Here is a 72,089-nt window from a genome sequence, read left to right on the forward strand (position 1 = left end):
AACACCCGAGACAGTAGTACGAGTCTTTATGCGAACTGTCTGTGCAAATGAAGAAGTGTTGAAAGAATGTGACATGAAATGAGGGAAATTATTATGTTAGTTAAGGGAGACGAAAATTTAATTGTGATGCGTGGCTGCAATTCTAAGATAGCGAAAGGAAGGGAAGGAAAACTAGTAGGAGAATGTGGACTGAGGGAGAAAGGGGAAAGAAAAGAAAGAGGAAGTCACCTGGTACAATTCTGAATTTCGTACAGGGCATATTTTAATCATCGGTAAAACATGGTTTACAAATTATGAAGGAAGTCCTACATGTGGAAGAGACGGAAGAACACTGAAAGATTTCACATTCATTATAAAATTCTGAGAGAGATCGGCAAACCAGAACCAGGAACAGTTGTGACCTATGACTATAATTTATTGTGGAACTGCAGATTAAAATTGAAGAAGTTGCGGAAAGTTGAGAATTTAAGATGAGACTTGGATAAACTGAAGAAACCAGAGCTTAATGAGAGTTTCAGACAGAGCATTAGGCAATTTTGGACAAAGAGGCGAAAGGACAAAAATAGAAGACGTATGGGTATCTTTCAGAGATGAAAAAGGGAAGGCAGCAAAGTCACATAGATGAAGAGACATGGCAGAGTAGAAACACTGTATAACACATGAGATATTGGATTTAACTGATGAAAGGAGAAATAACAAAAAGGCAGCACATGAACCAGGCGAAAGGAAATACAGATATATAAAGAATGAGATTTATAGGCAGTGCAAAATGGCTAAGCAGAAGTGGATAAGGGAACAAGCCAAAGCTTAGAAGCATGAATAAGTATGAATAATATAGTTCCCGCCAACAGGAAAATTACAAACCTTTCTCGAAAAGGGAGACAGTTGTATGAATGTCAAGAGCTCATATGGCAAACCAGTACTAATCACATAAGTGAGAAATGGAACGTGGAAGGAGTATATAGGCGGCCTATGCAAAGGAAGAAAAAACTTGAGGACAATATAGGGGAAGAAGGAGCAGATGAAGAAGAGAGACGAAATATGAAAGGCGAGAAAAACTTGCTGAGCGCCGAGAAGCAGCAGAGGAAACAAGACCCCTGAAAACCTTATCGGTCCACCCAAATTTCAACATTCGTCTGTAGCACTACATCTCAAACGCTTCGATTCTCTTCTGTTCCGGTTTCCCACAGTCCGTATTTCACTACCATACGATGCTGTGATCCATACGCACGTTCTCAGGAAATTTGATCCTCAAATTAAGGTCCATGCTGGATATTAGTAGACTTTTCTTGGCCAGGAATCCCTTTTTGCCAGTGCCAGTCTGCTTTTGATGTCCTCCTTGCTCCGTCCGTCGTTGGTTATTTTGCTGCCTAGTTAGTAGCATTCCTCAACTTCATCTACTATGTGACTCTCAATCCTCGATGTTCTCATTCCTGGTACCTCTCGTTACTTCCGTCTTCATTCGATTTACTGGTTCAAATGGCTCTGAGCGCTATGGGACTTAACATCTAAGGTCATGAGTCCCCTAGAACTTAGAACTACTTAAACCTAACTAACCTAAGGACATCACAAACACCCATGCCCGAGGCAGGATTCGAACCTGCAAATGGAGCAGTCTCGCGGTTCCGGACTGCAGCGCCTAGAACCGCACGGCCACCGCGGCCGGCCATTCGATTTACTGTCAATCCACATTCTGTACTCAATAGACTGTTCATTCCATTCAGCAGCTAATGTAATTCTTCTTCACTTTAACTTCAGTTGGCAATATCATCAGCGAATCTTATCATTGATATCCTTTCACCATGAATGTAATTCCATTTCTGAACCTTTTTTTTTATTTCCATCATTGCTTCTTCAATTTACAGATTGAACAGAAGAGGCGAAAGACTACATCCCCGTCTTACATCCTTCGTATTTGGAGCACATCGTTCTAGGTCGTCCACTGCTGCTATTCATTCTTGGCCCATTACCCGTCTCTCCCTGTAACTTGCCCCTATTTTTCTCACAATGTCGAACACCTCTCACCATATTACATTGTCAAACGCTTTTTCTCTGTCGACAAATCCTATGTTTTGATTTTCCTTTAGTCTTGCTTCTATTACCAACCGCAGCTTCAGTATTGCCTCTCAGATGCCTTTATCCTTCCTAAAGACAACCTGATCGTCGTGTAACACATTCTCAATTCTCTTTTCGATTATTCTGTATATCGTTCTTGTAAGCAACTTGGATGCATGAGCTGTTAACCTGATTGTGAGATAATTCTCTCACTTGTCAGCTCTTTCAGTCTTCGGAATTGTGTGGATGATATTTTTCCGAAAGTCAGATTATGTCGCCAGATCATACATTCTACACACCAACGTGCTTAGTTGTTTGGTTGGCACTTCCCCCCCCCCCCCCCTCCCCGGTCCATTATTTTAGAAATTCTGGTGGAATGTAATCCCTTCTGACTTATTTGATCTGAATTCCTCCAGAGCTCTCTTAATTTCTGATTCTAATTCTGGGTTAACTATGTCTTCTAAATCGACTCCTGTTTTTCTTCTATCACATCAGATGTATCTTCCCCCTCACACAGGCCTTCAGTGTACTCTTTCCACCTATACGCTGTCTCCTCTGCAGGTAAGACTGCATACCCCGTTGCACTTATAATGTTAGCACCTTGCTTTTATTTTCACCGAAAGTTGTTTTGACTTTGCTCTATGCTGAGTTATTCTTTCCGACAATCGTTTACTTTTTGAGTTGTTCACATTTTCCATGTAGCCATTTCCTCTTACCTTCCCTGCACTTCCTATTTAATCCATTCCTCAGCTACTTGTATTTCAGTTTTCCTGAATTTCCCTGAACATTTTTGTACTTTCTTCTTTCGTCGATCAACTGAAGTATTTCTTCTGTTACCCATGGTTTCTTCCCAGTTACCTTCTTCATACCTATGTTTTTCTTTCCAACTTCTGTAATAGCCCTGGTAGGGGATCTTCATTCCTCGTCAACTATACTGCTCACTGAGCTATTCCTTATTGCTATATCTATAGCCTCACAGAACATCAAGCGTGTCTCGTCATTCCTTAGTACTTTCGTTTCCCGCTTCTTTGCGTACTGATTTTTCCTAATTTCTTAAACTTCTGTCAACTTTTCATCACTACTACAATGTGATCTGAGTCTACATCTGCTCCTGGATACGCCTTACACACCAGTATCTGATTTCAAAATCTCTGTCTGGCCATGATATAATCTAACTGAAATCTTCCCGTATGACCCGACCTCTTTCAAATTGTGATTGTTGAACAGATTACTCGCTATTACGAGCTGAAATTTATTACAGAAATCAATTAGCCTTTCTCCTCTCTCATTCCTTTTTCGCAGGTCATGCTCCCCTGTAAGGTTTTCCTCTACTCCTTCCCCTAGAACTGCATTCCAGTCCACCATGACTATTAGATTTTCATCTCCCTTTTCGTACTGTTGGTTAAATTACATCAAATACTTCTAGCATTAGCTGTTTCTGCTAAAAAACTTCATTCACAGTATATCTGATGACACCTCCTATGTCTTCTACAGTCGTATAACAATTTTCCTCAACATAAATTTCAACAATTTCAGAAGCGTGTGCAGATGCGATTGTGTCCATGTTGGGACCTACAGATTTCTGCGAGTAACGAAATTTACCCACAGAGACTCATGGACGGACTTCAGTTTAAAAGATTAACTTCGATTTAGCAATATTCAGTAAGTGGCATCGGGAAAATGATGACTTGGTGAAAAGCCAAATAAGTAGTATTTCTTGACGTGAAGTATTTCTATGTTTTGTATTTCAATAAAATATTCACTAAATACATGTTCGTGTCAATGGTGTTCATCATAAGGCTCAATCAGTCGCAAGAAATATTATTTTTTGCACTTACCTGTCCCATATTCTTACAATATCAATGAAAAGAAATGTTAGTTTCATTTCACTGTCACTTCTCATCAGTTCAACAGTAATTATCAGCCAACGTGAAGAGATAAATTTGCGTAGAAGTACGAGGGGCATTCAATAAGTAGAGCAACATCTATCTTTTCTCAGGAAATTTCGGTTGAAAAAATGTAGGATTTGTTGTGGGACAACCTGGTATATTCCCGCTTAAGCCCTTGTAGTTTATTTAGTTCCGATTTGTGGCGGTGCCATACATAGCTTTCAAAATGGAGTCTGTAACGGAGGTGTGTTCCAAGCAGAGAGCTGTCATTGAGTTTCTTTTGGCGGAAAACCAGAGCATCGAAGATGTTCATAGGTGCTTGTAGAATGTCTACGGGGATCTGACAGTGAACAAAAGCGTGGCGAGCCCTTGTCGAGTCGCTTGTAATGACCGAAAAAAGGTCGCGTAAATCTGTCGGCCTCAGGTAGCCATGACACCTACAATGATGAAACGTGCGGACACTCTCATTCGCGGTGATCGATGGATCACAATCAAACACCTCGCCGCTCAACCAGTCGTCTCTGTCGGCAGTGCACAAAAAGCTAGTCCAGAACGTGAGTGTCCGCAGGGATCCTCGCTGCCTAACGGAAGACCATAATGAGCAACGAATGAACATCTATGCGGAATTGCTTCGCGTTACGAGGATGATCATAACATTTTTTTTACCGAGCATCATTACAGGTGATGAGACATGAGCTAATCACTTCGAATCGGGAACAAAACGGCAGTCCATGGAGTGGTCCCACACCACCTCTCCTACGATGTAAAAGACCAAAGCAGCACCCTCAAGTTATGGCGACCGTCTTTTGGGATTCTGAAGGGGTTATGCTTTTTGGTGTCCTCCATCATGGTGCAACGGTCAACTCTGAAGTGTATTGTTCTACACTCACGAAAGTGAAGAGACAACTTCAGCGTGTTCGTCGCTACAAAAACGCACGCGGACTTGTGCTTCTCGATGGCAACCCAATGCCTTACACAAGTTTGCACTCCCGAGAGGAATCTCACAGAACTTCACTGGATTGTCTTTCCTCATCTGCTCTGCAGCCTGGATCTCGCAGCTTCCAATCTCCATGTAATTGTCCCAAGGAAGAATACACTCCTCGGGAAGCAGTAGGTGGCTGATGGAGAGACCATTGATCCAGCAAGAAGTTGGCTCCTGCGTCGTTTAGTGGAGTGGTACCATCCCGGCATACAGGCCCTCCCAATAAGGCGCCGTAGGTCGTCGGTTTGAACAGAGATTATGTTGAAAAATAAGGTTTTGTAAACAAAAGATTTTGAATAATATTGTTTACTGGAATCCTGAATACAGCCAACGTGCTTTCAGGGAAAAAATTGTTGCATTGCCTGTTCAACGCCCCTCGTGTTTGTGGCCGTAGAATAGACTCGTTGAAAACCGTTTCTCATGCCGAGATGCAATGTTCTGATTCCTTCTCCCCTCCCTTCCTCCTCCATATCCCTACTGTGGTGTGTGCGCGGTGAAACTTCTTTATTAAAATATTTTACTTAAACTGCTGTGTGAAATTGAATGCATAAGAACCTACTTTCTCTTTACTTTTTTTTATCATGTCAACACTGACCCAAAATATTCTAGCGCAACGCAATGTGAGTGCTCAAAAGAATTACAACCTGACTTCAAATAATTAATTCAAAAGAATGGCCCTGACTGAAAAGAAATCTTAACGATAACCTATACATTTCATTAAACACTTACCTCCCAAAAATCTTCATTACGCGAACTACTGCAATACAGCAAGCGTCAGTACTGCCAGATAAATAAAAGATTTTAACTACTAAAGCCACTAACTACTAATACGCACGTGGTTAGCAAAGGAAAGATTTTGTTACAAACCAAATAATGTATTTTTTACCTTAATAATGTGGCATCCAGTTCAGACACGAATCTAAATCGTCATTGACATCTGGTACAAAGATATATAATCATGAATAATTTTCAATCTCCAAGTCGGATACTTCCAGGTAGTTAGCCTACACTAACACTTCAGACCTCTACCCTCCATCAATGCTAACTTCCCACATGTTACATCCATCACTGCTGGCTGTTCACCTCAACCGCCCAACAGTGCTTCCATAATTGCTGGCGACTAACTTCCAACTTCCGAACTCTACTGGCGATTAACTTACAACAACGAGTCCAACCAGCGACAGAGTTTCTTACAAAGAAAGCGCAGTCAGAGATCCAATGCAAAGCTCTGCACAGCGCTGCCAACAGAGAAGCAGCCCACTTACAATGAGCCAGCTCGCACGTGCACATCGGTGAACAGGCCTGCTCTAAACAACTCGTTCAACGTCACTTCGATAAAGGAATCATTCAAATGATCTTTGGAAGTTGTAGCTAACCAACTAATTAACTAAGAAATCGACGACAAACAGCAGCACATGCAAGGATTAGGTCGTGCGGGCTATCACTGCAAAACTTATTGTCGCTCCGAATACCAGATTGTTCTCATTTTGAAGGCCTGTTAGTAAAGCTGGGAATAGCTTCTAAAAGGGAAACCAAAATTAAATGTCACAACTGATGGAATCTCAATTCGATTTTACAAAAAGTACTGTACGGCAACGGCCTCTTACTTAGCTTACATTTATCTCGAGTCTCTCACCCTGTGCAAAATACCAAGAGAATGGAAAAAACGCAGGTGACTCCTGTGTATAAGAAGGGTAACAGAACGGACCCGCTAAATTACAGACCAATTTCGTTAATATATTCTGAAACGGAATATGATAAATTTTCTTGAGAAGGAAAAGCTTTTGTCCACGAATCAGCAAAGTTACAGAGAAAATCGTTCGTGTGAAATTCAGATAGACCTTGTGTCACATGATATACTGCGAATTATGGATGAAGGGCAACTGGCAGATTAGACTTCTAGACTTCCGGTGTCCCATTACAAATGGCTCTGAGCACTATGGGACTCAACTGGTGTGGTTATAAGTCCCCTAGAACTTAGAACGACTTAAACCTAACTAACCTAAGGACATCACACACATCCATGCCCGAGGCAGGATTCGAACCTGCGACCGTAGCGGTCGTGCGGTTCCAGACTGTAGCGCCTTTAACCGCTCGGCCACTCCGGCCGGCTGTCCCATTACAAACTGTTAACGTAGGTACGAGCATATGGACTAGGTTCCCAGATGCACTCTTATGAGTGGCTCGAAGAAGTAATAGCATGAGGTCCTCGACGGCAGTGTTCATCAGAGACAAGGGTATCGTCAGGAGTGGCCCAGAGAAATGTGACAGTACTGATTTTATTTTCTGTGTACGTAAATGATCTGGCGATCGGGACGGGGTGGAATCTGCGGTTGTTTGCTGATGATGCTGTGGTGTACTAGAAAGTGTCGTCGTTGAGTGACAGGAGACAGGATGACTTAGACAAAATTTCTAGTTGGTGTGATGAATGGCAGCTGGCGTTAAATGTAGAAACATTTACGTTAATGCAGACGAGTAGGAAAAACAAACCTGGATCCTTCTAATGCAGCGTCAGCAGTGTACTGCTTGACACAGTCAAGTCGGTTAAATATCTGGGCGTAATGTTGGAAAGTGATATGAAATGGAACCAGCATGTGAGGATTGTGTTAGGGAAGGCGAATAGTTGACTTTGGTTTATTGGGAGAACTTTGCGAAAGTGTGGTTCATTTGTAAAGAAGATCGCATATAGGGTGCTAGAGCGACCAAGTCTTCAGATTGTTTGAGTGTTTTTGATCCACACCAGGTCCTTTTAAAGGAAGGCATCGAAGTAATTTAGAGACGGGCTCTTATTTTTGTTACAGGTAGGTTCGAACAACGCGCAAGTATTACGGAGATTCTTCTGGAACTCAAGTGGGAATCCGTGGACGGAAGGTGACATTCTTTTCGAGGAAAATTATTGAGAAAATTTAGAGAACCGGTATTGAAGGTGACTGCAGAATGATCCTACTACCAGCAACGTATATTTCGCATAAGGACTACGAAGGTAAGAGAAATTAAGGTTCGTGCGGAGGAGCTTTCCTAGAGAAGGTGTCCATAGGAAAAGATCAAGTGAGCTCAATCAGTCGTTGACTTGCGCAAGTAACGGAAAATTCCTTTGAATTACACCACACCCTGTGTAAGTAAATGAATTAAAGACTGCCACATAATGAACGATATGAAACCTCACGCGGCCTCTTAGCCCATCGCTCCAGAGTAGCCAGCTTGCATGGCAGATACGCTCTCACCCGGACTCACATAATGGAGTGAGTAATGGATCCATAGCAGCGCGCCCGTCTCTGAATTTTTCACGGCTTTTGCTCCACGGCTGGGGAGTGACATGTTCGCTGTCAGGGCCTCGAGGCCCGCGGCAAGTGCAACGGGCCCCGCTTGTGTCACATTTCAGGCGGTCCGTCACATATTACGGAAAATTACGCAACAGGCGGCGGGCACAGCACAGCAGGACAGGGAGGTATGTATTCCTGACACACACACACACACACACACACACACACACGCACACACAAATTCTCGCGGTGCATCTGTTCACTATTTAAATGTGATACATCTGTCATTTAGTGACCGAAACATGGAAGCCAGTACATTTCGCAAAACAACCGAATGTACTAGAGGCGTTCAATAGTAATGTAACACATTTCCTTCTCGGACGATTTCGGTTGAAAAAGTTTGTTGTTTGACAGTGGAATATTCTGCTTCAGCCTGTATAGTTCATGATGTTTCGTATGTGGCGTCGCTGTACGTAGCCTTCATAATGGCCTCTGTAACAGAGGTGCATTCCGAGCAGACAGCTGTCATTGAGCTTCTTTTAGTGGGAAACCGGAGCATCACAGATATTCATAGGCGCTTGCAGAATGTCTACGGAGACCTGGCAGTGACCAAAAGAACGGTGTCTGTTGATCCATTGTGGACGTGGGACAGCAGCTGGTCAAATATTTAACAAAGAAAATCTCCAAACTGCCACGTAAACTAGGAAGTTCTTTTGTTTCATTTTCACTACCAGCTTTGGCTATCCATTATTCCGTCTTCAAACCCCATATACAGCTCTCGATATTGGCTTACAGACGCCATACGTTTCTGAATGTCGTGAATCCATACCTCAAGTGAACTTCGGTGCAGTCAAGTCTTCGAAGGAACCGCTTGAGGTTTGGAGGCCGCATAAAGAATTGCCGAAACTGGTAGCGAGTGTTCGATCTCCCGTGTGATAGCCGGCCGCACACACTGTGTTTCCTGCAATGCTGGAACGTGCGGACACTCATTAGAGGTGATTATCGGATCACAATCAAACACCACGCTACTCAACTGGGCATCTCTGTTGGTAGTACTGACACACTCATCCACCAGTTGGGGCACTGAAAAATATGTGCCCACTAGGTTCCTCGCCGCCTAACAGATCGTAAAGAGATCCTACCTGTTTGGTCCAATGACGTATGCACCCCACAGGAAGCAGTACGTGAATGATGGTAAGCTTATTCTTGCTTGCAGGAAGTCGTAGAGTGGTAACATATTGACATATAGTCCCTTGCAGTAGGGAGGCATAAGATCGTTGCATTGAACAGAGACTGTTTTAAAAAATAGGGCATTGTAGCCAAAACAGGGAGGGGGGGGGGAGAATTACATGGTGTATTGAAATCCTGAATAAAACAAACCTACCTTCAGAAAAAAATCTTGATTACTTATCGAACGACCGTCTTAGAAGTATTTGGTTGGAAATTAATTAGTGAAGCTGAAGGGATACTAAGGAACTACAAACGTTTCAAACGTCTGGTATACAGAGTGTCTTAACCAACAGCGGAAAGAGACATGAGTGAACATGTACGGATATAGGCGCAAAAATATTCCGGTGAAGATGGGCCTTAAATTAATTAGTTCCCGAATGTATGTGTGATTACGAGTCGCCAATGACTTCAGTATGAAATATTGACCTACTTAGTACTAAGGCATTTGAAATGTAAACATTTCGAATGGGTCAAATTTCGCCTATGGGGAATTTTGTTGCCGAAGTAAGACGACATCTAACGCGTTAATATTGTCCAAGATGGATATGTCGAGCAAGATCTGTAGCTGTGAAAGCATAATATTCTTTCTTTACTACCCGTCGTAGTGGGAAAACTTAAGTGGAAGTACTGACGAGTATCAAATCTACATCTACATCTATATCATACACGTCACTAATGGTGTGTGCGGGGAGTACTTTTGGAAACATGCATCATGGGGCACCGGCACATTTTGTTGCCGAAGTAAGTCGACATCTAACGCGTCAATATCGTGTTCCATTCGTGAATGGCGCATGAGAAGAATGATTTTTGGTAAGTATATTCGCTCTACATTCCCCAATTTTCTCTTCGTGTTCGCCTGCCGGTGTGGCCGAGCGGTTCTAGGCACTTCAGTCTGGAGCCGCGCGACCACTACGGTCGCAGGGTCGAATCCTGCTTCGGGCGTGGATGTGTGTGATGTCCTTAGGTTAGTTAGGTTTAAGTTGTTCTAAGTTCTAGGGGACTGATGACCTCAGATGTTAAGTCCCATAGTGCTCAGAGCCATTTGAACCATTCTTCGTGTTCATTACGCCAGATGTATTAGGAAGGAAGTAATATGTTGTGTGACTCTTCCTGGAAACTAAGTTTAAAATATTTTGTAGTAGAGTATACTAAATGCAATATTAACTTCTGCAAGCACCTCCAAGACAGCTTCCTTCTCTGATGCTTCATAAATTAGGATGAGTGATTAACTCGGACTTAGACAGTAATCATGGTATTGTTCTAGGGAAATATCTTCTGGCGCGCTTGTGGCGAAAAGATTGCATGGACGAGACTGGCAGATTGTTTTAGTGTCACAAATGGCCTTAATTTCGCAAAACACCGTTAGGTAGTGGACAAAACATGAACAACCCCAGACAACATCACAAACATTGGATGATTATCGAAACGGTTCATGGCAGGGTATGGTCCCCTAAGGTAATAAATTTGTAAACCCATCGAGAGTAAACTCATGTCTGGAGGAAAGTAAAGTAGATCGCTTCGTATTACAAGAGAAAATTATGTTCTCTCCCATACCTTGCAGGTACATCCGAGAAACAACCAACGCTGTTAGCTATCGGTTACTACTTTAAACACTGTTGACAGCATGAGGAAAGAATACGGAGTGACGGAAACGAACATCGGTAACACTTTAGTTGAATCTACCATCATTGTAATACGTAAGAATAACCACAACCGTCTCCCTTATTTGACTGAATCAGGAGAGTAAAAACGAAAGCAACGGATCCCGACCGAACCTGGCTTAAATGCCAATTTCCGAAGAAAGAGCAGAAGAATTACTGCATCAGCGGAAACGCACTTTTTTTTTTCTTTGAGGTCATCAGTCTTCTGACTGGTTTGATGCGGCCCATCACTGATTCCTCTGCTGTGCCAACATCTTCATCTCAGGGTAGCACTTGCAACGTAGGTCCTCAATTATTTGTCTGGATGTATTCCAATCTCTGTCTTCCTCTACAGTTTTTGCTCTCTCTAGTACAATGGAGGTCATTCCATGGTGACTTAACAGATGTCCTCTCATCTCGTCCCTTCTCTTTCTCAGTGTTTTCCACATATTCCCTTCCCTCCGATTCTGCTCAGAACCTCCTCATTCTTTACCTTGCCGGCCGGTGTGGCTGAGCGGTTCTAGGCGCTTCAGTCCGGAACAGCGCTACCTCTACGGTCGCAGGTTCGAATCCTGCCTCGGGCTTGGATGTGTGTGTGATGTCCTTAGGTTAGTTAGGTTTAAGTAGTCCTAAGTTCTATGGGACTGATGACCTCAGATGTTAAGTCCCATATTGCTCAGAGCCATTTGAAGCATCTTCTGTTCCGGTTTTCCCACAGTCCATGTTTCACTACCATACTATGCTGTGCTCCAGACGTACATTCTCAGAAATGTCTTCCTCAAGTTAAGGCCTATGTTTGATACCAGTAGATTTCTCTTGGTCAGCAATGCCCTTTTCGCCAGTGCTATTCTGCTTTTGATGTCTTCCTTGCTGCGTCCGTCATTGATTGTTTTGCTGCCTAGGTAACAGAATTCCTTGACTTCATTCACTTTGTGACCATCAATCCTGTTGTTAAGTTTCTCGCCGTTCTCATTTCTGCTACTTCTCATTACTTTCGTCTTTCTTCGATTTACTTTCAATCCATATTCCTGACTCATTAGATTGTTCATTCCATTCAGCCTATTATGTAATTCTTCTTCACTTTCCCTCGAATTTTAATTCCACTCCATAACCTTTCTTTTATTTCCATCATTGCTTCTTGGATGTACAGGTAGAACAGTAGCGGCGAAAGACTACATCCCTGTCTTATACCCTTTTTAATTCGAGCGCTTCGTTCTTGATCGTCCACTCTTATTTTTCCTTCTGGGCTCTTGTACATATTGCCTATTACCCGTCTCTCCCTATAGCTTACCCATGTTTTTCTCAGAATTTCGAACGTCTTGCACCGTTTTAGATTAATTATTTTTTTTATTTAACACTGACCTACTGAATTTTCCTTGACAAAGGTGACTCAAACTTAACCTATTCATTTATTACCCACAATGTACATGCCCAACGCAATCTGGCTGCTATTCATTGATAACATGACTTCCAATAACTAAAACAAAAGAATGGCCCAGAATTGCAAGAAATCCTAACAATACTACAAATCCAAAAATATGAAATTAAATAAATATGAAACTGCCTTCAACTCTGTTAATTGCCTAAATTCATTTCAATCACGAATCCCGATAGTGGAAACCCCACTCTTTTTCGTAAGTCACTTAAATCATAGAAAATCTTCATAACACGAACTACATCAAATACAGCAAGTAGCAATAACGGCCAGCTAAATAAAAAGATTCTAACTACTATAGACTAACTACTGGGAATCATAGGGTTAGCAAAAAGAAAGATTTTGTTGAAGAGCAAAGACTGTATTTAGATAATTTTACCTTATTCTTCTGACATACATTTCCAAAAATTATATAGTTGTCAATAATTCCACTGCCCAAACATTATCAAACAAAGTCTATCATCATAAATATCCTTACGTATTTTCTTATAAACACATAATTTCATCTCACTTCACAAAGCATGTCCTACAAACACAGAGTCTCCATTAAGAATATCATGTCCATACACTTACGTTTCCACTCGCTAACTGCTAGTCCGTCCAACCACAGAACCTCTTGTAGAGGGAGGAGAGCTCTGTCAGCGATATTAACACAGTCTGCAGCGCTGCCAACATAGAAACAGGCTGCTTACAATTCCGCTGAAGGTTGTTTTGACTTTCCTATACGCTAAGTCAGTCCTTCCAAGAATCATTTCTTTTTCGATTTCTTCCCATTTTTCCTGCAGCCATTTCGTCTTAGCTTCCCTGCACTTCCTATTTATTTCATTCCTCAGTGACTTGTATTTCTGTATTCCTGAATTTCTCTGAACATTTTTGTACTTCCGTCTTTCATCGATCAACTGAAGTATTTCTTCTGTTACTCATAGTTTCTTCGCTGTTACCTTCTTTGTACCTATGTTTTTCTTTCCAGCTACTGTAATTGATCTTTTCATACATATCCATTCTTATTTAAGTGTACTGACTGCTAAGCTGTTCCTTGTTGATGAATCTATAGCCTCAGAGAACTTAAAGTGTGTCTCGTCATCCCTTTGTACTTCTGGAGCCCACTTCTCTGCTTGCTGATTCTTCTTTAGTAACCTCTTGAACATCAGCCTATTATTCATCTCTCCTACATTGCGGTCTGAGTCTATATCTGCTCCTGGGTGCACCATACAATACAGTTGCTTTCTGAATCTCTGTCTAACGATGATGTAATCTACCTGAAATCTTCCCCTATCGTCTGGTCACTTCCAAGTATACCGCCTCCTCTTGTGATTCTTGAACAAAGAATTATTTATTACTAGCTGATATTTATTACAGAAATTAATTAGTCTTTCCCCTCTCTCACTCGTTGTCGCAAACGCATATTCTCCTATAAACTTTTCTTTTACTCCTTACCCTACAACTGCACTCCAGTCCCCCATGACTATTAAATTTTCATCTCCGTTTCAATATCTTCATATACTTTCACCGTCTCTTTATATTTAGCTTGCGATGACGGTATGTATACCAGAACTATCGTTTTCTGTGTTGGTTTGCTCTCGACTCTAATAAGAACACCCCTACCACTGAACTGTTCACTGTAACACACCTTTTCCCTAAATTTCTATTCATAACGAATCCTATTCTCGTTAAACCATTTTCTGCTGCTGTTGATCTTACCCTATACTCATCTGACCTGAAATCCTTTTCTTCTTTCCATTTCACCCCTACTATGTGTAGATTGAGCCTTTGCATTTCCCTTTTCAGATTTCAGGCTTCCCTGCCACATTCACGCTTCTGACTCGTAGAAAGTTATTCTTACGTAGATAATTCAATCCATTCCTCATGGTCACCTCCTCCTTAACAGTCCCCTCTCAGAGATCTGAATCGACTATTCTGGAGTCTTTTTGCAGTGGAGAGACAAGCATGATATTTTTTCAATTACAGGCCTCTGTCCTGTGGATACACATTATGTGTCTTCAACGCAGAGGTTTACATTTCCCTCTCAATCTAATGCCGTTGATCATTGCTGATTGTTCCGCATTTAGGGGCAGTTTCCCACCCCAACGACAAGAGAGTGCCCTGAAGCTCTGTCCACTCCTCCGCCCTTTTTGACAAGGCCGTTTGACTTCTTATGCCGGAAGTTTTCGGCCGCCAACGCCGATTATTAATCAAAATTTAAGCAGTGGCGTGTTTTGTACCAAGGACAGAGGACGTTTTGATTACTAATCAAAGACGCCTTTCCTAGACCACGGGTGCCTGCACACGGACGACAGCAATTAGACCCTCCCATTCCCCATGGTCCCCCCCCCCCCCCCCCCCGAAAGCGGACCCGTATGGCCGCCATCCATCAGCGGCCGCTTCTTCCTCCATGTTCTCCTCCCTCCTCCACGGGAGTCACACGCACACGAATGGTCAATCCGTGGGTCTTAGGAGAGAGGAAAATCTAAATGTGCTTAATTTGAAAATGACTAATCATAATCTCTCTCCCCTGCCGTCATTTTTCTATCCTCATGCGGGTTTATCCTCTGCTTTCTCGTTCGCCATCCCCATCGTTTTGGGAGTATTACATTCGCTTCGGGTAAACTTCACAAATTTTTAAAATGTCTGTCATCCCAAGGCTTCCAACAACTCTGTGTTTCTCACACTCAGCCTTCTCTGTCTCTCCTAGAACGGCATTCTGCCGCATGTCGAGGGCCCCTTCTGCGTCATGAAAATCTCTTTCATGTGTAAAGCTGGCTTTCTCTATCGTGTGGTGGGAAGATGTTTGTATTAGAAATTCGAACATCCTAGTGAGCCCCGCCTGTGGGTTCAGTGTATTGCCGTCTTTCTCATCCAAATGCCTCTTTCTGACACCTGAAGTAACATTCTTTTTCAGCTAGAGGGAAGAGTTTTTCGTTACAGTTTGCCCTCTTCCTCACGCAAGCTGCGTCTTTATCACGCTCGAAGTAACATAAAGTTTTAAGGTGGGTGATTTTTTTTCGTTACCATTTGAAATCCAAACCAACATTGCCACCTATACTGCATTTTCCTCCCTCTGCCACTATGGTGCGTTAAATATGAACTATCCATAGAACTACTCAACTGCAGCCGCATTTCGGATGAGGAATAAGGAAACTTAGTTGAAATATAACACCCACATGTCCCATATGCCTTCCAGAAAGCCTTAATGCTGTCTTCCCAATGTAAAAGTGACATGGCACACTATGTGGCGCTCCCAGCGTGACGCGCAGGTGACATTTCGCCTGTCTATATGAAAGAGACTGACAGTCATCTTTCAGCTTGACCTCCAAGATCGCTCGGTCTCAGTCCGCTGCAGTTTCCTGTGGACTTCTGAAAAGTACAGCCTACACCTATGCTGGTGATGCAATTCAAGACCTGGAGCAACGAACTGTTTAGGCCTGCCAAGATTTACCAGGCGATTTGGAGGTGTTTCAAAGATTTTGTTGCTTGCTTTTGAGACGAGTGCAGTACTGCATTCAAATGCGAGGACTATCGTTGAACATTTAATTTAATATGTGCTAAGGGGCTGCAGACAGATTTAAATGGTGGAACCTCCAATTTCTTTTTCATTGAACATAGTATACAGAATTTTCGCTCTCAATATCTAATACATAGATATTATTGCCTTACTTCTGGTTTATTCATCCATTTAAACTAAAGACGTGCGGGCATGACGATGTCCATCTCACAGATCCCATACTTCGACGGCAATTTTTTAGGAAATGGGTATTCAAAAGTTTTAAAAGCAGTTGAAGAAGAGAATCTATATGGAGAAAATGTAACTGTTACAAGCAGGCGTCCATAGGCCATGTACAAAAGCGAATGGGTACGAGGCTGCGACGATCGAAAACGGCATACCAGGGAAAGAAATTGGAAGACTGCAGAGGATTCGATGGTAAGAATAGACTAACAGAATCTACATAGAAAGAGTTCAAAATTATTATGGCACAGCCATCAGGCAAAATGCTAGTTGTATTGAAGTTATGAAACGAGCTGTATGGGCTGCTTTGTTTCACCTCCCTTCAACAGACGATAAACCCATTCATGGCCTACACTCACCCCCCCCCCCCCCCCCACCCCACACACACACACTCCACAATCATTTTCATTGTGCAAATACAACACAACACAACAAAATGGGGAGAAATTTATTCACAAACCAGCTATTCCTTTTGCCAAGACATCTTGAAAGAAACTTTCAAAGATTTGTCAGATGTAAGACTATTGAAGAAAGTCTTCATGGCCGCACCCAGAATCCTAACGAGTCCATCTGCAGTAGAGTTCCTGTAATATCTCTTTATATTCGATGAATTATTCAGATACAATTCTACCCTTGAATGACGTTTACTAATTTTCTATCTTCATACTCGCAGAATCCATGCGAAAAGTAGCTCATACAATAGCTATGCCATGAGAGCATAAGTATTCTTTGTAGTACTCTCTCTGGTGGTTGTTAAAAAAAAAAGAAAGGGAGCTTCGGAGATGGTCTTCGTGCCGATTAGCCTGAGCTTGGTTTGGATGAACTGTAATCTGATTATTGAGATTTATCACAGAAGATAACTGATACGAACTGTACGATTAAGAGGAAATATATATAGATTGCTCCTTCACAAAAAAGGTGTGTATTTGAAATTTGAGAATTAATGATATTTATCGATATATTGCGTAGTTGTTAATCAGAAGGGAACTTCCGAAAGACTGGATACGAACCTGCATTTAATAATCCAAGAGCTCCATTACTTCTTCGGAAGGTTAAACTTCATCAAAGCCAAATATCCGCTTGATATGAGGTTTCCCGACTGATTATACAACGCTCCCAAAATTACGAGGCATTTTATTTGTACAGATTAGCAGACTGCCGCAAAGCACGAGCCTGCAGAGAAGAAGAACCATCACCTGATTTCATTCTAACAAGTAAAATTTCAGAATCATTTTGAGTGACTGAGCTATGACTGTGTTTCCTATCATGAATGATTGATTGCTCGAACGAATTGAGAGCTACAGAATTACGTAGAAAAGATAAGGAGGAAAAATTACAGTGGCGCCAGTGTGACAGGACTCTCTTGGATTGTTATATAATATATGTATTTTTTGTTTCATGAAAACCCACGAGAACGAGGGGTAACTAATCTGAAGAGAGATTCGGTGCCCATAGTAAAAGATTGCTGATACCAAGAAACGATTTCAACTATTGGACAACACCGAGACTACAGAACAAGGCCAGAGAAATCTAATTTTTTTATCCTGTAGTTAAAATAGTTTGAAATCAATTTAGAAAGAACTTTTTTCCAGATAGTAGTTAGATTGTAGAACTGTATATTGTGTGGTTTTCGTATCTGAACATTGAACTTTATACCATCTGTGAAGTAATTTGAAAGTTAAGTGTGTCTACGACGATGAATTTGAAACTGTATTTATTGATTACAACCTGATATTGACAGTTATTTAATGGTATTGACTAGAGCGGCATTTAAAATGTCATTGAATCAGCAACGAGAAGTGCAACAGCCTTCAGCTGTTTGCGCAGCAGCAGAGGCCACGGATAGCAATTCTGAGACTGTTGTGGCTAGCCGTAGCAATATAAATAATCCCGCTGGTTCAGAAAACATTCATACAACAGCTGATCAAACTGTTGTTGACACATTAGTTGTTATTATGCAACAGTTGTCTCTATTAGCCGAAGGCCAAGCGGAGGTAAAACGAGACTTATCCGTTATACAAAATGAACTCCAAAATCAATTAGCCGAAAATCAAACAGAATTACAAAATCAGTTAAGAGCAACCTTTACCGAATTAGATCAGAGATTAAATACCCAGACACAGGAAATAAAAGAACAGGCAGAAAGGACCGAACAGAATCTTATTGCTCAAATTGAGCAGGTCCGCCGACAATGCCAAGAAAACAATAGTAAATTAAACGCGGAACTAACCGAATATGTATCCGTCAAAATTGACACGATACAAAAACAAGTAGAACTGTATCCTCAAGTAATACAAGCTCAAGAGGAGATACAGTGTTCCGTATCTATGATACCAGAAATAACAGAATCCCAAGATAATCTAAAGAAGCAATTTGACGAAGTGAAGGAAAAACAGGAGACAGTGGAACATAGAATGAATGTACTTGCGGGAAAGTTTTCAGAAATGACATTAGAGCGGCAAAATTCTCCTTCGGAAACGATAGAAGAAACTGTGAAAGTAGCTTTACAGTCAATTTCAGAGAGTTCCGAGGAGAATTTTTTTTAACAAAGGGTTAAAGGAAGTTCGAGAACAGCTTGGCGAAGATTTCTCGCGTTGGAAAGAAAATATCGAAAGATCACTAAATCTCTCGCAGGAGGATTTAGAAACACCGAGAAGTAAGAAACAAAACTCTCAATCTGTGCGTGACATTCCGTCCACGTCAGGATCCGATGTAGACAGAACTGGAACGTCTCAAGTTAGATTCGATATAACGGATAGCCACAGGGAAAAGTACGAACAGGATGATTTTTGGAATTGTAGTAGCGTTGAGGAGAAGATGATTAAACAGAGACAATTTCAAATCTTTAACCCTGACAAAAAGAATGTTCATTCTGTAGTCTTTATTCGAAGTTTCAGAGGTCTATTTCCACGATCTTGGACAGAATGGCAAAAGATTAGTTTTGTATCTGGATATATACAAGGAACAGGAGCATTGTGGGCATCCGAACAAACATCTTCTTGTAAATGTTACAAAGAATTTGAGCAGGCTTTTCTAGCAAAATATTGGTCTGCTGGAGTACAAGAAAGACTTAGGCAGGAAATATTATATCCTGAACCTTTCTCATTTTCTAGAGGATCTCTAAAGAGATATTTTGAGAAATACATTAATAAATCTTTGTATTGGGATGTACCGATTCCTTTGCCGGATATACTTAGAATACTCAAGTCCAGTATAAGGAATCAGCTGTTGTATATAAATGATAAGGATATAGACTCATTTATGACTACTCATGATCGTATTGATATAATTGAGGAGGACAATAAAAGGGCAAGAGAAATGTTATATCAAAGAAGAGCAATAGAAGCGAATCCGAGCTGCAACTAGAGTGGGAATGGCAGTAATAGTAGCAGTAACAATAATCATAACCAAGTACACTCTCCGAGGAGACTTAGCAATGGACAAAATGCAAACAATAATTATTACCATAATGGAAACTTTAATAATGGTGCAGCGAGGGGCTATTTTAGGAACAGTAGGAATTTTAATCGATATAATCCAATGTATGGCAACACAGAACAGTTCTACCAACACCAGCAGAACAACAGCAATAATTACACGAATCAAGCAAGACAACATAGACAGAATTCACCACAACAACCGATAATCACTGAAGTAGCTGAAGAGATAAATACCAATCGGACCAATAAGCAGTCAAACTAAACATGACCGCATCGTGCCCCGGAGGAGCGGTCAGGGGATCTGTTAGGGGCGAAACAGTAAAATTACAATTGTTAAGATATAATGATGGTGAGCTGTTGACTGAAGAGTTAACAAAGGATTTAATAACGTGTCGTAATGACAGATCGAGTGTTCCGGTATCGGAAGTATGTGTTGAAATAGAGGAAGTTCCAACGAATGTGATATTGGACACCGCCGCTTCCGCCAATGTCATCTCAGGCGCTCTTTTTCGGAGAATTATTAGGAAGAAGAAGGTACCAATTTTGCCAGTACAGAACTGCAAAATCATCGGAGCTGTTGGAGCACGCTCTCCCAATGTCAAAATACAAACACAATTAGAGATGAAAATGGGAAATGTAGTAATAAAATGCACGTTCCTTGTAGTGGAGAAGTTATTAGTGGACTGTATTCTTGGTATTGGGAGTATGCAGGAGTACGATTGTCAGATAGATTTTTTGGAAGGAATAGTTAAATTTAGATTAAATGGAGAAGAGATAGCACTGGATTTAAATAGAAAGGAAACGGTGCATGAGAAATATTGTCGCGGTGCCATAATTCAATTAATTGACACTACAAACGGTCGTTGGAAGGAGCTTTCAAAGGATTTGATACAACAGGAGGACTTTAACGAAGCAACAATGATAAAAGCTAGTGAATCAAATCAGCTTACTGGAGAACAAAGGCAGCAGCTTCATTATTTGTTACAGGCATATGAAGAGATTTTTGATGAGAAACCAGGAATTATTAAAGGGTATATTTGTCACCTACAAGTGAAGCCACATCAGACTTACTGTTACACGCACTATCCGATCCCCTGGCGTTTAAAACAATCTGTTCAAAGGGAGATAAATAGAATGTTAGAATGGAACTTGATTGAGCCATCAACTAGCCCATATTGTTCTCCGCTCTTAGTCGTTCCAAAACCTGGAGGCAACGTAAGATTAGTTCTGGATGCGAGAGAGATTAATAAAATAATAGTACCTGTAAGAACTCATCCGGAAAATATAGATGAAGTAATTCAAAATTTCGAGGATGTTTCGTACTTAACTCGTGTTGATTTGAGAAGTTCGTACTGGCAGGTCCAAATGGATGAAGAATCTAGGAAATATACCGCATTTATCTATGCTGGGAGAAGTTATCAATTTAGAGTTGTCCCGTTCGGACTTAATATTAGTGCCGGAATATTTATTTCAGCGTTGGATTATGTTCTTGGACCAGAATTGCGTAGTCGTATAACTGTGTTTGTTGACGACTTATTAATAGCCACGAAAACATGGGAAGAGCATTTGCATATTTTGGAAAGGATTTTTGCTGTTTTCAAGAAAACCGGAATTCCAGTAAACTTACAAAAGTCTCATTTTGCTTTACCACAAATTAAGTTCTTAGGACATATGATAGATGCGAAAGGTATCTTGCCTACCGAGAAGAAGATAAGTGCAATTCGAAATTTTCCATCACCACGGAATAAAAGACAGCTGAAGGGATTTATAGGTATGGAATCGTTCTTCCGTCGTTTCATAAAGACTCAAGCCATGAATTCTGAGGCATTAAACCAGCTTCTACGGAAGGATGTGCCATGGCAATGGACTGAAGAATGTGAACTAGCTTTTCGAGACATTAAATACCAACTCGTTAACGCATCCTTATTATATCACTCTGATATGAATTGTGAGTTCTGTCTGTCCACGGATTCATCGGATGTTGGATTAGGTGCTTGTCTCTTCCAAATAAGGAAAATAAAAGGGGTACCAATATTCTGTCCGATAGCATTTGCTAGTCTAGTGTTATCGCCCTGTGAAAGAGCCTATACGACCACAGAACTTGAAGCACTTGCGGTTATCTGGGCACTCAAAAAGTTTAACTATTATTTATATGGTTCAAAAACGATTGTGTATTGTGACCATCAATCACTAACCTTTTTGCAAACATGTAAATTATTACATCCTACAACAGTACCAATTTAAAATTATTCATGTGTCTGGCAAAGAAAATATTATTGCGGATGCGCTGTCAAGATCCCCAGAAGGTTTAACGCCGGAAATAGAATCAGTAAATACTTCGGATTTTCCAATATTACTGTTGCAGGACAATATCTACAAGACTTATTATGTACATCTTTGTAGAGATATGGGAAATTTACAACGAAAAGACCATCGATGGAAGAAGATAATTCAGCTAAAGGAACAACAAAATTCAAGGGCTAGTTTAGATCATTATAAATTAGTAAATGGAGTATTATTTTTCAGACGTGGGAAGGACAACAATCCACGGTGGTGTGTATGTATCCCGAAGGAATATGAGGAAAAATTAATTTGGTTTATCCACTTATCATGGGGACATTTTGGTGTGATTAAATGTGCCAATAAAATAGGAGCATACTGTTATTTTCCGAATATTCGGAGAAATGTGCACCAAACAATACAAAACTGTTTACTCTGTCAAAAGGCAAAACCGGATAATAGAGGTAGTAGGCATGTTCTGCATTCAATTATTCCACGAGAGCCAAGGGCGTTAATTTCGTGTGATATCTGCGGCCCTCTCCCACGATCAAGAGGAGGAGTCAAATTCATTGTTGCATTCTTTGACGTGTTTACAAAATATGTAAAACTATATCCATTAAAGTGTGCTACTGCCAGAGCTGTTGTAGTGAGATTGGTGCGTGACTATCTTCCGCATGTAGGTTTACCGAAATCCATAATTACAGATAATGCCAGAATTTTTACTGGATTTAAATGGAAGCAAACACTAACACAACTTGGTATTCGACAAATTTTGACATCATGTTACCATCCACAAGGTAGTCCAATAGAACGAGTTTTCCGAGAATTAAACAGTAAACAAACATCAAGGGCTGATTATTTGTCAGAATTTGAACAAATATTTAATAATCTGACGCATACCTCAACTAACTTTACTCCAACAGAGCTTATGTTTAGTCAGATTGAAAAGAACTTCTGGATAAACCATCTGCCAAAGTATGAAGACCAGAATTTAAAATGGGAGGAAAAGATTCGACTTGCACTTGTCAATTTAACTAAAAAGACAATACAACGGAAATTTACATATGATAAACGGATTCACCGGATTCAGACGTTTCACCTTTGAGAAAAGGTTTTATTGAGGCGACACATCCATTCCTCGAAACTGATGAAGAACATAAGGAAATGGAATCTTATTTATACCGGACCATACGTTATTGTAAATATACCAAATCCTGGATCATACTTGTTGGCATATCCCGAATCGAAAAGAATAAAGGGATTATTCCCGCATAATGATATTAAGAAATTTAGTGAAGGATAGTAGATCTGTGATACCAAATATGGAGAAGAATTTAGAGTGGAATTTGACTATGAGTCAAATGTGTATATAAATATCAAGAAGTTTATGTTGTCTAGAGGTTAAGAGAGAGTGAGACTACTCCTGTGATAGGTTAAGAGACAGTGAGATTACTCCTGTGATAGGGTAAGAGACAGTGAGATTACTGCTGTGATAGGTTAAGAGACAGTGAGATTACTCCTGTGATAGTTTAGCAAAAAATTTTAAGATAGGTAGAAGAATTGTTAAATACTAGAGTTTTTAAGTGTGGACTATCAGCAGAAGCCATAGTGATATACAATGAAAGTGCATATACATTTCCTCAAGACACGGCACTTATGTGAGAATTGCGTGTGAAACTTGAACAGTGTGAGATATGTAGGTAAATACGCTGTGTGTATGATGTGCGCTGTTCGCGCAAGAAAACAAATGAACTGTGAAATGAAACAACAGTCGATAATGTCACTGTTGCAAACAATTGAAGAAACTCTCTGGTTGCGCAAGAGAAAATTATTATAATTTTTAGATTTTTCATTATGCCTTCTTTACCCAGAGAATTAATTTAAGAATTTTAATTAACATTTTAAGAATAGCAGTTTGTGTGTTTCTATTATGGACATAATTGTTGAAATATATTTCCATAAATGTTCATGAGAGGATGAAGAAGATTCTGCGAGTGGATGATTTGTTAAATGAGCATACGTCATCATTAATGATATTTATTTGCAAGTGGATCTATAAATCAATTAATTATAAGAATAATGAAAATTTTTCAAATTATTCATTTTGTGGAGTCAGTGTCATATGCCTACGTTTAAAATTTTTCATCAGGTGTAAACTGAAATTTTATCCATAATTCCGTAATTGAAAGCAAACCTCGGACAGATTCAATGCTCTACTTCCACCTGCACTATAAGAAAACGAAGATTAGATTAAAAAATTTTTTGAGAGGAATACATTCGATATGAGCTACAACAAAATTTAAATGCCCACAGTCTATTTGTCAATGTTTTGGACAATCAGCAGTTGTAATGGAAAACAACTTTGGTATTGAGGATTACAAAAAAAATTCGCGATTGTCAGGACTGATGGATGTTCCAGTCTAGTACAGATGGAAGAATATAAGAATCCACTCCAATTTTGAGTTCAACGATGAAATATGGACTCCGTTGCCTTAATCCACTCTCTTCCAGGGATTTATTCAGTCAGAACCTTTTCTTATTCACTTTAAACCTGTTTCATGTTCACGTCCCTGACCATCTGTTCCTGAGATCATCTTCCTGTTTCTACGGCACGTTACCAGCTTCTATCCTGTACCATCGCCTGTCCTCCGTGCCGCCTCCACCAAACGCTGTACGTCGCCTACCCGGTGTCCGTATCCGGTGTTCCTGTTCCATCGACTTCACAACGAGATCGTCGAAAGAAGAATTTTGAAAATTTTTTTGAGCAATATTGTAAATTTTTTTTTGGCTATGAGGAACTTTTCCTTCGATCTAATCTATAGAGCTTCTATATATTTCAAAATTACTGGATTTAGGCTTTCCTATCTTCTTTAATACCTGAGCTGGGGTCTATTCTTCCGGGTAATTACACCAATCTACATCTTCCCTGGTTATGTACTCGGGATGCGGGTATACCCCGGTACATGTAAAAGCTATAGCTTAGGTATTCTCGTAACTTATTGTCTTAACATGTTACCCATACTGTTTATAGTAAAATTCTGCTAATTCAAAATATTCCTCTTTTGAATAAACAACCCAACAAATTTTTTCTGTTAGCTCGCAAAGTGTATTATCATTAACTTTGCTCGCTGCGAGGGGCAATTGTAATATCTCTTTATATTCGATGAATTATTCAGATACAATTCTACCCTTGAATGACGTTTACTAATTTTCTATCTTCATACTCGCAGAATCCATGCGAAAAGTAGCTCATACAATAGCTATGCCATGAGCGCATAAGTATTCTTTGTAGTAATCTCTCTGGTGGTTGTTAAAAAAAAAAAAAAGAAAGGGAGCTTCGGAGATGGTCTTCGTGCCGAGTAGCCTGAGCTTGGTTTGGATGAACTGTAATCTGATTATTGAGATTTATCACAGAAGATAACTGATACGAACTGTACGATTAAGAGGAAATATATATAGATTGCTCCTTCACAAAAAAGGTGTGTATTTGAAATTTGAGAATTAATGATATTTATCGATATATTGCGTAGTTGTTAATCAGAAGGGAACTTCCGAAAGACTGGTTACGAACCTGCATTTAATAATCCAAGAGCTCCATTACTTCTTCGGAAGGTTAAACTTCATCAAAGCCAAATATCCGCTTGATATGAGGTTTCCCGACTGATTATACAACGCTCCCAAAATTACGAGACATTTTATTTGTACAGATTAGCAGACTGTCGCAAAGCACGAGCCTGCAGAGAAGAAGAATCATCACCTCATTTCATTCTAACAAGTAAAATTTCAGAATCATTTTGAGTGACTGAGCTATGACTGTGTTTCCTATCATGAATGATTGATTGCTCGAACGAATTGAGAGCTACAGAATTACGTAGAAAAGATAGGAGAAAAAAATTACATTCCCAATATAGTGTTTGTGAAATTTTTTGTTAAATTTAGATAATGAAAGACTCACGGCATCAGAGGGAGCTGTTGGAAATCTTGAAACATGGGCAAGACAGTACACAGAAGCAGGAAAAAGGACATTGCAAGATGGGATGAAAGAGGATGCCGACAACCCATCACATGAGGCCGGGATGCATTGATGAATTTAGTGGCTGTTGCAGTTTTTAATACTGAAGTGTACTTCTTCTCAGGTTTTACTTGCCAGAATTTGTTCAAAATTACAATGTATACTCATTGGAGTCTTCAGCACATTTTAACACCCGTGTTTTCGTATTTTATAAATCTCAAAGAAGTTAGAGCCTTAAATACACAGAAAAGTGTAGGCAGGGTTTTTTATGCTAGTGTCCGCTTCTACAAAAAATTATTATCTTAAAACTAATCAGTCCTTTCAGAAATTCCTCTGATAAAGTGGTTAGGAATAAGTGACCTATAAGTCATATTTTTCAAAATTTTTATTCGCATTACTTTCTCAGAAGAGGCACGTTTCATTATAAACAAATTTTCCATTGTATAAGACACGTATTTTCCAACCAGTCTAGAACCCCTTATACATTGCTGTGCTTGTTTTCTAGATGGGCCAGAGGTGAAATTGGAGCCCAAGTACATGTGGAATTAATCTAAAATTTACATACTTTCGTTGCTGAATGACGATATTTTTGCTGAGAAAATGTTAAATGCCGGTTGCTGTGGCTTTAGTCCGGAACAGCGCTGCTGCTACGGTCGCAGGTTCGAATCCTGCCTCTGGTATGGATGTTTGTGATGTCATTAGGTTAGCTAGGTTTAAGTAGTTCTAAGTCTAGGGGACTGATGACCTCAGACGTTAAGTCCCACAGTGCTTAGAGCCACTTGAACCATTTTGAAATGTTAAATCGTGTTATCGATGAGTTCGTTTATGTCAATGAAAGAGCAGTTTACATAGACCATTCCTATGTAGATCCGCTGGTGTTCATAACCAATGACATGTGATAAACTACGTGGGCGGAAAAGCAGATTGACCAATGTTCATAAGTGATTAGATTGGACAAGCTGCTGTATCCTGACGTACCTAATCTGTCATGCAAGTGTGACTAATTACACCGAAGTGAAAGAAGTTCCACCTGTAAATGACGGCGTAAAATTTGGCACTTTGAAATGAAATTAAAATTGGGCCTTTGACTATAAAATAGGAAATCTCCGTGAAATATGACAGTTGTCAGTGGAATATTAAATAGCGTTTTTAGAGTACTGAGTACATGCTTTTATCGTGGCTTTGTCGCTAGACCCGAAGGGTGACAAATGAATATCCGAAATTTCATTGAATAGTGCGGCCGGATGTTAGGAGGACAGAGGTGTGCAGTTAATTCCTTCTTGATGCAGGGGGAAGGACAGGGTTCGAGGGCAATGTTGTTGATGACTTTTAGTTTTTATTCTAGAGGTCTGCCCGTTAGGAAGGTCGTTACATAATACTGACTTTCCATCAGTCATCGCCAACTACGATTTCTTTTTGGCATCACATAAATGTTTTGCTGTTCCGCCTTATCTATGAAATAGCATCAATACCTTCCTCCTTTTCCTTTCACCATCCCTTCTAAATCATCAGTCATTAAAAATTTCTTGCAGATGTCCTAAACAGTTCTTTTTCTTTTTAAAATGTCCTGTAGTAATTGCATTTTTCTTCAATTTCTCAACTTTGAACTTCATCCAGCTTACCTTTTTCTACGTCCATTTCCAATCTCAAGGTTAGCGTCCTTCTTCGCATTCCTTCCTGATCGTCCACAAAGCCATACCCCACGCAAAGCATTAGCTGTTTCTCAGTTGCTGTTCCGCATAATAGCTTCTTCTTCCCGGTGAACGCTTAGCTAGTAAAACTCTTGTTCTTTTTCCTTTGGTGTCTATCATCGTCGCTTTTTAAGCGCCTTACTATCGCCCGAAAAGGTTACTTTCTAGCGTCACCATGCAATAATCTGATTCCTACAGCTTGATCGCTGACCTTCAAACACCAATTGGAGATAAACCATAAATTCACATATAAACGATCTTTACAGGTAGTAGAATGGTCACAACTCTGTATTTTGAAACAGTTGTATTTGGTTTTAGCTATCTGACCTAGGGTACTTCCCTTATTAGCATAACGAATCAGCTACTTATTAAAGTGCACCGAGAGCTTCGATAGTGTTGAAACTGAAAACAAGATTTGGAAGGCAAAATAAAAATAATATATGAACACGCACGGAATGCCTGATATACTAAATACACATTTTTCGCCGTAAAAAGAAGTAAAAAGTAACATGGGTGACGTTGTAAAAACGTTCTCAGGACGTAGCTGATGCAGCCTCCATCTCTTAGGCCTCACCGCCCAACACACTAAATTTTTAACAAGCCTGAAAGCCAATCTGTGGCAAAACAGGCTGCCCGCCGTGTAACCATGGCAAACCAATTAGTTTCATCGATCGAACGCCAGGCCGACGGACGCAATCTGTTTTTAGACCTTACCTGCGTCGGGCCCAAGTGTAGCCACGGCGAATTCCAATCACAGTGAGAAAATAAATTTTAGTCTCTGTGCTCCCTAGTATTAAAAGAATATTTCCTTTTAATTTTTCAGGTTGCAAATTAGCTTCAGAATCCTTGTTAATAAGTAACACTCCTACGGCTGAGAAACCTGTTTTACTAACCGCAAAAAACGCAATGGCGTACCACATATACTACAGTAACTCCCGGCGCCAGCTTAGATGTCAAAATAAAGTTTTATAAAAGTAGAGTTGTCAGCGGCCAATGCTAGAAATATTGATGACAAATGCGGCTAGAATATTAAATACGCAAGGAAGCATAATTCATAGTCACAGATATAACGTGAAACCACCTCCTTTCAACACTCTCGTGCAACTCCATATCCCCTTTACCTACATCTACATCTACATCCATACTCCGCAAGCCACCTGACGGTGTGTGGCGGAGGGAACCATGAGTACCTCTGTCGGTTCTCCCTTCTATTCCAGTCCCGTATTGTTCGTGGAAAGGATTGTCGGTATGCTTCTGTGTGGGCTCTAATCTCTCTGATTTTATCCTCATGGTCTGTTCGCGAGATATACGTAGGAGAGAGCAGTATACTGCTTGACTCTTCGGTGAAGGTATGTTCTCGAAACTTCAACAACTTTATCTATCACGTCCGTAACGCTTTCGAGATTACTAAATGATCCTGTAACGAAGCGCGCTGCTCTCCGTTGGATCATCTTTATCTCTTCTATCAACCCTATCTGGTACGGGTCCCACACTGATGACCAGTATTCAAGCAGTGGGCGAACAAGCGTACTGTAACCTACTTCCTTTGTTTTTGGATTGCATTGCCTTAGGATTCTTCCAATGAATCTCAGTCTGGCATCTGCTTTACCAACGATCAGCTTTATATGATCATTCCATTTTAGACCACTCCTAATGCGTACTCCCAGATAATTTATGGAATTAACTGCTTCCAATTGCTGACCTGCTATTTTGTAGCTAAATGATAAGGGATGTATCGTTCTATGTATTCGCAGCACATTACACTTGTCTACATTGAGATTCAATTGCCATTCCCTGCACCATGCGTCAATTCACTGCAGATCCTCCTGCATTTCAGTACAATTTTCCATTGTTACAACCCCTCGATAAACCACAGCATCATCTACAAAAAGCCTCAGTGAACTTCCGATGTCATCCACTAGGTCATTTATGTATATTGTGAATAGCAACGGTCCTACGACACTCTCCTGCGGCACACCTGAAATCACTCTTACTTCGGAAGACTTCTCTCCATTGAGAATTACATGTTGCGTTCTCTAATCTAGGAACTCTTCAATCCAATCACACAATTGGTCTGATAGTCCATATGTTCTTACTTTGTTCATTAAACGACTGTGGGGAACAGTATCGAACGCCTTGCGGAAGTCAAGAAACACGGCATCTAGCTGTGAACCCGTGTCTATGGCCCTCTGAGTCTCGTGGACGAATAGCGCGAGCTGGGTTTCACACGACCGTCTTTTTCGAAACCCATGCTGATTCCTACAGAGTAGATTTCTAGTCTCAAGAAAAGTCATTATACTCGAACATAATACGTGTTCCAAAATTCTGAAACTGATCGACGTTAGCGATATAGGTCTATAGTTCTGCACATCTGTTCGACGTCCCTTCTTGAAAACGGGGATGACCTGTGCCGTTTTCCAATCCCTTAGAACGCTACGCTCTCCTAGAGACCTACGGTACAACGCTGCAAGAAGGGGTGGCAAGTTCCTTCGCGTACTCTGTGTAAAATTGAACTGGTATCCCATCAGGTCCAGTGGCCACTGGAAACTGCAAGGCTGTAAAACTTGGTTATTGTTTTACAAGCTGTTAGAATGAATAAATAACTAAACGCTACAATAACAACTCAGGAACGACTAGCTAGCTCATCACATAAAAAAAAAAATTATAGAGCGCCATGAAATGAAAAGAACCACATGGAAAAAAAGTTACTATGCTCTTTATTATTGGGAAAGTAATCGCAATAACCGTTAATACATTCATACCAATGTGAGACAATGCGCTCGAAGCCTTCACGGAAAAATGTTCGAGGTTGCCTACTGAAACCTCCCCTTAGAAAAACTTATGAATGATTGTGCTGAGAAACTCCTTACGTTATGTGTTTTCAAACAGCTGAGCAGAACTGTACGTACTCAAACATTTCGCTCTTTACTTATTCTGATCAAAACTAAATTGACACAATATTTTTAGCGCCACGCAATCTGACTTTCAATAATCTCTACAAAAGAGTGGCCATGACAAACAATAACCTATACCTTTCACGAATCACTTACCTCACAAAAACCTTCGTTACTCGAACTACTGCAATACAGCGAGCGCCAATACTGCCAGCTAAATAAAAGATTCTAACTACTGAAGGCACTAACTACTGATAGTTATACTTAGCAAATGAAAGATTTTGATAGAGAACAAGCAATGTATTTAGCTTAATAGTGTTCAAAAGTCAAAATATATGTATATCAGTTCATAACATCCAGTCTTACAAATTTACTGTCTGTGACGGACACACGTCCAGATCATCCGCTCTCAAAACTCCGCCATCTTTCTCCCCACATCCACCACTGCTGGCGGCTCACTTCCAACTGCGCAACGCTACGCGCTGTTCACGTCTAACTGTCCAACACTACAATAGCGAATACTTCAACAATGCCAACCATCCACAGACTGCACACAGCACAGTCAGTGATTTTCATACAGAGCGCTATGTGGCGTTACCAACATAAAAACCTAAACAGCCTACTTACACCTAAACAGCCTACTTACACTGCGGAACCATGATTATACCCAGCCATGCGTGTCTTCGTCCGAAGCTAATCGACGACGACGAATGTCTTTCTTCGTGGCTCCAAAAATATGTACAACACATAGGGAGCTCCCATACGGGGCTCCCATCTTGGGAGTACACAGGTTAGCGATGTGGGATCCTAAGCTGAGCTGTTCGACATTAGTTCCACTTAATGGTGTCAAATTTCTTCTATTTCCTATCCTGTTGGCCTCCCTTTCCAATCTCTTGTTTTTACGAGCCAAGTGGTATTAGGTTTCGAGGCCCAAGGGAGTCTTTCGTGTTCCGCCCTCAACTCAGACGTTCAAAACTTTTACCATGTAGAACTGTCTGTTGATCACGCTAAGCGAAGAAAACCTTGAAGAAAAATATTTGCGCCTGCTGCCTTGCAGCATTAATGGTGCGGGAATAGCAAAGGCTAGGAGATGCCGAAACTCTATAACGATGGCTAGTGGGACGGGTTGAACTCCTAAGCTGTGGTGAAAGCAGCCAACCAAGAGAAAGGAACATCTTGAAAACAAATCCACCGACAGGCAGGCCAACGACCTACTGGACGTGTATTGTCACTGCTTAGAGTATCAGTACTGTGTCTCTGAAAGGACGGACCACAAAAGGTGTGATCACAGCCTACTCACGGCAAAAATCAGATTGCATGTGGAAAGGAACAAGACTGCTAAAGAACCAACTTTGAAAGAGGAAAAATTTAATATATTTAATATAGAGTTATTATGGAACAAACCTACAAAAATTTTATATGAGAAACAATTGCTAGAGAAAATAAAAGAAACTCACTAACGCAGAGGATAACATAGATCAGGCTTGGGAGAAAATGAAAGAAAGTAGTTGCAGCTAGAGAAGCACAAGTACACGCGTTATAAGGCAAGAGAATAGTACAAATAGCACACCACGGTTTCGTGAGGAGATTAAACGAATGTATAAAAAAGAGAGATGTGTCTATTTGAAATGTAAAACATTCAAATAAGAAGATCTTACGGAGATTACGAACAACTCCTAATCAGACAAAATCGCTAGTGAATCGTTGTAAACAGGAACACTGGAAAACTATAAAAATTTAGAATGTGACCTGTTGGAGAAACAAATTTGAAGAATGACCCAAGAGAGGAAAGAATTAAATGCAGTTTTGAAAGTGAACGACATAAATGAGGAATCATGGTTGAAATATTTAATAGAGTTTTATAATGGTAAAAAATCACTAGAAAATGTAGACAGATCAGAGATCAGTATACAAGTAAATGATGAAGAACTTGTTTCACATACGGAGGTAGAAGATATAAGTCTGTTCAAATGGTTCAAATGGCTCTAAGCACTATGGGACTTAACATCTGAGGTCATCAGTCTACTAGACTTAGACTACTTAAACCTGACTAACCTAAGGACATCACACACATCCATGCCCTAGGCAGGATTCGAACCTGCAACCGTAGCAGCAGCGCGGTCCCAGACTGAAGCGCCTAGAACCGCTCGTCCACAGCGGCCGGCTGTAAAACTATTAAAAATAGTAAGTCTCCAGGGAAAGATAGGATGTACAATGAATTTCTAAAGTATGGAGGATACTGGCTAACTGAACAATTAACCAAGTTGGTTAACAATACTGTAACTGGTAATAAAATTTCAAACGAATGGAAAACTAGTGTTACAATTCGCATGCACAAAAAAGGAGATAATAAAGACCCATACAACTATGGAGTGATAAATCTGAGTTCAGAAAACCTTTTAGAGGATCAGTATTACGTTAGTTACGGTAGGTCATGCACCAACGCAGTATTTATTCTTAGGTAGGTAGTAGATAAGTCCATTGAATACATCAGAGCAGCTTATCTTTGTTTTATTGTTTTACAGAAAGCTTTCAATATGATTCAGTTAATAGATGTGGTAAACCGGCTTTTTATCAACTTAATAAAAACAACTGAACTCATTTATACTAACAACTGCATCAAGGCGAAAATTGCTGCAGATTAACTACCTGCTTATCTGTTAATAGTGGTATTAGACAAGGTGACTCTCTGAGCCCCCTACGTCTTAATACAGTCAATGACAAGATGATAAAAAAGGTATTGTCTGATATTGGTTATAGAATGGGGGACGAAGATATAAAAATCATTTCTTGCGCGGACGATGTAGGTCTGCTGGAAAACAGTGAAGGTCATATGCAAAAACTTTTGCATATATTTGAAGTGGCAGTCAAAAACCTAAATATGGTCATATCCACTCAAAAAATTAAAAGTCTGACCACACCTTTGGGACCACTGAAATACAGGATGTTTAAATGATACTGTGTGGATAAACGAGCGTATAGGAAAAGTTGCAAGGGCAAGAATGTACAAAACAATAGTGAGACATCCTTAGGGTAGACTGAGCGGTACTAAGGAAACAGGCTCTAGCCTAGGAAGAATGGAAGAAGGAGTGGCCGAGCAGTTCTAGGCGTTACAGTCTGGAACCGCGCGACCGCTACGGTCGCAGGTTCGAATACTGCCTCGGCCATGGATGTGTGTGATGTCTTTAGGTTGGTTAGGTTTAAGCAGTTCTAAGTTCTAGGGGACTGATGACCTCAGATGTTAAGTCCCATAGTGCTCAGAGCCATTTGAACCATTTTGAAGTAGAAGAAAACACGAGGAGAGGTCGGGACCATATGGAGGTTGCGTAAGTGAGTGGGGCCTACCTATTGCGAAGGTTGTTCCAGTGGGCAGCGGAAGTCTGCCTGGGAAGTCCTTGCATATCTTCCATGCAGTTCCGTTCTTTCCCCATGCGATCTCCGTACCTTTTTGGAGCCTTGAAGAAAGACATTCGTGGTCTTAGATTTGCTCAGTGGGATTATGGCTCCGTATACAGCCGAAAACATTTTTTCATGAAGGCATTAACCGTCTTGTCTCAAAGTAGGATGAATGTATTAACGGTTATGCCGAATATTTTCGAAATAATAAACAAAAAAAATGGCTCTGAGCACTATGGGACTAACAGCTATGGTCATCAGTCCCCTAGAACTTAGAACTACTTAAACCTAACTAACCTAAGGACATCACACAGCACCCAGTGAAATAATAAACAGTTTACTTACTTTCCAACTGGCTGATCCTTATTTTGAAAAATGTGCCTTGCAATAAACGTTATATTCTCGACTCTGATACTTTGGAAATAAAAAAAAAAAACAACCCTATGTCAACTAAAGATAGAAGGCAGTTCAAATGGTAAATTGACGTCTACCGTCTTCCACTGCCAGTCACAGTGATGTGACCACCTATCAAAAGCCTTTTGCAATTCGGAACGCTGCTAGACGTGCAAGAAGAGCGTCAGTGAGGTTCTGGAAGGTACCGGCGAGGAAGTGGATCCATGCCGACTATAGTGTCGTGGCCACCTGCGCTACGCTTCTCAGTTGAGGATCCATGGTCCTAACAGCGCTATCGAGGTGGTCACATAGATTCTCGATTGGTTTTAAACCTAGGGAGTTTGATGGACAGAGATCTAGATTAATCTCATCCTGGTGCCCTTCGCACCACGTTCGCACGCAGCGAGCTGTGTGACACGTTGAAGGCTCCTATTGGTAGATGCCATAGTGCCGAGGAAAAACAAACTGAATGTAGTGGTGGAAAATGTTCCTAAAGATAGATGCAAACCTGTGCTGACCCCTTGCGCCTTCTAGAATGAAAACGTAACCAAGGGACGCTACGTAACATTCCCCAGGCCATAATGCTACCTATTCCGACCTGGACCCTTCCTGCGACACAACGGCCATCAGTTCGGTGGTGCGTACAACGTGATTCATCCGAAAAGGCCATTTGTCGCCACTCTGTGTACGACTAGTGGTGGTATTGCCATGCAAATATATGTCTTCGTCTCCGATGAACGGCAGTCAGCATGAAACTTCCTGGCAGATTAAAACTGTGTGCCGGACTGAGACTCGAACTCGCGACCTTTGCACTTACCGGGCAAAGAGAGCTTCTGGGAAGTTTGGAAGGTAGAGAAGAGGTACTGGCAGAAGTAAAACTGCGAAGGCAGGGGATGCGTCACGCTTGGGCAGCTCAGATGGTAGAACACTCGCCCGCTAAAGGCAAAAGTTCCGAATTCGAGTCTCGATCCGGCACACAGCTTTAATCTGCTAGGAAGTTTCATATCAGCGCAGAGTCCGCTGCAGAGTGAAAATTTCTTTCTGCAAGCAGTCAGCATGGTTGCTTGAACTATGCGTCTGCTACACTATGTGTCCATACACAGCAACGTTTGCTGAATGGTCTTCGAGGAGACACTGTTAGTAGCTCTTCTGTTCATGTGGACGATTATTCGCCCAACAGTTGCATGTCTATTCATCCGTACACACCTATGCAGCTGTTGTTCACCCTATGATCTATGGCTTGGTTCAGTGTGAGTGTGTGGGTGCTAATCTGTCATTCTGCGCAACGGATTAATCTGAGATGTACCCTTTACCCTGTGGCTCCTGCAAGATGCAATTTCCACCCCTACACTACTACAGAAGTCAGACAAACGATCCTAACGTTCTAAAGAGAAATGCCTGAAAAACTTTCAGCAATAAATATCTTCTGGAGTCGTCCACTATAAGGGAATGACACAAAAATTCACAAAATTTCTTATGCAACTAGTGGGATACTTGGGTACTGGAGTAGTGCTAGTTAGTGTAAGAAAAACATGAAAGTAAGGAAAATTATTGTTTATTTTGCAAAAATTCTGAGAAATCACAATGTCACTTTTAGTTATGTACTGAACATGTTATTTCCAGGTTCTTTTCGGAATGTGAAGTTACTTCTTAAAGATAGGATTCGCTAATGAAATTTCTATACAAAGTTTAAGATTGTTATTGACTTGGCAGAATGGCTGAGATCCGCACCTACTCAACTTGAATAATTATCCATTACAATGTTACTGGGTACGGACGAGGCTGTCGCATGTGAAATGCAGTGAAGTGTATTGTTGTAGAGGAAATATGGGGCTCGCAAGAGCTGTAGCACACAATACCGTAAGCTGCGATGACTGCTGTCTGTGCTGCTCGCTGCTGACAAATAAGGTAACTCTCGTTCTATCTGGATTGACCTTTGCCAATAAAACTCTCCCTATCCCTTTATGAAGACAAGGACTCCTATTCGCCCCTAGTCTAACTATTGGCGTGGTCAGATAACCAGTCCACTGCGATGCCACTCAAAAATTCGCTCGCAGGCGTTTAACTATAACTCCGTGTACGCCAGCCTCGAGTATCTCAACGCCAGTGCGCACTTGTTATTTGCATATCATTTACATGAATTCATACAACACTAACTTTATCTTATCGAGTTTGGGTTCAATTGAAGCGTCTTGATGTGCGGAATATGATTGTGAGGGCGTAATATGTAAGCAATGAAGGTCAGGAGACCATGATGTGTTACATTAGATAAGCGTCAGTTGCCATGCATTCACGGTATACTTTAACGACGGCAGCACGTGAACTGTTTACAGACTTAGCCTTTTCGGAAATGCTTCCACGTTGGCCCAAAAGGTTTATGATTATGCCCTTTTGGATGTTTCTGCAGCATGACAACTGCACTTCGAACGTAGGCAGTGGTCGCATTAACGTGGCTGGACCGTATAACATGCAACGTTTGTCAAAATTTCTATTGCAGTCTTCTAGACATTGTAGAGGGAACGTAGTAGATATTTTTTTCTATAAGGAATCCATGTCTGCATACGTAAGGGTACTAGTCCCTCACAATTGGCTTATGGAGGCCTAGATGATGTGATGAAGTCTAGAAACAGAGAATGGAGGGCGCTCTTAAGTAAGCAGCGACGAAAGTCGCCTTTTATCAACATTTATCGTATCAATTCCCGTAAATGGTAATGGCGATCGCTTCTATTGTTGCTTGGGATATAATAGGTTGCACCAGTGACTTATAAATTCAAGTGAAAGAATATAATTTCGGTTTAAATGTGTATGACTGACTTTTTAACTGTCCTTAAACATTAATCCTTTTCGTGGTGTGTTCCTCTTGACAAAATTAAATACTAAATTAGTTTAATGCTTTGCATTCGGGACAGAGTACTACTATTCATTCAGTCAGTCAGACTGCTTCAGTACTGTATTACACCAAGGCATTCGGATTTTGTATGAACGAGGTGTGCATGCATGCACATGACTGAGTTACTGTTCATAAGTAGTCCTATTGTCGTAACATCTAGCAGCGTTGTTAAATGTAACCAGTGATGTTATGCCGTTAATCCGCTCCAACCACTGATCGTAGTTACCCAGCCAGTTATATTTTAACCTGGCCTCCGAAACAAACTCGAAATACGAACTCGCTGTCTTTCTCGTTAGCAAACATACCAATAGTGAAACAAATGACGACAGATAAAAATAGTGGTACTGACCGGGTATTTTGATATCATAAATTATTAATTAAGTGATTTTATTGTGATGCATGATAATTTTGGAGCTTACTGATCTCTACATGAACCTGTTGTTACGTGGATGCAATTCTTACAGTCAGTCTTTCAAACACGACTGAACACATTCCAACAGCCAAGAATTAATTCCGAGCTAGCACAGTGGCGATGTTAATGTGGCTACTACCGCGATATGCATTACACATAAATTCGCGGTAGTAACGACTTTAGCATAGGCCGAAATGCTTACTGGTGCCATTAATTAGAGTACATAGCAACAATGGATCAATTTCAATTAGACGTGGCTCTTCTAGCTCACAACAGAAAAGAGGCGTCCCTTTACACAGTGTCTAGCAATATTTTATGTGTTACGTCATCGAATAGTATAAAACGGTAAAGGATGTGTAAGGGCTTCCCACTGAAATTATTGCAACGTAATCTAAACAACCTCAGAAACATGTAGACCCACCCTAATGTTGCCGAGGTTTTTTAGATTACGTTGCAGAAATTTCTCTTTGAGTCCCTTACACACTGTCCACATAGTCCCGATCTCCCAACTCGATTTCCATATTTCTGGGGCCCTGAAGAAAGACGTTTGCAGCCATCGAATTAGTTCGAAGTGGTACACGCCAGGCTACAACCATGGCTCCGTAGGCAGCCACGAAGTGGCTACGACATTGAGACAAAGTTCGATCATCACACTGGATTTGCAAAAGATTCCCACGCCCCAAGAAAGCACGTCAGTCTCGATCCAATGTCAAAGAGATGCTCACTGTTTTTTTTCCGACTTCGTTGGAATTGTGCTTATTCTTGCCTCAAGGTGAAACAGTGAATGCTGTGTACTGTCAAGGGATTTTGAAACGTCACGTGAAGAGAACTGCAAAAGGAGACAGAAATTGCGGCACGACAAGTCATCGTTCTTCCACCACATTAGTGCACCCTCAGCTTTGTCAGTTCGTCAATTTTGTGCCAGAAATCAGATGACGGTTCTCCAGCAGCCTTCTTACTCCACAGACATGGCTCGTTGCCGTCTTATTTTCGAAATTAAAATCAGGGCTGAAGGGTCGTCGTTTTCAGAGTATTGATGGCATCAAAGCAAATTCGTCATATACCTTCGAGCACCGCTGATTAAGCTATTCAGGACTGCTTCACGAAAAGGAAGCACCGATGGGAAAAGTCTGTGCATAGGGGAGAGAAGTATTTCGCAGGAAACAAGGACCAATAAGCTGTAAAATTCATGATAAAGTTAAAAAATGGCCAGGGTCCAGGAGGACTTGGGCTCTGAGGGTTCCATCCAAACTTCATTTTTCTATTACAGGAATCGAGAATTTCGACAACTGTTGCCTATTATCGATATTGATTAGTGGCATGGTTTCGGTTCCAGGGATTCCACGCTTTTCGACAGTGTTTTAACTTCAATAATATAAATGTGACATAAAGTGATGCAGGAAGCAGGTGAACATTGTTATTAAAACCATTAATTCTCCATTCAGGCTGAATGGGCCGCAATGGTAAAACTCAAACCTTAGGCAAGGAATGACTTTATTGATCATATGATGCGTTTCGGAATTTATCCATCATCAGATATCCAGAAGCGATTACTGCACGTAGACAAGGCGTTTCAAGTTATACGCGACTAGTTTCCGAATATTTGTTTGGCTTCTTGTCAAATTTCATGAATCTAGGTCAACGAGAAGTATCCTACAGGTTCTGATGAGTGAGTTTGCGATTATTAAAATATGTGGCATTGATGGCCATAGCTTTTGATTGTACTGACTTAGAAGTTGTTGTTTATTATAATGTCAAGGGACCATTAATCGTAATATGTGACGTAATGACGTACTTCATACATCTACCAGTTACGTAGAAAGAGGAGTCTTAACAGACGAACGAACATATGTAGAGAGCCAGATAAGAAATGACAAAAAATTGTTTTCCAGTGATATAATTAAAAATTTGCCGTTTTCGTACCTTTTACTTTGGTTATGCTCCGAAACTTTGCTTCTCGCCAAATTTCATGATTCTAGGCCAACGGGAAGTACCCTGTAGGCACGGTTCGCTAGTACCACAATATGTGACATAAACGAGAGCATCAGTGTTTTACACCACCGAGGAACTATACACCTCAGTATCTGACACAAATTTCAACTTTATGCATCTATCTGTTCCTAACAAAAATGGATTTTTTAACAATCGGACGGACAGACAGACAGACAGGTGGACAACAAAGTGTCCTACACTGGAGAGCCAAAGAAACTGTTACACCTGCCTAATATCATGTAGAGTCCATGCGAGCAAGCAGAAGTCCCGCAACACGAAGTGGCATGCACTCTACTAATGTCTGAAGTAGTGCTGGAGGGAAATGACACCATGAATCCTGCAGGGCTGTCCATAAGTCCGTAAGAGTGCGAGGGGGTGGAGCTCTCTTCTGAACAGCACGTTGCAAGTCATCCCTGATATGCTCAATAATGTTCATGTCTAGGGAATGTGGTGGCCAGCGGAAATGTTAAACTCAGAAGAGTGTTCCTGAAACTACTCTGAGGCAATTCTGGACGTGTGGGATGTCGCATTGTTCTGCTGGAATTGCCCAAGACCGTCGGAATGCACAACGGGCATGAATGGATCGAGTGATCCGAAAAGATGCTTGCGTACGTGTCACCTGTCATAGTCGTATCTAGACGTATCAGGGGTCCCATATCACTCCAACAGTACACGTCCCACAGCATTACAGAGCCTCCACCAGCTTGAACAGTCCCTTGCTGATAGGCAGGGTTCATGGATTCATGAGGCAGTCTCAATACCCGTGCACGACCATCCACTCGACACAATTTGAAACGAGACTCGTCCGACCGGAGCAACATATTTCCAGTCATCAACAGTCCAATGTCTGTGTGAGGCATAAAGCTTTGTGTCGTGCAGTCATCAAGTGTATACGAGTGGGCCCTCGGCTCCGAAAGCCCATATCGATGATGTTTCGTTGAATGGTTCGCATGCTGACGCCTGTTGATGGCCCAGAATTGAAATCTGCAGCAATTTGCAGAGGGGTTGCACTTCCGTCACGTTGAACGATTCTCTACAGTCTTCGTTGGTCCCGTTCTTGCACGATCTTTTTCCGGCTGCAGCGATATCGATGATCTGATGTTTTACCGTATTCATGGTATTCACGGTACGCTCGTGAAATGGCCATACGGGAGAACCCCCACTTCATCGCTACCTCGGGGTTCTGTGTCCCATTGCTCGTGTGCCGACTGTAACATCACGTTCAAACTCACTAAAATTTTGATAACCTGCCATTGTAGCAGCAGTAACCGATCTAACAAGTGCGGCAGACACTTGTCTTAAGTAGGCGTTGCCGACTGAATATCTTTGTGTTTGAGTACGCATACCTGTACCAGTTTCTTTGGCGCTTCAGTGTATAATGGTTCCGTTTTTGGCGACTGAGATGCAAAACTCTAAAAATGAAGTCCAGTTACTTTGTCAATAGATGTCGTAATAGAAATTTTCGTATTAAGAAATCTTTTATGAAGTTAAGTGTCTGGAGCGTAGCTTTGTACGGAAGTGAAACATTGGCGAGAGAGAATAACTCTTTTTGAAATGTGGTGCTACGGAAGAATACTGAAGATTACTTAGAATAATAAGACCGAGTAAACAAGTGAGAAGGTGCTGAATGGAAGTGCGTAAAAATAAATTTCTGGCGTGACTTTAGTAGAATAAGAGGCCGGTCGATAGGAAACAGTTTGAGGCATCAAGAAATCATCAATGTGGTAATGTAAGGAACTGTGGTGGTTAAAAACTGTAAAAGAAGGCAGATACTGAAGTACACGATGGAAATACTAAAGACGTAAGTTGCAAGTGATACTGAGGAATGAAAAAATTGGCACAGAAGGGTAATTCGTGGCGGGCCGCATCAACACAGTCAGAATACTGATGGCAAGTTGGTGGGTTAAAATTTTTAAATGAACACCAAGGCTGGAATACATTAATAACCGGTATGTTCATGTTTTGCAGGGATAACAGCGGCGATGTGTCGTGGCATAGAAGTAGTGAAGCCCTGGTACGTCGCTGGAGGGAGTTGGCACCACATCTGCACACTGAAGTCTCCTAAATCCCGTAAATTCCGACGAGTGGGGCAATAGACCCTGATGTCACGTTCAGTCTCATCCCACATGTGTTCGCTCGGGTTCAGATCTGGCGAGTTGGGTGCCCAGCACATCAATTGGAGCTTGAACCACGCCATCACACTCCAGACTTTGTGACATAGCGCCTTGTTTTTGTTGTTATGGTCTTCAGTCCTGAGACTGGTTTGATGCAGCTCTCCGTGCTACTCTATCCTGTGCAAGCTTCTTCATCTCCCAGTACCTACTGCAGTCTACATCCTTCTGAATGTGCTTAGTGTATTCATTTCTTGGTCTCCCTCTACGATTTTTACCCTCCACGCTGCCCTCCAGTGATAAATTGGTGATCCCTTGATGCCTCAGAACATGTCCTACCAACGGATCCCTTCTTCTAGTCACAAACTCCTCTTCTCCACAAGTCTGTTCAATGCCTCCGCATTGGTTATGTGATTTACCCATCTAATCTTCAGCATTCTTCTGTAGCACCACATTTCGAAAGCTTCTATCCTCTTCTTGTCTAAACTATTTATCGTCCATGTTTCACTTCCAAACATGGGTACACTCCAAACAAATACTTTCAGGAACGACTTCCTGACACTTAAATCTATACTCGATGTTAACAAAATTCTCTTCTTCAGAAACGCTTTCCTTGTCATTGCCAGTCTACATTTTATATCCTCTCTACTTCGACCATCATCAGTTATTTCGCTCCCCAAATAGCAAAACTCCTATACTACTTTAAGTGTCTCATTTCCTAAGCTAATTCCCTCAGCATCACCCGACTTAATTCAACTACATTCCTTTATCCTCGTTTTGCTTTTGTTGATGTTCATCTTATATCCTCCTTTCAAGACACCATCCATTCCGTTCAACTGCTCTTCCAAGTCCTTTGCTGTCTCTGACAGAATTACAATGTCATCGGCGCACCTCAAAGTTCTTATTTCTTCTCCATGGATTTTAATACCTACTCCGAATTTTTATTTTGTTTCCTTCACTGCTTGCTCAATATACAGATTGAATAGCATCGGGGAGGGGCTACAACCCTGTCTCACTCCCTTCGCAACCACTGCTTCCCTTTCATGCCCCTCGACTCTTATAACTGCCATCTGGTTTCTGTACAAATTGTAAATAGCCTTATCTTGTGGAAAAATGTCACTGCCGTCGGGAGACATTAACTATCTGCCACTGAGCCAACGTCCAGTGCCGATAGTCACGTGCCAATTCTACTCGTAGTTGCCGATGACGTGGTTTGGACATTGACACATTTGTGGATCGCTGGGTGTGGAGGCCCGCCTCTAGGAGTGTTGGGAGACACACTTGTACTCCACCCAGCAGTAAAGTCTGAAGTTAGCTCCGGCACAGTTCGTCGTCTCTTATGTTTAACCAGTGTGCCCATCTTGCGACGTCAGACACCTGTAATGAAGGCGCACCGCCCAACCCCATGGCGTCTGGACGTGGTTTTACCTTGGTTTCGCAACGTGTCGAAGACATTCACCACAGCACTCTTCGATCACCCGACAAGCAGTGCAATTTCCGAAATGCTCGTGCCTAGCCTCCAGTCCGTCACAATCTGCCCTTTGGTCAAATTCAGAACATCGCATGCCTTCCCTATTCTACATTTTGGATACTGCATGGACCGTGCGTGAGTGTGACAAGCAATAATTCCTTGTCAGGTCACGTTGCTATCGCCTAGACATGGGTAGTAAGTCGGTGGATGTAACGTTCCGGCTGATTAGTGTATAGTAAGCAGCATGAAATGAATGCAGGTTGCAATAATAATGCAGAGATAAAGAGACCGTCCCAGGGTAGACTACCGTCGAGAGCTGTATTAGAAATGTCTTGCGGCGGAAGACCGCAACAACACAATAAAAGCATGGCCGTCTCTACAAGTAAGAGATACACACCTGAGGAACCACCAAATCGACAGCGACAGTTATCTGTGAGTGTTCAACAGTAGCTATCTATAAGTGTCCTCAGACAAAAGCGACGCACGCCGTTAGCGATAGGTGTCGGCATGCGGGAAGCAGCCTTCACGACTACATGTATAACTGTAGGCGGGCATGGCAAACGCTTCCGTGTCCCGTGCCCTGCCGCTCCTTTGTCTGCGGGCGGCGGAGCACTTGCCGGGCAGCTCATCACATTCCTCAGGCTCGGTTCAACGTCCTAGGGTTCTCTAAGAGACGATCAGCAGCAAATGAAAGGGAGACACTGTGGATGGTGACAAGAGAGAGGGCAGGAAATCCTCAGGCAGGCAAGGGACTTTTCAGGCTCTCCCGGCGGATTCGTTGCTACGACTACTGGATGACGATGTGTAAGCGAGACTAAAGAAAAACAAGATACGTTCATAGGATTGTCGACTTGGGCGAAGGCGTTCGACGATGTCAAGTGGTGCAATATATCCAAAATTCTGAGGAAAATACATGTAAGCTACAGAGAGAGACGGGTAATACTCAAACTGTACAAAAGTCCAGAATACAGTAATTAATACATGATTTTTTCAACTAAAAAAGAAAGAAAGCTTGACGTCAAAGAGCTTCACGATTAGTTTTGATAATACTATAATCTTATGGTTGAATGACAAGCACAAATCTTGACAAAAAAAAGTATATAAATAGTACGTAATTGCTGGTATACATAAATATTTCCTGATAATGTGAGGTATACAAAAACATACATATTTTGCTAGTAGAACTTACGTAATCAAGTCAGACTGACTTGTTAGGGTGTTCCATTGTCATCACACACCATAGATCATTAAGCACTGTACAGAACTTCTGTGAGAGTACCGACATATAGAAGTCCTACAGTTAAATAAATGGTACATTACGTATAACACTTTGCAAATGAGTATAAATAAAGTCTTGGTCATTACTTTTACATGTGTAATTGGCATACCATGTACGTAATTATATAGTCAGGATTTATTTGAATATCCTAGTGTAATCACCAGAGCTTATATTATTTTGCACCCGCAACTGACATGTGGCTGAAAATGAATATTAAAGTTGTCACATAGCAAAAGCCAAGGAACATGACCATAGAAATACTAGTGCACCAACGAGTGGAACCATAAACGTTTGGTAACAAATGGTTAAAAGTACTCAATTAAAACTTAGATTATGTAAAGATTTGTTGAGATATAAGATATAGAGTATAAACCAATAAACTGCTACTCTCACAAGATGGTACATGTATAACGCCTAATATCAATGGACAAACTCTTCAGAAAATAAAAAGCGAATCTATGCTGATAATATTCCCGTGAGTTACAATGCATCTACACTTAGCAGTTGACGATGACAGCCACAGAAAAAGAAACTGACAGAAACGGAAAGCACTGCACCAGCTGACACTCCACTATATCCATGGCTGTGGAATATTTCGATTAAAGTGTCATACATATGCGAGCTCATTTTTATTATTTTCAGTACAGAATAAAGTCATTCCAAACCAGGTGAAGAATGACGCGAGTACAAGATGACTATTGAGTGGATCTAATGTTATCGCAGCTTTTCAGGTGGAGATCGCATCTCTCCATGTCCACAGGACCTAGACGTGCAGCTTAGCATCGTCTTTTCGGACTTCAGGAAAGTTCAAATCGTTGGCTTGAGGGTCATAGGAGTATTATACTGTATGTCGCACAGACAGTTGGCGGCAGTGCCATGAATGCGCGGCAATTAGTTAACAGCGTGGCCAGAAGGGTAAGCACCGGTCATTCCAGAAGGATGGTAGAACTGATGCAATTTCTATGCCAGAGATTTAAAAAATTACAGCGATTAGGAGAAATCTAAGAGAAAAAGGTATTCGTGCCGATCTTTTTGGATCGAACTCACAATCAAATGGTGACCTTTTCTCTCGGTCTTTTTGTGTGTGTGTGTGTGTGTGTGTGTGTGTGTGTGTGTTCCTGAGCCTCTAGAAATCCGCTCCTGAATATAGGGATCTCCCAAGGAATTCCATGTCGGTCTTTGCTGAGCGGTCTGGAGCCAGTTTTTTCCGTCATGTCGTTGGATGACGTCTCTCCATCTCGTCAGAGGACGTGTGACATTTTTCTTTGATTTCTTCGGACACCACTGCGTCATTGTTTTAGTCCATTTGAATTTGTTCCTAGAGTCGTGGCTTGCCCAACGCCACTTCAGTCTTTCTATCCTCTCAACGACTTCATAGACAATCCTTGTTCTCCTCGTTCTTGATGCTATCTCTCAGGCTCATTCCGAGCACTGCTCTCTCTATTGCCCTTTGACAGTCTCGGAGTCACTTTGTGCTGCTTACAAGTGTCACTGTTTCGAGCCTTTACGTCGTTACTAGTAGGACACATGTGTTTTAAACCTTCCTTTTTAAATTCATGTGGAATGTCCGTATAGACAGAACGTAACCCAAATGTTCTTAAATGTTGCAGCTAACTTGGCAAGCCGTTGGGATAAGAGAGAAAATGTGTTTCATGATCAAGAGGGCCTTTCTCAAGGCTGTTTTTCATTACTTTAAATTCATCTGATTCCTACGCTGTAATTACACCCGCTGGATCCTTCCAAAAATATGTAAAGCAATTCTTCTGACATTTATTCAGCTTGAACTCCCCCCCCCCTCTCTCTCTCTCTCTCTCTCTCTCTTTCTTGTCTCATTACCCTTTTACTCCATCCTCCCACAAATAACTGGTCTAGAGAATTTATTTTTTCATAGTTTTGATAATATTGCAGTATTATAGTTCGGAATTAAGTGGAGTGAGGTAGCGACGTATGTTTCCAGTTTAGTGATAGGAATTTGGAACTTGACTTAATGAAATCACACTGCGATCACACTGCTACTGTAATCACACAGGTGGTAAAGTTTTTATATTCGTCTCAAAGTTCAAGACATTTTCTCCGCCAGAAGACACATCCTTCGTTTCTTTAGGTGCTTCATGAAAACTATGCAAATTATAGCGAAGCCAATATGTAGTAAGGGCAACTATTTCATTTCACTCACACTCTATTTCATAGTTTGGGTAACACTGACCGAAATATCACCATCTTTGTCTTTCTAGTTGATCCGCACAAACGAAAAAAATATAGTCTTAGACTATGCACCTTCATGTTACTATTTCATTCTTCTATCCACTACAGCACTGGGAACAGACGAGACAGGAGTGTCTTTGAACACATGACTCCACATGCTCGTAGAAGGTAATTTTGTGACTTTAATCTTCGTCAAAACCGTGCGAATTTATAATTTCAAGTTGCAAGAAATTTTTGTTAAAATTGATCTTCCATATTATCGGCACACTCTTCGACGTTTCATAGCCCCTGTGCCGCATATTTATTGGCATCCACTGTCGTCGTAGCGATTCGAACAACCGTTCAGGCGCATAATCTGTGTCGTAAAGTGAGCAATCCTTAGCACGTGGGGCATAGGTGAATACGGAACAAGCGACGGATATCTCGGATTTGCTGTATCAATGAGCCGCTTCGTCCCACTGACGTCACGCCCTGCCCGATTTTTATGATGCCGTTGCCAAATGGTCCGTTTTTTGATGTTTTGTCTACAGTGACCCACGTTTTTGCTGTTGAGTACACTTGAAAGGTACAATGATGATGATACGTGCTTAACAAGTGAAAGTGATACCGAAACAGATGTCGAGCCATGTAGTTCATCAATCTTGTCGGACAGTGTGCCACAAATCCTGTCTCTAGTGAAATATAGTAAAGGACAATCGTTGCCCTAGGAGCGGATACTAATCATAATTACGTACATGGAAGATCATCCGCAGCTAAGTGAAAAAGCAATTATGAATAGACTTTGAGTAATTCCACAGCAATATGACCGTATAGCGCATAAGAAAAACTACGGTTATTCAAGGAAGGACAAGGTGCGTTTGTTACAAAAACTGATGTTTGCGCATTTCAGTGATGCTCAGTACAATTTATATGATGTGCATGATAGCGACCTACTACGTTATGCACATCGAATTGTGCGCAACATAGATTACAGTGATTTCAAGGGAAGCATTGGATGGTTGCATAATTTCGAACAGTGTGACAGAATTGGAAGACTTAAGACAACGAAATTTCGAAACAAATCTTCAACTTGATATTGCACAGCAAGCTGCAGAATCGGCCCAAAATTTTATAGGTGAGGCAAATAAACTTATTCTATCGTTCAGTAAGGAATTTACATCCAGCTCAGACTAATCGGGATTTGAAGAGGAAATCCATAGGAAAGGAACCCTGGCAATTAAAGATACAAGGAGAACTCTATCAAGATCAACGAACACCAGTGCCTTAATGCATTCGTATGCAATTTTGCCGACTGTTAATCTGGATGGTAAACTGGCTGGAAAGTTATTTACTGTGGTACGAGAAGTTGGAGGTGCTCTGCCCCCCCTACCATTCTTACTCGTTAGCAAGAGCAGAAGGGAATATTTACACCTGAGTAAGCAAGAGCGATAAGATGAGGACAACTACTGTAGGAGCACTGTTTTGAACCAATAGCTGATTAAAATAACTTTCTTTTGCTTGATTCCAGCTCTGTGGATAAAAGTCATACTAATTTAGAACAAACCATCCCTCCTGAAAAGTATGTGGCATAGTAGTTCAAATCAGCTGGAAACACCGGACAAATTTAGCCTTGAATTTTTGTTTTTTTCCGTGTCTATAAAACATATTAGGGCACTGTCAGCAGCTATGCATTAACGGATAGCCAGTTTCACGATAAGCTCCACGACAAACCGCTTAGCATTCGGTTGCATGACATCGTGTTCCATCAGTTCTCATCACCCCGTTACACCAATATGAGTCTATACACATGGATACATTTGTAACTTCCAAGGAGTTCGCCTTCGATCTTAATGGTGCGAACTTTTGTGATCACTGTGGTGCGTCATTTTTCATTCTTTGCTCGTGGTGCATAGAAGCCTTGTTTCCAATATTTCTTGAATGTTGACAATGTCTATTTTGTGAAGTGTAATACATACATCCCATAGATAGTAGATCTCTGCACCTCCCCCGCACTCATTTTCTGTCGCCCTTCTGATGTGAATGGCGAGTCATTAGCAGTAAATATCTTTCCTGTCGTAACTGTTAACACAACACTTTCAAATGAGCCTTACTAAATATTGCACTTACGTCCTCGCACTTAAGGAGTTCCTGTGAGTCTGTCTCCGTCAAGTGATCGGCCAGCGAATATGTAAGTGTTGTTTGGAAAGTAAGGAACGATCGGTCGCGAAATGGAAACCACTGTGAAAATCAGTTCTGTTTTCTTTGCACATTTAGCTACACCTCTCAGGTACTTCACTACATAGTCGCCGCGTCGACTTAGACATTTGTCGCAGCGTTATACCAAATTTCCAACACCATCGTCATAGAAGGCAGCCGCCTGTGCTTTCCGATAACTCTCTACACTGGTCGATAGCGCGTATCCAGCGTTTCATGTGAACAGAGATGATACTCAGGACGAGCCAGTTAGGGCTGTGTTGTGGGTGATCGAACACTTCCCATCGAAAAGGCTGCAGAAGCGTCTTCACTGCCCCTGCAGCGTGCGGCTGAGAATTGCCGTGAAGAAGGAAGTGCGCGGCAGTTGCATTAGGTGGGTTGCATTCAGTAAGGCGAAGCCTCTCAGCGGGACCTCCTACTTGGCGGGAGACATTATTGTTCTAGCTACCTTTACTCGCTCACAGTGTGCCCACAATTCAAAAGAGCGTCTTGATGCGATCGACGGGCATACTAGAGACACTGACCAAAACGTGTGAAAAGCCTCGTCGGATTTTCACAGTGGTTTCCATGTCACGACGGATCGTTCCTCACTTCCCGAGTAGCCCTCGTATGTGTCATGCGAAAGGCCCGAATTGATTCTTGCATCATTCAAGGAAGCTGGGAAATCAGGTGAACACAGTTTGATAAGGATATCTGAGGAGTTACTTGAAGGGGAAGTGGCGGTTCTGGATAACTTCCACTATCTGAGCTACAATCATGCTGGTGTAAGGAGCGCTAATATTGTACATGAGAGCGTGAACGTTTGTTCTGTACAGCAATATTATGCTCTACCCAAGCGGAAGTGAAAATGGAAAAGTAGATAGAGGTTCGACACAGTTTATTCCATCAAAATAGATATGAACTATAGGGAAAAGTAATATTAAAGCTACTGGTGGAAATTATCCATAAATTTCATTCCTTTTTCAGATGTATTCCATAATTTTATTGAGGTACTGTTACCAGGATACTCAGTTGTCATAGGGAGAAACCGTAATGGCTCCACGATTACCGTATAGAACTCGTTTACATTCCCGTCTTTGGCACTTACGTTTCCGCGAGTTTAATAAAACACGACCAGATACATTAACTGTTCTGTGAACAGTAGAGAAAACGTAAGTGACACTGAAAAATAAAAAAAAAAATGAAACAGAGACACGTTTAAAAATTACGTTGCATGAAAAAGGACAAACAATTGAGGTTTTTTACACTCATTTTACGTAAACTGATAAAGTTCGGTAATGTTCGAATATAAATTAAGTTACAAAATTTTTTATGTTTCAGATATCCTAAGTTCTTTCTTCTCGTATTAGTCTTCTTGTTTTCCTGCAAACTGTTTATATTTTCGAATGGTGCGGTGAAGATATTTGTTTCTCACATTCTTCTAGGGTTAAAAGAGCGAGCCTGCAAAATATAGATAAAAAAGAAATAAGCCGTGGCCATCTATAAGGAACTATCCCACCAGTTAGTTTGAGTGCAACATGAAAAGTTAATTCGGAGTGGTTGGGTGCGGTTTTTCTGTATAAGTGAGTTAATGAAATTTGCTACTTTCAAATGCGCGAGAAACAATACAACAGCCGTATCGGTGCTGACGTACTTCGTATGGAAAGTTTCTGTATTTCATTTTGTTACGTGAATGAGTCTACGTATGACGTATACGACAGGGACGCACGAACTACTGACATCCATATCTAGATTCAAAGCCGCTTTGAACCAATTATTACCAGTCTGACGCTCAGATGCGACAACATTTTGGCTTACCTCCTTCTACACCAGAAGCTAGTACCTTCTTTTCTAAGACCAAGAAAAATAGCACAATGACGACAACTTCCTTTTCATTAATGGTAATTCAAATAAAGGGCCTCTTAAGATATCTCAGTTATAGGCAGTGAGCTTGTGACCACTGAAGGAAAAACAATGTTTGAGATGAACGAATAAAACCACGACTCAAAACGGTAAACAATATTGTCTTCGTTGAATTCATTTTAAGAACAGAGGCAAATGGCTTTTACGTATAACGGGTACAGGCGCAGTCTTTCATTGCCCACCTATAGCAGTACAGGGCGAGCTCACGAAAGACCACCACACTCCTTTCCAGTGTGCGACCTTCGATTATAGCAGTGACGTCCGTCTCTTACGTCAGGCGACGCTGCATTAGCTCCCTTTCATAAAGTGTGGTAAGTGGGAGCAGAGAGCCACGTCAGTAAAGAAAGGAAGGTCAGAGGTTAATGTACCTCCCACAACGCGACCATTTCGTGGGGTTTTGTACTTTATTGCTACCGTTTGTTTTTACCCTCCATTTACGAGTTTTCTAGAGAGCAGCATTGTTTGCTACATCTTGCCGCAATATAAACTTAATCACGGCCGTCTGAATAACTTCTGAACTAAATACAAGAAAAGAACCAAAAACAATGCCGATAAGTGAATTGCTAGCTAATTATAAAGTATTAAAGCAAATAATAACCAATGACACTGTTCACAAAAATTATTTCAGCTCCATTTATAACTCAATACTTGTTATTTCGCTAGTTCAATGTGCGGCTTTTTATAGCAATTATGTCACTAGGTAGAGGAAGCCTACTGTTAATTTTTACTACCTTCAGACAAATAGTCTAATCCATCTCCTGTGCATGGATTGCTACGTGGGTTACAAACTTCGTGGACTATATGTCATTACATATATAGAGGGTGTTCCAGAAGGGAAGGTCAATTTTCGAACAGTCATTTGAAACAAAAACTTTGATGAGGACATATGCTCTATTCCAAATGGTTTCCGAGCTCGAACATATTTAACGTACATTATTTCTAGGTCAGTAGTGAGCTGGATTGGTCGTGGTAGTACAGTTAACTGGCCAGCAGGATCGCCAGACATTATACCACTATGGTTTGTTTTCAGTTTATCGGGTTGGATGACGTCAGAGGTGTACAGACTGAAGGTGAATACGTGAAATGAACTGCTTGGTTGTATCGTGAACGCTGCCGGCCTCGTTAGGGACCTTCCATAACCACTCAGACAAGCAAACACAAAATTGACAACGACGGGGGAGTGCTGTGCTGACCCAACGCCGCTCCACAACGCATCCAATGACGCCATTGGCAGACGATAACACGTAGGTTGGCCGATACCGATTTTTTAGTTTAGTGCGAGTCACTTCAATATTCGTTGGCATGTATAAGCACCAATGCAATGTTGTTGCTATACCAAAACGACGCTAGCTGTATTCGAGTGGGCGATGATGATAAGATTATGATGATCATTGCTCCTAATGGCAGGAATAACTGTTGTAGCACCATAGCACACAGGGAAGCGTCGGAAAATGGTGGGGTGATGGGACGCTGGATAATGAGACGGGCACTGTTGCATTATGAAACATGCCAAGCTGACCACATTCTGCACTGTATTATCACATGTTTCAGTGGGTCGATTATTTACACTGTAGGTTTTGGACGTAATGACATTCTCACTTTCACAAGCAATGATTGTGATAGCTTGCAACTGATACTATGGTCTAACAAGTCTCGTAAGAGTTTATAATACAAAGTGTTATGTCTTCTACACTCTCTAATATGGCACTGTCCTCAGTGTTGTCATGGATTCGACTGAAACTTTGTGGTTAAGGGTTGTTTCCAGTCAGAAACTAATTCATACCCTGACTTCACATGCATGACTCGTTTTTAATCTCTCACTAACGTTTGGGAGGGCGTCACGGCCTTGGGAGCCATTATCAGTTGCATACCAGTGCCAGTGCGTTTTTTCTTCTTTTTCTTTTTTTAATTCTTATGGGACTTAACTGCTAAGGTCATCAGTCCCTAAGCTTGCACACTACTTAACCTAAATTATTCTAAGGACAAACACATACACCCATGCCCGAGGGAGGACTCGAACCTCCACCGGGACCAACCGGACAGTAAATGACTGCAGCGCCTTAGCCAGTGCATTTAGCCGGCTGGTGTGGCCGAGCGGTTCTAGGCTCTTCAGTCTGGAGCCGTGCGACCGCTACGATCACAGGTTCGAATCCTGCCCCGGGCATGGATGTGTGTGATGTCCTTAGGTTAGTTATATTTAAGTAGTTCTAAGTTCTAGGGGACTGATGACCTCAGATGTTAAGTCCCATAGTGCTCAGAGCCATTTGAACCATTTGAACCAGTGCATTTGCCAAGCATCCGCTCTCCAGCATTTGAGATGAATTTTGTCTCCCGTTATTATTTCAATATCTTCCATGTCAGTTTTTTAGCGAATGAGAGGCGATTAACAATGTGGCATTTCTGTCTACTGAATGTATTCCAAGCGCCAGTAGTGGAGAGTTTCAGAAGATTCCCCTAAACTTAAGAGAATTTCCTCTCCACATGGCGCAAGGCTTCGTTATGTCTCGCGCAGCACAAGTGCGGTGCTGGGGTGCCACACACTGGTGGCGCAGAGCCCACACAGAATAACGTGGCACCGACGCAGAAAGGAGTTCCCGTCCTAAAGGCAGCCGTCTCAGTTGACTGACGGCTGCCGACCAGGGTACTTCGAGTGTCCTCTTCGCAATCTCTTTATTACACAGCATGATAAAGCAGTGTCAGCGCACCGTAGGTGCAGAGAAATTTCTTCATAATCAGGCACCCGTGATTACACTTAATGCCATCGAATTTATCAGAAGAGGCCAAAGAGGAAGCAAAAATCTAATTAAAAGTGTGGTTGAGAGGGTTTCAGGCACAGCCGCTAGCTACTCCAGTCGCGCAATTAAAAGGATAAAGTAGCAGAAGGAAAGTTACAGCTATTCCCAACGCTTCGCTACTCCTGCATATCGAAGAAGAAGAAGAAGAAAATTCTGTACCTAGATAATATTAATGAACAGATTCTCACGAGACTAAGACCACCTTTCCATGTGACACAGGTTCTTTATTTTAAATTGTCACTGTCGTAGTAAGCGATGTTGTCCACTGCGCTACTATTTTATACAGTTACTGTGAACAAGGCATTTCGGGTAGCAATTGACTGCCTGCTGCCACCCAGAGGTGCGCTTTCAGACTAATTTGTACCTTGCCATGCTTTATTTGTTTGCTGTAAAATCAAATGTTCAAATGTGTGTGGAATCTTATGGGACTTAACTGCTAAGGTCATCAGTCCCTAAGCTTACACACTACTTAACCTAAATTATCCTAAGGACAAACACATACACACCCATGCCCGAGGGACGACTAGAACCTCCGCCGGGACCAGCCGTACAGTCCATGACTGCAGCGCCTTAGACCGCTCGGCCAATCCTGCGCGGCTGCTGTAAAATTGATGGATCTCCTGATCTTACGGTGTTTCTGTTCAAGTAACGTTTTTAACAGAACGTATGCCTTTTTACTTATTTCAACGAAGAGTTACTGTTGTTGCACCTCTGCTATACTCGATGAAGTACATCATTTGCGCAATTTTCTGTAGTTACCTACCACCACCACAAACAGTTCATTTGCTTCGGTTTGCTTGCTTCCAGGTAGCAGATCGTGTGAAGGTTTCATTTAAGTATCCCAACAGACGTCAGCAAATCTTTCCTTGCAGATATTATTTGGTGATTCGATTTATTACTTTATAAACAAGGCAGGAAATCAAGAGATTCCTACAGAGTCGATCCTGGTAGTCACTGCAAATTTTGTCTGTCAGGTAGTTTCTGTCCTTAGCACTTTATTTACTGCGTCATCTGTTGAATGTTCCTGCTGGTACCTGATTTGGCATTAGCAGATGCCTCGGAACTCCATGTACAACTGTAAGAGACCACAATGGAGCCTCTCCTGAGACTTGCCGATTGTTTCGATTAAGCAGTGTGCCCTATAGGAAATTGTCGCTTGTGGGGTCTGCGCCTTACAATTTTTTAATTACAACCAACTTTGATGTCTTCGAAATTTGCACAATACTTACCAGTGTAAGTGCGTCAGTCAGTAGATTTGTGTCTTTTAATGCAACAGTTCACAGTGTATGTCATGTTGGTTTTGGACCTTTGCAGTCTTATGAGATATATTTCAAATTAAGATACAGGGAATTGTAAGTGCTGGAAACCAGAGATCTTTCGGTTATGTCCACCAAGAAAAAGGTTACCAGGAACCTGATGAAACGCAATGTGAACTCAGTTGGTCTGTGGAACGTGGTCTAGAAATACTGTTGGTAATGAAAAACCCAACGTGACCTAAGTGGACGTTCACGTTCTGTAGTCTACATTTAGTAAAAAGGGTTGGGATTGTTTCTGTATATTTCTTGGATGAGTCCTCATTGCTAAACTTTTTACGGTAGTCAACTTGGTTGCTGCCGCCCCCTTATGGTCATTCCAGTTTTCATGGTGAGCGGTAGGTGGTAACCGTCTTACAAACATTTTCATTCATTTCTTATAAACTTTTCCTATTATGAATTTGAAAAATAATTATATGCTCCAACTTGCTGTAACTCTGATTTATAAATATTATAAATTAAACTTCCTTGCCTATCTTATACGAGTAAATTACCGTTACTGTGGAGCCAGTGAGCGGTGAGAAAATTTCACTCCTCACAGATATTCAAGAGTGAGTGATAAGCAAAACACCTTGACTACTCCCGTTGTAAGGCAATTAAACTACTTTACAGTCAAGCCCTTTAAGAAAAAAAAATTATTGATTATCGATTCTGAGACCAATTGTTTCTTAAAACTTGTAGCAAACCTATTCCATATTCCCTCTTCAATAGCCTCAAAATTTTGTGTCAGAGTATGTTAGTGATGAAGCTTAGGCGGTGCCCAAAATGTGATACCACGTATCCCTCCCGCATCTGCGGCGAAGCCACATTTGGCGGAGATGGCATCCCGGAGTTGCGTAACATTCGTAAGTAAGCGATTGTAGTCATACCACGGTTATCACTAATTATCAACGTCGATTTGGATTCAGTGTGTGGTGTGGTATTGTCCTGCACTACTGTACCACAAGCAGTTCGCCTCTACGTGCGGTTCAGGAATCTTAAGACCCAAAGGACTTCAGTTCGCAAGACAGAAAAACGTTCTACCTTGATCTAGTGGTCTACTTCGCAGCCCGTACAGGAATGGCTCAGCGGAAACAGCTCCAACAGTAATACATTTACTTATTCAGGATGCTCGCCAAATGTCAGCGATACGGGTCACTAGTGGTACTTGAATGGAACGACACGTACTTATGAGATACGGTAAGTATATCGATCGAAGCTCGTTGCGTTGCATACACAGTGATGACCGTACACCGAAGACAGTAGTGTACTTCATCTAATCCACAATGTTGAAATGTTATATCCCTACAGTTGCATATATATACACTCCTGGAAATGGAAAAAAGAACACATTGACACCGGTGTGTCAGACCCATTATACTTGCTCCGGACACTGCGAGAGGGCTGTACAAGCAATGATCACACGCACGGCACAGCGGACACGCCAGGAACCGCGGTGTTGGCCGTCGAATGGCGCTAGCTGCGCAGCATTTGTGCACCGCCGCCGTCAGTGTCAGCCAGTTTGCCGTGGCATACGGAGCTCCATCGCAGTCTTTAACACTGGTAGCATGCCGCCACAGCGTGGACGTGAACCGTATGTGCAGTTGACGGACTTTGAGCGAGGGCGTATAGTGGGCATGCTGGAGGCCGGGTGGACGTACCGCCGAATTGCTCAACACGTGGGGCGTGAGGTCTCCACAGTACATCGATGTTGTCGCCAGTGGTCGGCGGAAGGTGCACGTGCCCGTTGACCTGGGACCGGACCGCAGCGACGCACGGATGCACGCCAAGACCGTAGGATCCTACGCACTGCCGTAGGGGACCGCACCGCCACTTCCCAGCAAATTAGGGACATGAAGCTGGACTACGGTCCCGCACACCGTTAGGCTGTCTTCCGCTCACGCCCCAACATCGTGCAGCCCGCCTCCAGTGGTGTCGCCACAGGCTTGAATGGAGGGACGAATGGACACGTGTCGTCTTCAGCGATGAGAGTCGCTTCTGCCTTGGTGCCAATGATGGTCGTATGCGTGTTTGGCGCCGTGCAGGTGAGCGCCACAATCAGGACTGCATACGACCGAGGCACACAGGGCCAACACCCGGCATCATGGTGTGGGGAGCGATCTCCTACACTGGCCGTACACCACTGGTGATCGTCGAGGGGACACTGAATAGTGCACGGTACATCCAAACCGTCATCGAACCCATCGTTCTACCATTCCTAGACCGGCAAGGGAACTTGCTGTTCCAACAGGACAATGCACGTCCGCATGTATCCCGTGCCACCGAACGTGCTCTAGAAGGTGTAAGTAAACTACCCTGGCCAGCAAGATCTCCGGATCTGTCCCCCATTGAGCATGTTTGGGACTGGATGAAGCGTCCTCTCACGCGGTCTGCACGTCCAGCACGAACGCTGGTCCAACTGAGGCGCCAGGTGGAAATGGCATGGCAAGCCGTTCCACAGGACTACATCCAGCATCTCTACGATCGTCTCCATGGGAGAATAGCAGCCTGCATTGCTGCGAAATGTGGATATACACTGTACTAGTGCCGACATTGTGCATGCTCTGTTGCCTGTGTCTATGTGCCTGTGGTTCTGTCAGTGTGATCATGTGATGTATCTGACCCCAGGAATGTGTCAATAAAGTTTCCCCTTCCTGGGACAATGAATTCACGGTGTTCTTATTTCAATTTCCAGGAGTGTATATATATATATATATATGCTGAATCCTAACCCCGAAACAACTAAGAAAGATGCATTTCATAATGTTATCGGTTGATAAAACTCACTGAAAATGTTCGAAACGTCTCCTGCTTCTATACGAGATCGTACTCGTTATCAGCATGATTCTTTCATTTCAAAGACATCGAAGCATGACCAAATTTGTTTGCAGACTCTCATGAAACGTTACTCCTCGCAATAAGAACAATAATGTGGTTTATGCACGATGGCGCTTCGAAGCGCATTTTAGTCAATTTGTTCATCGTGTGCTTACCGATAACTTCCACGATACATGGATAGGTGCAGTGTGGTAGAACACTGCCAAGGCATGCATCTTCGTTAAACTATATTCCCATCGATTTTCATCCACAATCTGCATTAGATGACACAAATCCCGAGAAGATGCCTCGAAGTACCTTTAAAGTATTTTTATTCTCTGGCACAAATTTGAGTTTCAAATAAAAATACAGCTCGATGCGGTAGAAATGACTTTGCACAAGATGTATTCCATTATTTATTTAGGTCATTTTTTCAGAGAGATTGCGATATGTCGTTGTTATACCACTCGGTAAGAAAGATGATATGTTTACAGATAACTACCGAATCATTTCGCTACTAACATCGTTTTCAAATAATTAAGAATATGGTGTACTCCAAAATATCATCCTACCTAAACAAAAAATAGCCTTAGCAAACGACTGTTTCATTTTCGGAAGAGTTCCGTAACTGAGAATGCCATTTAAACGCAAACTTATTAAATTTTACAAGTACGAAACAGGAAATTGACACCAGATAGTACTTTCTGTGACTTGTCTAAGGCATTTGATTATGTGAGCCACAATATCTCCCTGTCCTAGATAAACTGAGATATTTTGGAACTTATGAAGTCGCTAACCAATGGATAATATCATACCTAAAAAAATAAGATGTTCTTAATAGCGACGCCAATGCAGCCAGGGGACATTCTACTCACAGAAGAGGAATCACTTACAGGATTCCATAAGGCTCAGTGGTACGTCCACTATTGTTTTTCATGTGTGAAAACAACCTTTCTTCTAATAACAACCAGAATTCTTTCTGCTGGTGACACTAGCATTATAATAAGTCTATACGTACCTATAGCAACAGAAGAAACGGTAAAAATGTTCTTAAATTTATTATTGAGTGATATTGGTTCGCCGACCGGCGTGGCCGAGCGGTTCTAGGAGCTACAGTCTGGAATCGCGCGACCGCTACGGTCGCAGGTTCGAATCCTGCCTCGGGCATGGATGTGTGTAATGTCCTTAGGTTAGTTAGGTGTAAGTAGTTCTAAGTTCTAGGGGACTGATGACCCCAAAAGTTAAGTCCCATAGTGCTCAGTGCCATTTGAACCATTTGATATTGGTTCAAATGGCTCTGAGCACTATGGGACTTAACATCTATGGTCATCAGTCCCCTAGAACTTAGAACTACTTAAACCTAACTAACCTAAGGACATCACACAACACCCAGTCATCACGAGGCAGAGAAAATCCCTGACCCCGCCGGGAACCGAACCCGAGAACCCGGGCGTGGGAAGCGAGAACGCTACCGCACGACCACGAGCCGCGGACTTCAGTGATGTTCCGCAAAACTTTTTATTCTCAGTTTCAAAAAAGATACACTGTATTCATTTCTGCACATCTAGAGGTGCTACAGCAACTATAAATGTAGCACATGGTGAGGACATAGTAGGTAGGATGGAAACCCAAAATTTTTATTTGTCCATGTTGATGATAAAGCATATTGCAAAAAAAAAAAAAAAAAACATAGTATACTTCAGCAAACTTTCCTCTTAAAATTATTGCAAATGCTCATGAGAGACAAATCGTTAAGTTAATATATGTCGTGTATTCTCATTCAAAGCTGCCGTGTTGACAATCTTCTGGTAACTTATTTCTCAAAATACTTGTTGTGAGAATGATATGTGTTCTCATCCACGACAATCTTGTAGACATCTGTTTAAATACTTAGGCATTTTGACAGTTGCTTCACTTTTTATCTATTCACTCATGAATTTTGTTCTAAACAACCAACTGCAGTTCAGAAGAAACAATGCTGTTGATTATTAGAATACCAGGAGGAAAAATGTCTGATTATCTCACATTAAGATTGTCGTTAAAACAAAAAGGGGTACAGAATGGTGCCACCATGCTTTCTGATCACTTAGTCACAAAGATGTTCGACAGTCAGCAAAGTTACATTTGAAAATAAATTCCAGTTCTGTGTGACGATTTCTATGTACGTAACATGTAAAAGTTGTTGGGTAGAAATGACTAATTCACTTGCGTAATAAAGGAAAAAATCTTGTAAATGGCCATCACGTAGCCACGCTTAAATATGAACGTAGACTGATTCGTTCCTAGTGATTACGAATTACTGTAAAAATGAATCATGGAACATGACACTAACTAACCGAAGATTGGCAATACCTGCTAGAGTTGTAGAAGAAACGATAGTCTATGATACAATGGGTTGAGAAATTTGTAGGAACTAGCGGAGAGCAGTCTGAATGTTTTCTAGCGGTTCCTATGAGGCTGTGATATTGTTAACAGTTGCTATCAGGTGATAATATGATACCTCCGATATGCCAATATTCCTTTGTTAGTAACTTATTACGAAACAATTACAGATCTGTGTTTAAGTCATATTTTTTTTCCTTGTTTTTACGTGGAGAAAAAGTCCAGTATAGTTTTGGATGTATTTTTGACACACCCGATATGCATCGAGAAGACGGACGTATTGAATTCCACTACCAAGAAGTTTATCGAGGACGACAGGACTTGCAATGAGATATGTTCCTAGGAATTGAGGTTTCCAGCAAAGGGATATATATGAAAGTGATATCCGGGAGTGTAGAGAACCTCCAGCAGTGTGGTATGGGAAAGATGAAAGGCGAAGAGCTAGAGCCAGAGAGAGAGAGAGGGAGAGCGACAGAGAGAGAGAGAGAGGGAGAGGGACAGAGAGAGAGAGAGAGAGAGAGAGAGAGAGAGAGAGAGGGAGAGGGAGAGGGAGAGAGAGAGAGGCGCTTCCGTGGGCCAAAAGACAAAGACTGTCACTCGATGCGGCGTCTCTCTGCTGCCTTGTGTGGTGGCGTCACGTGACGCATCTGAATAGCTGTGGAGCTTGCGGCAGCAGCAGCAGGCTCAAGCCAACACTAGAGCTGACCTCCGGCAGTCGTGTCACGCATTCATAAGCCTTTCTTTCTTTAGTGTGTTGCATTTTAGTACGATTTAAATTTGACGACGTAGGTACATACAGCCCAAATGTCAGTAGAATATGTACGTCTTCATGCCTTTTTACATCTGCATCCGATAATTATGTGAAGCGAGTGGTAGAGGGTACTTCCCACAGTATCATGTACTAGGATTTCTTCTCGTTCCATTTGCGTATGTTATGGGGGAAGAATGATCGCTCAAACGTCTCTTTCTGTGCCGTAATCAGTATATCGTTGTCGCTGGTGTCCTTATGGGAACGTATACGACAATATACTCCCAGCTTCCTCACTTAATGCTGTTTCGTGAAACTTCGTAAGTAGGCTTTCGCTGTGTAGTTTGCGTCTGTCTTGCAGCATCTACCAGTTCTGTTTTTCAACACTACAGTGGTTCACCCTCGTGAATGAAACAATCCTGTGACCGTTCGAGCTGTCCTCAGTGTACGTTCAGTTACTGTTGTTGCAGCCGGCCGCAGTGGCCATGCGGTTCTAGGCGCTACAGTCTGGAACCGCGCGACCGCTACGGTCGCAGGTTCGAATCCTGCCTCGGTCATGGATGTGTGTGATGTCCTTAGGTTAGTTAGGTTTAAGTAGTTCTAAGTTCTAGGGGACTGATGACCACAGATGATAAGTCCCATAGTGCTCAGGGCCATTTGAACCATTTGAACTGTTGTTGCAGGTGTTGAGCGCTATTACAGGACAAATTGAACAAGTGTTTCGTAAGCAGTTTCTTTGTAGACCGAGTACATTTTCCAAGTGTCCTACTAATTAACCGAATTCTTCCACCTGCTTTACCTTTGACTGCAATGTGGTAATGCCAATTTACATCTTTTACTTTTCAGTTATCAGTCTTCTGACTGATTTGATGGAGCTTGCCGAGAATTCTCCTTCTCTGCCAACCTTTTCATCTCAGATTAGCACTTGCAACCTACGTTCAAAATGGTTGACATGGCTCTTAACACTATGGGACTTAACTTCTCCCTCTTGGTTCTTGTACTTGTTGTGTATTACCTGTCTTTCCCTGCAGCTTACCCCTGTTTTCCTTAGAATTCGAACTTCTTGCACCATTTTGTATAATCGAACGCTTTTTTCGGGTCGACAAATCCAACGAACGTGACTTGATTTTTCTTCACTCTTGTCTTCATTATCAACCGTAACGTCAGAAATGCCTCTCTGGATTTTTACCTTTTTTAAAAGTCAAACTGATTTTCATCTAACACGATGTCACATACAAAATGTTACCCCAGACGTTTGTATGAGTTAACTGATTCCAATTATGTCTCATTTATAGTATAGCAATAGTGCATTGCGTATTTTAGTTTTGTGAAATGTAAAATTTTACGTTTCTGAACGTTTAAAGAAAGTGGCCAACATATGGACCACTTTGAAATCTTAACAAGATCTGAATGAATATTTGTGCACCGTTCTTTCAAACAGTACGCTGTAGGTGACTTCATCATGTTGGAGAAAGTCTTACGTTCTTATTAATATTATCCGCCAGTTCATTAATATACCAGAGAAACAGTAAAGACGAGTACAGTAAAAATTTCGCCCGCTCACGAAACTTGCTTCATTCCGAAATCATAGTTATGTAACGTCGACATTCCCAATCTTACTAAATATTCACCAGTTTCTGAAATATTTTGTTTTAACGTAAAATGAGCCCTGTCATTTCCTGATTGCTGTAAGTGATATTCTAACAAATTGCGCAGCATGTAGTGAGTGACATAAAAATCTGCTACACATTTTCCTTTGTTAGTGTGGCACAAATCATACAATCGCTCTCGTAGTAGAAACTGATTAAGGAAAGAAATCGAAACAACATATTTTCACAGCACAGCGTTTTCTTTCTCGTTGTCGGTTTTAAGACAAAATATGTACACCGTTTCTTGAAAAACAAAATAGCCTCTGCCCGTCTGAAATTATATTACTATATCACATAAAACTTGAAGGAAGCCAGCTACATCTTTCTGAAGTTTTTCCTAACAACGTTTCCCATTTCTGTATCAAATATATATAGGGTGAAGCGAAATTCACGCATTCGGACTTCGCAGCGTGAATCCTCACATGCCGACGATAAAAAAATGTCTGTCCAAAAATTTCATCCGGCTGGCACATCCAGCAGAAAAAGGACGTGAAGGAGTGGCAATCTGGCAACACTGTAATCACATGTACGGTAACTACCTCTGTCTGCACACATTAATAGTGCTGTACAGTTGGTGCAATGGATAAAGTTTTGGGTTAGCATACAGGAAGCCGATGGTTGGAGCCTGGGTTGAGGCATATATTTTTTACTTGGTAAATGTAGTCTAAGTGGTACCGTATCTGACATCTTATTTGTCAACAGCGATTGGAGCAGATCCTCTATGAAACATTTGCACTTACACATTACAATCGTAGAAATGGAAGATTGGTCAGCTTTGAAAGAAGCCCTTTCCACGTCGTGGGCGTGAATTTATTCGCACCACTTCATCTAGTGAACAGGAAACCTGTTTTCTTTGTACCCTCCTCCAATGATCCCTAGTACCATCTATTATTCTTGCCTCTTTCAGGTGCATTACATTTCGTTAGGGCCTTACGTCACCAGTAGGAATAGCAACGTGCTTTGCAAATAATGTCCAAACTCGCTTACTACTTGTTTGTGTTATCACCATGGTCCCATTAATTATGCCTTTCAACACTGAGTCTGGCAACCGCATGCTGTTTAGCACGTATCTAAATGCATTATTATTATTATTATTCCAGTCTATGGGATTGTGGAAACAGCACGTCTATTACCGTTAGGGAAACAGTGAAATTCGAAACTGAACATTTCACAATTAGCGGTGTCGGGATGAATCTTGCAGAACAATATCTGTCAGAGGGATAATGCGCGTCAGATGGAACAGCACGCAGGACTGACGGCGTGTTTATACTGTACGCGCTGTCCACCAGACAGTGACTAGTTGCGAGCGGAGTAACGCGCTCATGGCAGACGCCAATGGACATGCGCACATGTATCAAATTTTCTCATTGCAAACCTTTAAACCACTGTTGCAGACGTATGGCATACACAAACGATGAATATGTAGATATGCTTCTGGTTCTTAGTGTATCTGATAAATGGGCTTGTGTTGCCGCTTGTGATGTGCTGCTAGATATCCTCATCAAAGCCATCCAGATAAAAATGTGTTCCGTTGTCTGGAGCTGCGCCTTCGGGAATCAGGTTCTCTCCTTCCACCATCGCGTAACAGAGGTCGTTCACGGACCCGCCGTACTCCAGACACTGAGGAAGCTATTCTGGAGGTCATACACCAAAAACTTCAGTGAATTACACGTAGCACAGCAAAGCAGCTGCATGTCTCGCAATGCACAGTCGTTACATGCAGCACGAGCGTGGGCTGCACCCCTATCATTATGCTTTCTCGCAACACCTGCATCCTGCAGATCACTATCAGCGGATGCAGTTCTGTAAATGGTTCCAACAAGAACAACAGGAAGCCAACAATGACTTCGTTAACACCGTAATATGGCCGGATGAAGCAGCATTCAGCCGTGTGGGAGTCTTCAACATGCCCAATGCCTACCACTGGTGTGAGGTTAACCAGCAATTCACAGGCGGCCGTGGATATCGAGTTCACTTTGGGTCGGAATATTGGGCGACAAGTGTTATGGCCCCTACACGTTGCCCGATAGGTTGACTGCGCGAAGGTATCGTACATTCCTCTCAAACTATCTGCCTGATGCGCCGGCCGAAGTGGCCGTGCGGTTAAAGGCGCTGCAGTCTGGAACCGCAAGACCGCTACGGTCGCAGGTTCGAATCCTGCCTCGGGCATGGATGTTTGTGATGTCCTTAGGTTAGTTAGGTTTACGTAGTTCTAAGTTCTAGGGGACTGATGACCTCAGCAGTTGAGTCCCATAGTGCTCAGAGCCATTTGAACCATTTTATCTGCCTGATGCGCTGGAAGATGTTCAACCACATGTTCGGCAGAGGATATGGTTCCAACATGACGGTGCACCTCGACACTCTGGAATTAATGTGCGACAGTATTTGGACAGAACATTTCCATGGAAATAGCCCGGACGTGGAGGTTCAGTTGTATGGCCACCGCGTTCACCTGACCTAAGTCCCCTGGATATCTTCCTGTGGGGACACCTGATGGATCACGTGTACTCTACTCCACCGACGAATGTGGAAGAATTGGTAGCGCGTGTTCATGCCGCTCTAGTTACTGTGTACGCAGCTTTGCAGCTAAGGGTCCAGAGCTGTATGAACTGGCGGATTGCGCAGTGTTTGGACATGCAGGGAGGTTGCTTTGAGCATCTGTTGTTCTCAGGACAACTTATTCTATTGTGAAGGTCACGCGGTCATTAATATGGACATTATTATTGTCACTGGTTGCTAATGTGCGACGTCTGAGCGCTCATACTACATATACTATAAATTTCAAGTAGATGTTGTGTTATCGTGTTGTAGGCTGCTATCATCTTTAGCATCTCGAAATTGATATTGTTTTTGTAGCTATTCGGTCCTATGACAAGTCATTTGTTTCAACTGTGTACTTCTTATTTAATCAAAATATCCACGGGTGTACCGCCGGTCTACAGTGTCCAACGGGCACAATATTCCGGCGATCATACATGTCGCCATCATCAGGTGAACTGACGGACTGAGCTCCTGTGAACGTGCCGGCACGGAGATCCGTACGCTATGGCTGCTCAGCAGGAACTGGGTTCTGTCGCGGCGGCGGCAGATTTAAATTCCCTCCGCCCGCGGCGCGCTCCCTCCGCCGTCCGTGCCCCGCGCCACGTCGCGCGGTGGAACAGATTGCGACGGCGTCTGAGGTGACGTCGGTGTGATGGCTCTGTCGGCCGTGGTCGTCACAACTATACGTTTGCTCGATTTACTCTTGATTAACCCAATCGCTGGTTCCCAAGCCTTGCTAAGGTTATAGCCACAGTCACGGTTTATGAGGTCGTCATTGGTGCGAATTTCGATGGCCTCTCTAACAACGCTGTCCCAGTATCTCGACGTCTGTATCAGAATCCTCACGCGTTATACTCCATAGAGTGATTTTCCGACAAACAATGCTCAGCGACCGCCGACTTGCTCGGATACATCAGTCGAGTGTGCCTCTGGTGTTCACGGCATCGATCCTCGACGGTACGCATCGTCTGACCAATATACGACTTGCCACATTGACACGGAATCTGGTACACGCCGGCCTTCCTCAAACCGAGGTCATCTTTGGCGCTCCCCCCAGTGCACGAGTTTTATTCGGAGGACAAAACACAGTTCCGACCCGGTGTTTCTTCAAAATGCGAGCGATTTTCCCCGAGAGTGCGCCTGTATATGGAATAAACACAGTGCCTACCTCCTCCCTCGTGATTTCATCCATCTCCACAGATTGTGCTGTAGTGGTTGGGCGGAGAGCACGTTGAATCTGCCACTGAGTACCCATTTTTTCGAAATACAGTTCTCAGGTGTGGATATTTTGATTATCAAATACGCCGGGAGAAACTCAAGAATTACTTCTTATTTGTTTAATCAGGTGTTTGTTACGTTCGCCGCGCAGAGTGGCCGCGTGGTTTGAGGCGCCATGTCACGGATTGCGCGTTCCCTCCCGCCGGAGGTTCGAGTCCTCCCTCGGTCATGGGTATGTGTGTGGTTCTTAGCATAAGTTAGTTTAAGTAGTGTGTAAGTCTAGGGACCGATGACCTCAGCAGTTTGGTCCCTTAGGAATTCACACACATTTGACCATTTTTTATGTTCAGCGTTCGAAAATGTTGCAAATTTAGGATACATGTGACCTAAGGAGCGGTGTATATTACAGTATGAAATGTCAGAATGATATTAGGAAATAATAAAATGCGCCCCAACCGAGGATCGAACCATCGACTTCATGCATGCTAACCCGAAACTCTACACACAGAACCAACTGTACAGCACTATTAATACGTGCTGCCAGAGGTAGTTACAGAACATAAACGTATGGGATTGGTGGCCGGGAGACCCCTCGCGGGGCGGTTCGGCCGCCGCTCCACAAGTTCTTTAACGCCACTACGGTGACTTGCGAGTGAATGAGGATGAAATGATGATGAAAGACACACAACACTCAGTCATGTCGAGGCAGAGAAACTCCTCGACCTCGCCGGGATTGAACCCGGGACCCCGTGCGCGGGAAGCGAGAACGCTACCGCAAGACCACGAGCCGCGGACTGTTGTTACAGTGTTGCCAGATTATCGCTCTCTAACGTCCTTTTTCTGCCGGCTGTACTCGCGAGATTAAATTTTATGAGAGATATTTTTTTTATCGCTGCGAAGACCGATTGCGTGAATTTCGCTCCACCCACTATATTTATATATTAAAAAATATCTAGCTTATGTCCATCAGACTGTTCATTAGAGTAAATCGGTTAAGAAAGTTTAAATATTTTTGGTAACAACTTTAAACAACGACTTGTTCTTATGTATTAGTATAGATTACTACACTTCATGTCGTAGATAGTTTGCACTCTTGCTCAAAATTCAGTTAAATTTACAATACAAATTTCTGTACGTTACACTGGAATTAGTTGCACATTTTGGACTCCCGATGACTACCTACGAAGATGGTTCACACAACGGACACTATATACGTGGCAAGCCAAAATTCGCGCACTCCGACATCACAGCACGATTCCTTGCATGCTTCTAGTACAAAAGTAAATGTGACAAATTTTCGTCTTGTGCATATTTTCAGTAGAAAATAGACGTAAGAGAAAGGCAATTTGGCAACACTGTAGTCACATGTACGACAATCGTTTTTCATTCAGTACTGTGTAGCGGGATACCAAGTTAATACAGTGGGCAGATTCTTGCATTATAATACTAGTGTTCGTGAGTTCGATAACAGCTCCAGTCAAAATTTTTATTTTTATTAACATGTTGGTATGAACTGTTTAGTAATCGTTACAGATTGTAGAAGTACAGTTTTTTTCATCTTTTAACATAACTCCATACAAACCCCGCATTTATAGCGTAACATGCAGCACAGTAACTTGCGAGCCACAGGGTCAACCAGAGTCCGATACAATTCGCTCTGATAGACTGTGGGCTGCTACACTGTCCAGATTCAGTGCGGGTTTTCTACCTCTAGAACATCTGTATCTATATGCATACTCTGCAAATCACAATTAAGTGCCTGGCAGAGGGTTCATCGAACCACCTTCACAATTCTCCATTATTCCAATCTTGTATAGCACGCGGAAAGAATGAACACCTATATCTTTCTGTAGGAGCTATGATTTCCCTTATTTTACCGTGGTTCAAAATGGTTCAAATGGCTCTGAGCACTATGGGACTCAACTGCTGAGGTCATTAGTCCCCTAGAACTTAGAACTAGTCAAACCTAACTAACCTAAGGACATCACAAATATCCATGCCCGAGGCAGGATTCGAACCTGCGACCGTAGCGGTCTTGCGGTTCCAGACTGCAGCGCCTTTAACCGCACGGCCACTTCGGCCGGCTTTTACCGTGGTGATCGTTCCTTCCTATGTAGGTCGGTGCCAACAAAATATTTTCGCATTCAGAGGAGAAAGTTGGTGATTGGAATTTCGTGAGAAGATTCCGTCACAACGAAAAACGCCTTTCTTTTAATGATGTACAGTCCAAATTCTGTATCATTTCTGTGACACTCTCTTCTTTCATATTTTGCGATAATACAAAACGTGCTGTCTTTCTTTGAACTTTTTCGATGTACTCCGTCAGTCCTATCTGCTAAGGATCCCACACCGCGCAGCAGTATTCCAAAAGAAGACGGACAAGCGTAGTGTAGGCAGTCTCCTTAGTAGGTCTGTTACATTTTCCAAGTGTCCTGCCAATAAAACGCACATTTTCTATGTGTTCCTTTCAATTTAAGTAGTTCGTAATTGTAATACCTAGGTACTTGGTTGAATTTGCGGCTTTTAGATTAGACTGATTTATCGTGTAACCGAAATTTAACAGGTCTTTGTTAGCACTCGTGTAGTTGACCTCACACTTTTCGTTATTTAGGGTCAACTGACACTTTTCGCACCATTCAGATATCTTTTCTAAATCGTTTTGCAGTTTGTTTTGATCTTCTGATGACTTTATTAGTCGATAAACGACAGCGTCATCTGCAAACAACCGAAGACGGCTGCTCAGATTGTCCCCCAAATCGTTTGTATAGGTAAGGAACAGCAAAAGGCCTATAACACTACCTTGGGGAACGCCAGAAATCACTTCTGTTTCACTCGATGACTTTCCGTCAATTACTACGAACTGTGACCTCTGACAGGAAATCGCAAATCCAGTCGTATAACTGAGACGATATTCCACAAGCACGCAATTTCACTACGAGCCGCTTGTGTGCTACCTTGTCAAAAGCATTCCGGAAATCAAGGAATACGGAAACGATCTGAAATCCCTTGTCGAAATATTTAGACGGTTTCCCACGCTCGTTTAGGTAAATGCTGGGCTGGCCCTAATTGCCGCTTTGTAAAATACTATATGCATACAATTAAAAATACGCTCATGTACAATTCACAACAGCTGCCTCACACGGCCTCCCTCCCTTAGGTAACTGATTACAACTGCAAGAGGAAGGATATCTGGCTGCAAAGTTGAGTAAAATAATTAGCCAAATACTGAAGACAGCAGGTTTGTACCACACGGGATTTACGGTTAGAGGAAGGAGGCAGTGTGCGGGATGTTAATGATAAACTGCAAATATTTCTAGATGACAGAGAAGAGTATAGTGTACAACATTACATCAGTATTTTTTCCATTTGCAGACGAATAATTATCGCTATTACGAGTCGTATGTCCTTAGGTTGGTTAGTACTGGAATGTACACATAGCACAAGTGAGCCATTAATGCCGGCCGGAGTGGCCGAGCGGTTCTAGGCGCTACAGTCTGGAACCTCGCGACCGCTGCGGCCGCAGGTTCGAATCCTGCTTCGGGCGTGGATGTGTGTGATGTCCTTATGTTAGTTAGGTTTAAGTAGTTCTAAGTTCTAGGGGACGTATGACCTCAGCAGTTGAGTCCCATAGTGTTCAGAGCCATTTGAACCATTTTGAGCCATTAATATTTATTTTCCCCTGGGTAGCACGTCAGGTATTGAAGTGTGGACATGGACATAATATGTTTTGCCTGTACTGAAGGCACAGTAAGCTTCACGGTACAGTTATGACCGTGCAGAAAATATCAGGTAGTAAATTATGTGGTGTGTTTATGGGAAGACTGTTGGATGCAAAGAAAAACAGCTAACAGAATGAAGTGCGAACATATTACGATACCAATATTCTCAGAACCTGTAGCTCTTCCCCTAAATCCTGTATGTACATTCCACATTTACACACCAAAAATGCTAAAGAATTATTTAGAGCAGCCGTACTGACTAAGCCTTGCTTACTAAATTAGCCAAGCCATGCTAAGTACAAGGGATGAAAATCTTTCAAGAAGTAAACGTGCACCAAAATATACCGGGTGATCAAACAGTCAGTATAAATTTGAAAACTTAATAAACCACGGAATATTGTAGATAGGGAAGTAAAAATTGACACACATGCTTGGAATGACATGGGGTTTTATTAGAACCAAGAAAAAAACAAAGTATTGCTAGACGCGTGAAAGATCACTTGCGCACGTCGTTTGGTGATGATCGTGTGCTCAGCCGCCAATTTAATCATGCTTGGCCTCCCAGGTCCCCAGACCTCAGTCCGTGCGATTATTGGCTTTGGGTTTATCTGAGGTCGCAAGTGTATCGTGATCGACCGACATCTCTAGGGATGCTGAAAGACAACATCCGACGCCAATGCCTCACCATAACTCCGGACATGCTTTACAGTGCTGTTCGCAACATTATTCCTCAACTACAGCTATTGTTGACGTATGATGGTCGACAATTTGAGAATTTCCTGTAAAGAACATCATCTTTGCTTTGTCTTACTTTGTTATGGTAATTATCGCTATTCTGATCAGATGAAGCGCCATCTGTCGGACATTTTTTGAACGTTTGTATTTTTTTGGTTCTAATAAAACCCCATGTCATTCCAAGCATGTGCGTCAATTTGTACCTCTCTATCTACATTGGTTCGTGATTTATGCAGTTTTCAAATTTATACTGACTTTTTGATCACCCGGTATATATGTCCTGTATTGCGGCCTAACGATCACTGACTGACACATTACTGTAGAGGCTACACTATCATTGGAATACACTGTGGCACTTGGCCTTGCTACGAGAAGCTCTCAACAAATCCGGCAGCTTGAATTTGAATCATCTAGCAGACTGTGACCTCGCCTGACTGACAAGACCTGCCGTGGCCTGCAGTCTTGGGTTACTACCGGATTGCTACTTGAGAAGACAGTGTTGTTCATACGAAGATTTGGCTACGTATTTCTGTAGCTTTTGGTTGAACCATCTTATACAATTTCGGTTCTAATCCACTGTCTAGCCACAGACGGCTTATCAACTGTTTTACGTATTGTACTGTTAACTTCGTTTCAGTTTGTGAATAAATCAGAACGTTCCACAAGTGAGTGTTGAATACTTCACCAGCGTCTATGGCGGTCACGTACGAGAACACTGCTGAATATTTATTCCTCTTCAGATACATTGGTAGCGTAAGAATGCTGCCCGTTGAAAATGCAGGATGAAATCTATATAGATACCATTAAACAAGTTAATCACTTTGCTGTCAATAACAACAATATTTCTCAAATACTGAATTACCTCTGACTGCAATCAACGGATACTCATATACACACATCTGTAGCAGCTGATTTTAGGTAAAAATCGTACATACATTCATCTTGAAGCAGACCAGATTGCAAAATGTGTTCAAACTCATGTGCTAATGGAATATGGTAGTTCTAGGCTACATAAGACTGTTGTCAGACAATAAATATTCAAATAAAAATTTCATGTACTGTGTGAATACAGCTCGGAAGTAACATTGGATGGATAGCAATTATTACTCTTTAAAGACGACCTGGACGTCATGAAGACTCAAAACATTAAAATTTTGTTTTTTATTTAATAAAAGTCTGTGACTCTTCCGCATTCTAAAAATATATACGTTATGTATATTACCTCACCATTTTCGTGTTTAAAGGACATTATGGTGTATATTTGTAAGTGCCTATCTGTCACACTACTATGAAACTCCAAAACGTGCCTAAAAGGTCTCTTTACTTAGCACAAACTGTTGTGGTAGAACTATGGCCAATACTATGGACCTTTTAGAGTCTAAACTGCTGGAAAAATGTTTCATGTCAAAACACA

Source organism: Schistocerca piceifrons, chromosome 4, assembly GCF_021461385.2.
Source record: "Schistocerca piceifrons isolate TAMUIC-IGC-003096 chromosome 4, iqSchPice1.1, whole genome shotgun sequence".
NCBI classification, from domain to species: Eukaryota; Metazoa; Arthropoda; class Insecta; order Orthoptera; family Acrididae; genus Schistocerca; species Schistocerca piceifrons.